We start from the raw sequence: 72,089 nt of genomic DNA, 5'->3' as shown, positions 1-72,089 counted from the left end.
GGGTTTAGATTGTTTACCACTCCTGTCTTATTAGTGTTTTGACCTTTATGACTATTGAGAGTGTTGACAGCCCTCAGCTGGTTTCTGGTATCTCGAAAGTGCACCATGCGGTTTTGTTGGGCCATTTGTCTTTTTGGTGTAGAGTTGGCTGCTCCCCTACAAAAGTAGTATTGATGACCAATGCCATTGCAGTTTGTGCATATGGGTCTGCCATCCATTGTGAACTCTTGACCCACATGCTGGCGATGATGTTCTCTTGCTGTTTGCATCTGGTTCTGTCTCCATGATTGTCCTTGAGGCGCTCTTGAAAAGTCGTTATTTCTTTGATTTCTCCAACGATTATCAATTCTTCTGCCTGAGTAATATTGTGCTTGGCCGTTTCTATGATTGCCGTGAAATTGTCTACCCATTGGTTTATTCCATCTTCTATCTCATCAGTTTGAGTTAGTTGTTGCATTACCACCGTAATTTCTATCTTGCCTGAACCAGTTGTTATTATTATCATGCCCACGTCTGCTCTCTGCTACTCTCTCAGCTTCTCTTAGCTCCAGGTTTTTCAGGCTGTGCTTCATTGCCTCCATCTGTTCTTCCAGTCGTATGTCATGATTTACTGCACTAATATTTGCCTGTGCTGACTCATAAAGTAGAATAGCATTTGTCTTTTGCATCCTTTGTGCTGCTTTGAAGGCACTGTCTGCTGTAGTAATGCTGGGATTGTTTAGCAACCCTCTCTTGAAGGTCACTGGCAGGCCTCAGACAAATGACCATAATATTATTTGTTCTAGCGCATCAGCAGTCATTGTGGGAAACAGTCTTTTAGCCATAGTCGTGATGCTTGCGTAGTAGGCCTACTTGCCAACACTTTCAGACTCCTGTTTTACTCTGTTGTTTAGGTCTACTGTATTAGCTATTCCATCTGTCACTGCAAATTTTTCAGCGAGTTCAGATGTGAGTATGTTATAATCTTCTTTAATGGTTGGATTTCTGGCTATTATATTGCGATAAGTAATGAGAGCGCCTTCGGTGAGATATAGTGGGAGTATTTTTCCCCAATTTTCTCGCGGAATACTTAAGGCTTGGCAGTTCAGCTCATAATTGTCTTTCCATTCACTGAAAGTGATTTCTGCTGAGGGTTCATTTGAGAACTTTTCTACTTCAGGTAGTCTTGTAGCTACATTTATTATATTTGTAGTTTGCCCATCTGCTCGTGTCATAATTTGTTTTGCCGGTGGTCCATGCATTCGCTTGGTAGGTCGTCCTTGTGTTTGTTTGTCTAAGTCGAAACTGTCAGGTTCATAGTAAGGCATCCACTGTTCCTGCAACGGCTGGCTGCTTTGTTGGTAATGCTTCTGGTTTGCTGTATTTGGCTGAAGTGTTGATTTATACGTCTCTTTATCCTTATTACCTTTTTTCCCAGTAGCATCTGTGGATGATCATGTTCAACTCCACCTTCTGGATAGTTTAATCCCTGTCTCAGCTTTAATTTATGTTGTGATTTGCTGCATAATCTTCCTTCATCTAGCTCTCGCTGTCTTTGTTCTTCTAGCCATGCTAACTGCTCTTGTTCATGTCCTTCATATTTTGTTGAATATGGCTCTTGTGGGAATTGTCTCCTCTCTTGACATGATGCTCTGCCATGTTCTCTGTCCACTTCAGCTGTGCAATACTGTTTTGGTTTAAGTATGCTTTTCTTTGGTGATAAATTTTCGTTGCCCTTCATTTTTTCTTCAGCTACTTCTTCTGCTTCTGATTTACGCATGTTTTGCGTCTCTTCTGCTCGCGCACCGTTCCTGCTCCTTCCATTTCTTGGAGACTGTACTCCGATTAGATATTTGGCTGTCTCTCGTAACCAGCTCATAATGGCATAAGCTTAATATAACATGCAAAAGTATATATCAAGTATTCAAAGCAGTACTAACTAGTTGTTACAGCTATTTTTGTTTGGTAATAATACCAAAAATAATGTTTTTGGAAGAATGAAAGATAAGTAGCGCAAATATATCCAAAGCTAGATAATTAAGTTCAAAAATCCTTTCAAATAAAAATATTCGAGTCAGTCTCGGTAGAACCTCCACTTTGTCAGGGGAGAAATTTAAAGAAAATAAGAATTAAATATTAAATATTTAATACTATTTTTAATTGTTAGCAGTAGTAATAATAATTGTTGATAATATTTGAATTTTTTAAATTTATAATTTCAGAAATAATAATGAAAACTGTATCGTTTTTGTGTTTTCTCTGAGTGTAATAATATTATGGTTCTATGGTTCTATGTGTAATGGTTAGCCTCTGGACCTTGAGTTCAATTTCTCCCAAGACAAATTTTGACCGCAGACAAAGTGGCATTTCTGCCCACAAAAATCCGACTGCTGCTATAAGGCCAAATTGAAATAACAACTCAATCAATGGAGATGGACACTCCTATAATTCTCCTTGCAACTTGTTTTGACAGCAGCTCGTTATTGCAATGATGAGCCTAAGTATCAAAGTTCACAGCAAGTAGTACTGATAGGCCTACTAGTACTTGTAGGCAATTATTGCAATAGACAACAAGAATGCACCAGTGGTTTGTTTTTCAAGTGTCTGTAAATCTATTTCCTTTAGAAGAACAAAAAATAACAGTAATTCTGTCAATGCTGCTAGCCAAAGCAAGCAAAAATAACAATACGCTTGTATATATGTAATTGGCCTTATTGGTTATGACCTTTCTAGGTTTAATAGTTGCGTGTGTCTGCGAGGCGTGTAGTGACGAGGCGTGTAGTGACGAGGCGTGTAGTGACGAGGCGTGTAGTGGCGAGGCGTGTAGTGACGAGGCGTGTAGTGACGAGGCGTGTAGTGACGAGGCGTGTAGTGACGAGGCGTGTAGTGACGAGGCGTGTAGTGACGAGGCGTGTAGTGACGAGGCGTGTAGTGACGAGGCGTGTAGTGACGAGGCGTGTAGTGACGAGGCGTGTAGTGACGAGGCGTGTAGTGACGAGGCGTGTAGTGACGAGGCGTGTAGTGACGAGGCGTGTAGTGACGAGGCGTGTAGTGACGAGGCGTGTAATGACGAGGCGTGTAGTGACGAGGCGTGTAGTGACGAGGCGTGTAGTGACGAGGCGTGTAGTGACGAGGCGTGTAGTGACGAGGCGTGTAGTGACGAGGCGTGTAGTGACGAGGCGTGTAGTGACGAGGCGTGTAGTGACGAGGCGTGTAGTGACGAGGCGTGTAGTGACGAGGCGTGTAGTGACGAGGCGTGTAGTGACGAGGCGTGTAATGACGGCTCCTTCTGCTGGCAGGGGGCTGAACAAATTCTATTTTCTCAGGGCTTTGTGGCTTCCTGGCTCTTTGGGTAGATTGTATCTGCTGTATGTTTCCTCCTCAATGGGATGCTCCTCTGCAGGCTATCTGCTGCAGGTTATGGCTTATATTAGCCTCTCTCTGCGCCCTCTTTTGCTGCTTGGCTCGCTGCCAAGTTACTGTCTCTGGCTCGCTGCATTCTTGAAATAAACTAAGTCTATAACTACAAAATTGGCCATAACCTGAAAAACCATCAATAGCTGATTCATATAAAATGCATTTTGCTATAATCTTCATTCTGAGACAGTTATAATAATTTATCTTACATAAAGTAAAAGAGATATTCATATTTCATGCTTTTCTATATTCATTACATCAATTCTTTTTTTTTAAAACATTAAAATTCATGCATTGTTATATTATGATTTTACAAAGTCATATTATCTATAATTAATGATATTATAAGCTATATCTATAAAAGTGTTGTAAATATTCAATTTCGTTTACGACTGGTCGATGGTTCGATGTATGTATGTCCTTGCTTGTGCTTGTTCCTGTAATTGACTAGCGTATGGCTATACATCTTCTTCATGTGTAGTGGTGACATCATATACAGTCGGGCTTGTTAATATCTCTTCATCAATTGTAATGGCTTGACTGCTACTATGTTTGGTACATAGGAGCATAGGGGTAATACATAAATTATTACGCTGTTTGTAGCAGTGGGAGAGGTTGCCATTAGTCTTAGTTTTTTTCAAGTTTCCTATACCGGCATTATCTGTCAAACAAGTTACTTATTAATTTTTTGACAAGCAATGCTGTGTTGTAGCAAGGCTTCTAATACGGATGCTTTTTTCATACTGCCCTGTCATCACTTCTATCATTGATGCAATCCTATCTCTGCAGTCTGACACGCTGATCTGTCATAGCTTCCAATACTGATGTATTCGTAACTTGGAAAATTATCACGCTTTTGTTTTAGCATTACAATATCCGTGATGCCAATTTCAGCGTGAATGCTGCTTTCTGCAAGCTTTCAAACTTTCCAATCCTGACACATACTGGCCCTCAGGTGAAGCCAAACCCCGGCTTAATCATTTGCACGAATCCATTTTGATCATCTCCTATCTATATGTTGTTTGGTTTTTGGTCTTTATTCGCCCGTTACAGCAATGATCATCATCTCAGTTCATTAACATTCATTACGTACTTCTGTATTTTGTCTTTCTTTTGGTTAAGTAGGCTCTACGGGCGTGTCGTATTGCAGTTTCTCAATCCTCATTAGATGACTCTCCATCGCATAGCCAATTTGCTTCAGGTTAAAGAATGTCGATCACTCTTCTGTCAATTTTAGGTGGGTCATCCGGGAAATATTTTGCACTCGCAATATCATCGTGACAGTCAACCGCATTGGATATACGTATATGTATACTTGCTTATTTTTTTTACGTAAGTTGCTTATAATTTTTGCCGTCTGCATGTCCTCAATTGTCGATAAGTATCTAGTTGTGTATTTGCTCTAGGATCAAGCTGTAAAGTATTTTCTTCTTTTTATAACCTTTTTTTATGTAGTTTTTCTTTAAAATGTATTGATATATGTGTAGAGCTGGATGCTGTAAGCTACTCCAAATCATCCTGTAGCTCATCGTCATAAATATAATCCGTCATCCGTTTTTTTTTTGTACGGCTTTGTAGCTCATACCTTCTGTTTGTAGTTGTCATATTTTTAGGCGTGCTTTCTCCTCCAAGTCTTCCGTAATGTGATTTCATGTCGTTTGACAGTTCAGATACATGTATATCGCCATGTATCGCCTTTGTTGCATTGTTGTCTAACACACTTGGGTGCTGTTGGCTCGTCCATGAGAAAAATAGGTGCGTTAAGTCCAGGTATCGAGTTGAAAAAGTTTGGCCGCTATTTTTCCTGTTCATCTTTGGCCGCGATAGATAGTGTCTACTTCTTTGTTTGGAGAGCATATTCATTGCTCGCCAACTGCAACACTTCTCGTATATTTGTAGATTCAGCACTTTTACCTCCAGTGTAGAGTCTTTAGATTTGGAGCACGTTATCTCGTCAGGTAAGTCCAGTATTAAGTGTGGGTGCGATCTGGGGTCATCTGTTGTGTGACATAGTTTGGGATTGTCTGGGTACGCTTTTGCTTTTCCAATTAGGCTGCAAACCAAAATAATAACAGTTGCCAGAGCAATCGGTCCTCCTGCCTCTTTCAAGATGATTGTCAGTCTTCCTGTCATTAGGCTTGGGCTGAGTTGAGCTTTCTGGCTTGGCTTAGTCTTAGTCATATCAATTGCTGCCTTTTTCTTTCTCCTTTCTGGCTTTTCTTCTTTCATATCACAAATAGCATTTGTCTCCCTAAGGCAACTAGTGCTTTGAGAATTTTCTTCGTTTTCTGTAATTGTAGGATCACTAGAGGCTGTACATGTTAGTTTCTCGTCCTCTGCGGTGGCCTGTTGGGCATTAGAGCTTTCTCTGATCCATAGTTGTGCCATACGAGTATCCAAGATGCTAAGAACGTGTGGTTGTACTAGTAGTTCCCTTATGTATCCTTTGGGTATCCAAGTTGCTGTTCTGGCCTTTGCTTGCATCGTTTGCGTTTCCTTGCTCGTTTTTCAGATCGCTTTGATTGGTTTTCGTGGGTGTTGATTTGTGCTATTGTGTCATCTGTTGTCCAACGTACTTCTCTCTCGCCTTTCCTTATGTCCTTGAAGTTTTCTTCTCTTGTAATATTTAGATGTTGCAGTTTCTGGTTACACTGTACGTCGGTTTGCCTCTGAGCTGGGATATTTTCTTGATTCACTATATCTTCCCCGTCTATCTCTAGTTGTGCCAGCTCTGCTTCATATACTCGATTCCAATTCTCTTCATTAGTATTGTAATTGCTCGTCCATGTTAATAAGTTGTACCATTCTTCATTGGTTGTTGTTTGTATTGCATTGGGCTCCGTATCTAGGATAATGGCTTTATTATCTACAAACCATTTGATATATTCTCACAGTTGTTCATCTAGTTCACGCTCCTCTGTATGTTCACTGTTGTCATCAATGCGGTTTTCTTCTATGTCTAGCTGCTGCTCTATCTGTGGCCGAGGGGTTGTCTGTTCTTTCTGTGGCTGAAGAGTTGTCTGCTCTCTGTGGCTGAAGAGTGGTCTGTTCTACCTGTGGCTGAAGAGTTGTCTGCTCTCTATGTGGCTGAAAAGTGGTCTGTTCTATCTGTGGCTGAAGAGTTTTCTGCTCTTGTTCAGTTGCAGCACAATCAAGCTTCTCCTCTACATGAACTGTTGGTGTAGGTAGGTTTGGGTTTAGATTTTTTACCACTCCTGTCTTATTAGTGTTTTGACCTTTATGACTATTGAGAGTGTTGACAGCCCTCGGCTGGTTTCTGGTATCTCGAAAGCGCACCATGCGATTTTGTTGGGCCATTTGTCTTTCTGGTGTAGAGTTGGCTGCTCCCCTACAAAAGTAGTATTGATGACCAATGCCATTGCAGTTTCTGCATATGGGTCTGCCATCCATTGTGAACTCTTGACCCACATGCTGGCGATGATGTTCTCTTGCTGTTTGCATCTGGTTCTGTCTCCATGATTGTCCTTGAGGCGCTCTTGAAAAGTCGTTATTTCTTTGATTTCTCCAACGATTATCAAACCTTCTGCCTGAGTAATATTGTGCTTGGCCGTTTCTATGATTGCCGTGAAATTGTCTACCCATTGGTATATTCCATTTTCTTCTATCTCACCAGTTTGAGTTAGTTGTTGCATTACCACCGTAATTTCTATGTTATAATGTATGTTATAATCTTCTTTAATGGTTGGATTTCTGGCTATTATATTGCGATAAGTAATGAGAGCGCCTTCGGTGAGATATAGTGGGAGTATTTTTCCCCAATTTTCTCGCGGAATACTTAAGGCTTGGCAGTTCAGCTCATAATTGTCTTTCCATTCACTGAAAGTGGTTTCTGCTGAGGGTCCATTTGAGAACTTTTCTACTTCAGGTAGTCTTGTAGCTACATTTATTATATTTGTAGTTTGCCCATCTGCTCGTGTCGTAATTTGTTTTGCCGGCGGTCCATGCAGTCGCTTGGTAGGTATATAGTCCTTGTGTTTGTTTGTCTAAGTCGAAGCTGTCAGGTTCATAGTAAGGCATCCACTGTTCCTGCAATGGCTGGCTGCTTTGTTGGTGATGCTTCAGGTTTGCTGTATTTGGCTGAAGTGTTGATTTATACGTCTCTTTTTCCTTATTACCTTTTTTCCCAGTAGCATCTGTGGATGATCATGTTCAACTCCACCTTCTGGATAGTTTAATCCCTGTCTCAGCTTTAATTTATGTTGTGATTTGCTGCATAATCTTCCTTCATCTAGCTCTCGCTGTCTTTGTTCTTCTAGCCATGCTAACTGCTCTTGTTCATGTCCTTCATATTTTGTTGAATATGGCTCTTGTGGGAATTGTCTCCTCTCTTGACATGATGCTCTGCCATGTTCTTTGTCCACTTAAGCTGTGCAATACTGTTTTGATTTAAGTATGCTTTTCTTTGGTGTTAAATCGGGTGAGTAATTATAATGCATTGCTTCTCGAGGCTGATAGCATTCTTCATCTACTCTTTCCTGTTCTCGGCGTCTTCGCTTGTAGCGGGTTGGCTGTTCATTATCGTGCATGTTCATTCTCTCCTGTCTGTAATTTTGCATTGGTTTGTAGTTGTCTGCTGCCTGGCTCATGAAGTCTTCGTCATGCTTGTCTGCTCTGCTACACTCTATTTTAAAATAGCTTAGCTTAGTACTGCGCTCTCGCATGCTTGGTTGCATAATTCTACATGTACAGTTCTCTTCATCTGAGCTTTCTTCTTCATTGCTAATTAACAAGGCATCTTTCATTGGTCTGTACTGATTGGCGCGGGTATTGACTTTATACCCTTGTAACTGAGAGCTGTGGAAGATTTATACCTTCGAGGCGGTACTTCTTCATTAATTGTGCAAATATTTAAAGGTGACGACAGTAAGTTAGCATGGTGTCCATGCTCCATTGTTTTCATATGACCTTTGTAGCTGGGATGTTTGGTTTGAGGATCCTCATCACTGAGCGTGTCATGGGTCAATCTATGAAGCCAGTCGTTATATCTACACTGTAGCTTGTGCTGCCGCCTTCTGGCTGTAGTATCACTTCTATGATTGAGTGGTTGTGCTAACATTGCTCGCTCTGTGTATTCCTCATCATCTCCACTAACTTATGTTGCAGGTGCTCTGGCTATTGGTGACCGACGTACCGCGGGTGTGGAAGCAAGAGGAACTGTGCAGTTGCACTCATTTCCGTATTCGTCTCGATAGAAAATGTCTCGCCATCTGAATCGACATTCATCTGTAGCCTTGGTCTCATAGGCGTCTGGCTCCGAATAATATATTCATCATCAGAACCAATCTCATCATCTACAGCTTCTTTATCACGTGCCTCCTCGTCTCGGCTATCATCTTGCTGAAGGAGCTCTTCCTGTTGCTGTAAGTTTTCAGTAGTCATTTCCGTTGCCCTTCATTTTCTCTTCAGCTACTTCTTCTGATTCACACATGTTTTGCGTCTCTTCTGCTCGCGCATCGTTCCTGCTCTTTCCATTTCTTGGAGACTGTACTCCGATTAGATATTTGGCTGTCTCGTGTAGCCAGCTCATAATGGCATAAGCTTAATATAATATGCAAAAGTATATAACAAGTTTTCAAAGCAGTACTAACTAGTTGTTACAGCTATTTTTGTTTGGTAATAATACCAAAAAGAATGTTTTTGGAAGAATGAAAAATAAGTAGCGCAAATATATCCAAAGCTAGATAATTAAATTCAAAAATCCTTTCAAATAAAAATATTCGAGTCAGTCTCGGTAGAACCTCCACTTTGTCAGGGGAGAAATTTAAAGAAAATAAGAATTAAATATTAAATATTTAATACTATTTTTAATTGTTAGCAGTAGTAATAATAATTGTTGATAATATTTGAATTTTTTAAATTTATAATTTCAGAAATAATAATGAAAACTGTATCGTTTTTGTGTTTTCTCCGAGTGTAATAATATTATGGTTCTATGGTTCTATGTGTAATGGTTAGCCTCTGGACATTGAGTTCAATTTCTCCCAAGACAAATTTTGACTGCAGACAAAGTGGCACTTCTGCCCACAAAAATCTGACTGCTGCTATAAAGCCAAATTGAAATAACAACTCTATCAATGGAGATGGGCACACCTATAATTCTCCTTGCAACTTGTTTTGACAGCAGCTCGTTATTGCAATGATGAGCCTAAGTATCAAAGTTCACAGCAAGTAGTACTGATAGGCCTACTAGTACTTGTAGGCAATTATTGCAATAGACAACAAGAATGCACCAGTGGTTTGTTTTTTAAGTGTCTGTAAATCTATTTCCTTTAGAAGAACAAAAAATAACAGTAATTCTGTCAATGCTACTAGCCAAAGCAAGCAAAAATAACAATATGCTTGTATATATGTAATTGGCACTATTGGTTATGACCTTTCTAGGTTTAATAGTTACGTGTGTCTGCGAGGTGTGTAGTGACGAGGCGTGTAGTGACGAGGCGTGTAGTGACGAGGCGTGTAGTGGCGAGGCGTGTAGTGACTAGGCGTGTAGTGACGAGGCGTGTAGTGACGAGGCGTGTAGTGACGAGGCGTGTAGTGACGAGGCGTGTAGTGACGAGGCGTGTAGTGACGAGGCGTGTAGTGACGAGGCGTGTAGTGACGAGGCGTGTAGTGACGAAGCGTGTAGTGACGAGGCGTGTAGTGACGAGGCGTGTAGTGACGAGGCGTGTAGTGACGAGGCGTGTAGTGACGAGGCGTGTAGTGACGAGGCGTGTAGCGACGAGGCGTGTAGCGACGAGGCGTGTAGCGACGAAGCGTGTAGTGACCAGGCGTGTAGTGACGAGGCGTGTAGTGACGAGGCGTGTAGTGACGAGGCGTGTAGTGACGAGGCGTGTAGTGACGAGGCGTGTAGTGACGAGGCGTGTAGTGACGAGGCGTGTAGTGACGAGGCGTGTAGTGACGAGGCGTGTGGTGACGAGGCGTGTGGTGACGAGGCGTGTAGTGACGAGGCGTGTAGTGACGAGGCGTGTAGTGACGCGGCGTGTAGTGATGCGGCGTGTAGTGATGCGGCGTGTAGTGACGAGGCGTGTAGTGACGAGGCGTGTAGTGACGGCTCCTTCTGCTGGCAGGGGACTGAACGAATTCTATTTTCTCAGGGCTTTGTGGCTTCCTGGCTCTTTGGGTAGATTGTATCTGCTGTATGTTTCCTCCTCAATGGGATGCTCCTCTGCAGGCTATCTGCTGCAGGTTATGGCTTATATTAGCCTCTCTCTGCGCCCTCTTTTGCTGCTTGGCTCGCTGCCAAGTTACTGTCTCTGGCTCGCTGCCAGATGCGCTCTGCCTTTCTCTGGCTCGCTGCCAGTTGTGCTCTGGCTCGCTGCCAGATCCTTTCTGTTTGGCTTGCTGCCAGCCTCTCCTTATATACTTACTCTCACATAAGTGTCAAATGTCACTGGATTCTTACAACATTTTCGTAATGTCTGTTTCTAGTGTCTCCGATGTCAGCCAGCGGTCCTTTCTGACATTTGGTATCTGACGCCTTGACCGTTGACATCTTATGGGATTCCATGACGATGTGATATGGCCGTGAATTAAACTAATAATTTGTACAAGGCTTGTCTTCCAGGTCAGCCAAGATTCTATTTTTTGACATTTGATATCTGATGCCTTGACAGTTTTCTAACATTTTATATCTGATGCCTTGACAGTTGGCATCTTATGGGATTCCATGACGCTGCGATACATTCGTGAAATAAACTAAGTCTATAACTACAAAATTGGCCATAACCTGAAAAACCATCAATAGCTGATTCATATAAAATGGATTTTGCTATAATCTTCATTTTGAGACAGTTATAATAATTTATCTTACATAAAGTAAAAGAGATATTCATATTTCATGCTTTTCTATATTCATTACATCAATTCTATTTTTTTTTAAACATTGAAATTCATGCATAGTTATATTATGATTTTACAAAGTCATGCTATCTATAATAAATGATATTATAAGCTATATCTATAAAAGTGTTGTAAATGTTCAATTTCGTTTACGACTGGTCGATGGTTCGATGTATGTATGTCCTTGCTTGTGCTTGTTCCTGTAATTGATTAGCGTATGGCTACTACATCTTCTTCATGTGTAGTGGTGACATCATATACAGTCGGGCTTGTTAATATCTCTTCATCAATTGTAATGGCTTGACTGCTACTATGTTTGGTACATGGGAGCATAGGGGTAATACATCAATTATTACACTGTTTGTAGCAGTGGGAGAGGTTGCCATTAGTCTTAGTTTTTTTGAAGTTTCCTATGCCCGCATTATCTGTCAAACAATTTACTTACAAATTGTTTGACAAGCAATGCTGTGTTGTAGCAAGGCTTCTAATACGGATGCTTTTTTTCATACTGCCCTGTCATCACTTCTATCACTGATGCAATCATATCTCTGCAGTCTGACACGCTGATCTGTCAGAGCTTCCAATACTGATGTATTTGTAACTTGGAAAATTATCACGCTTTTGTTTTAGCATTACAATATCCGTGATGCCAATTTCAGCGTGAATGCTGCTTTCTGCAAGCTTTCAAACTTTCCAATCTTGACACATACTGGCAAACATTTAAAAAAGTGCCCAATTTTGAAGTTATTATATACAGAATCCACCTATTGGTAATGGTTCTTTCATTGAGAAATAATTACTTAGTTTTTTTTTATCCAAAAATTGCCCCAAAATCTTACACAAAAAATAAACTTTTTTCTCATCTCACACATTTCCCCCATGCTTGGTTGGCAGGTCTGCTGTGATAAGTTTTAAAATAGTCCCTAGACCTGGCTTCCGGTGGGAACCACCAACACTGAAGCAATCTTTATACTCTTACTCCGCCGCCACGGATGGCATGTCACATATGCTGGAAATTGTTGTACTTGTTGTAGTAGACCTACTTGTTACTGTGGTGTTGGGTCAGGAGTTGTAGTAAGTAGCAGTAGTAGTAGACACAGTCAACCTTGGTTAGACTGGATTGTGGCTTTGGTTTGTGGATGTTTTTATTGTCATCCATTTAGGGCCTAATATAGTAAATTGGTCCAACCTAAGCTACAATCCATTCCAATCCAAAGTCATGTAATTGTTTTTGTTTATGCAAGTGTGGTGTTATTGTGATGTTGCTCAATAAATACTATTAATACGTAGTGTACATAGTGGGCAGTGTACATAGTGGATTAACTGATTATATGTAGTCTAAAGTGAACGGTATGTAGTGGAGTACACGGGCACATTATGGATGATGAGGCCTAAACTTGAAGTTTACAATCAACCCTGTTCTGCTATAGTGTAGAGTACAGAGTGTAGCCACATAACCATATGTAAGTATTCGAGGCCGTGTGTACTATATGACCTTATCCTGAACAGCATAACCATATGCAGCAAGTTATAGAGGCTTGTACCATATAACCATAAAACCCTAACCTTGTGCAAGGAGGGAAGGACTAGGGTCTCTTTGGGCCCCATATCACATGCACCACTGTAGTAACAGTAAACTAATAGGGTTTACTGGGAGCTACGTGTTATGTTTTAACCCTCCAGAATGTAAGTAAACCGGGTCCAGTTTGGATTGTATATCTTATCTAGTGCATGTGATATGGGGCCCAAGGAGACCCTAGTCCTTCCCTCCCAAAACTCCCGGGTATGGTTATATTGTGCATGATTAGGGTTATATATGATACCGGTACTAACCTCTAATCCTTACATGCAGTATGGCTATACTGTGCAGTATTAAGGTTATATATGGTACCTGTAAAAACCTCTACTTCTTGCATACAGCATAGCTATACTGCGCTAGATTAGGATCATATATCTTACCTGTACATGCTTCTAATCTTTGCATAGGGTATGGCTATGCTATACTGTGCAGGATTGGGTCATATCTGGTACCTGTACAAACCTCTAAGCCTTGCATATGATATGGCTGTATTGTGCAGGATCAGTGTCTTTTATGGTACCTGTACAATCCACTAATATCTGCATAAGTTATACTTTATACTGTGCAGGATTTGAGTCTTATATAATGGTACCTGTACAAGTCTCCAATATTTGTATATGGTAGGCCTATGGCTATATTGTGCAGGATTTATTAATGCCTTGCCATTGCAAAATGATGGCTCACCCATGGTTGTGGGCTTGTCCTTTTGTCATTGGCTCTTTACCATAATTGGTCTAGCCAACAATTGCTTTTTAAATTCATTTGCTTACAGACCAGAAAAGTCGACCCTGAAAAGTAGACCTATCACTAAATTGGAATAGACCGAGGCTAGATTAGATATATCCATGGTTTGAAAATCTTCAAAGTATATGGAAATAATCGTATTAAAATGTCTAAACTAAGGCCATAACAGTTTACACTTGAGGTGAGTGTAATATTTTATATATAGTTTTTGCATTGAAAATCTTTGGGTAAGGGAGGCTAATATGTTTTTTTAATTTTGCCATTACTTAGGTAATGGAGGCATTTAGGTTTTGTTTATTATATTTTGTTATGTTAAAATATATCTTTCAGGCTTGGGGAGTCGATTTAAGTATTTCTTACATACTTTGGGCATACAATGTTTATGGTACACAATCATGATTTTGGCCTGTCTGTCACAAATCTCCCTCAGTATAAAATGACGCAAAAAATATCAAACAGCATAAAGTCAGTCTTATTAATGTGTAAAATCTGCCCGTAATATGTATATTTTTAGGTTTGTGAAAGTTGACGGAAAAGAAATGGAAGATAATCGTGACTATATCAAAAAGGTGCGTATGTCTACAGATACACTGCTCATTGAGTCTGAACAAATACTTTCTTGGTTTAAGTTAAAAACGTCTCTACTGTTTAGTCGAGAAGCTGTAATTAATGTTTTATATCTTTATCTATTTTTCAGATAAGAAGGCTGCTCAGGACACCTAGAAGTAATGTGTTACATCAACTAGTGCAGTGGGAGAAACAATATTCCATTTTGAGAAGAGAGATTCCCATTACAAATTCTCATGCGCTGGTATTTATTTTAGCTAGAAACTGCTGTTTGTGTGTGATTAATATTTAAGTATTTATGATGCCTAGTCAAAGGAAACCTTTATGTAGTAAAACTAAGAATGTAAACTAAAGGCTTTAAAACTTGAATTTGTATGATTTTAGACAATGAGAAACGAAATATTGGTAGGCCTACATCACAAGCAGTCGGTAGTCAGAAACCCAATGTGTAAGTCACTATTTTCATCGTGAATGTTTGTGCCTAGCTAATTGTCATTTTTCTCTGGCCTCAGAGCTGCATAGATGACTCCGATTATCCATAGTTTGAGTAACCTTTAGCTTGTTTTGGTTGAGTATTATCCATGTAGTGTTGTACCATCCTGTAGCATATACCAAGCACACGGTTTGCTGTTCGAGCACTCTTGACAGAGTCCACGGATAAATACTGTGGAGCAAATTTATTTGACACCCATGGATAGGGTTTGTCCTAGTGTGGGGCAAGGTTTTCATGATCACAAGGATAACGGTTTGTCTTTTCAAGCTCGAGTTTTGGGTACTCCGAGTACGGTAGTGAAAGTTACTATACCTGAGTAAGTTAGGTAGTCGGATTCTTGCCCAGCGCAGCACTAGTTTGTCGTTGTCCCCATGGTATCTGAGCTGCGCTGATGAGGAGTCAAACTTTGAAAAATGTACTGCCTACTAATTGAGTGATTGGGATCATTATATAGTTTTAGGAATATTTTCTATGAGGAGTGCCTAATCTTTTTTCCTCCAACCTAGTTGCTATTACTCACGCAATGCGCTGTAAAGGGGTGGTGAAATGACCAGTAATATATAAACCACTTTTTGTTTTGGTTTTAGCAGTCAAGTTGTGAGAAATGAGGTTGCAGATAATAGTGAATCGCTGAATAATGGGGATTATGTGGAACAAACAAGATATATTACAGCTAAGGATTCTATTGAAACTCGTGTATGGTACACGAGTTTATATTTTAACATGTTATGTTAAAATATATCTTTCAGGCTTGTGGAGTCGATTTAAGTATTTCTTATATACTTTGGGCATACAATGTTTATGGTACACAATCTTGATTTTGGCCTGTCTGTCACAAATCTCCCTCAGTATAAAATGACGCAAAAAATATCAAACAGCATAAAGTCAGTCTTATTAATGTGTAAAATCTGCCCGTAATATGTATATTTTTAGGTTTGTGAAAGTTGACGGAAAAGAAATGGAAGATAATCGTGACTATATCAAAAAGGTGAGTATGTCTACAGATACACTGCTCATTGAGTGTGAACAAATACTTTCTTGGTTTAAGTTAAAAACGTCTCTACTGTTTAGTCGAGAAGCTGTAATTAATGTTTTATATCGCTATGTATTTTTCAGATAAGAAGGCTGCTCAGGACAGCTAGAAGTAATGTGTTACATCAACTAGTGCAGTGGGAGAAACAATATTCCATTTTGAGAAGAGACATTCCCATTACAAATTCTCATGACAAGATATGATTGATAAATTGTTAAGTAAATAATCAATGTAGGTACACGTTTGATAAGAATTAGGTAGGTATTATGGCAGTTGATAACTGTGGTCAGAATTGTCCTACCTATAAACCTATTTTACATACTTTTAGTTTACAGTAGGAAACCGGGTTACCTGCATATGACAAAAAGGTGTATATACATGTAGTTAAATACTTCCCCATTCAAAGTACAATTTGTGTGGCATGTATGGAATGCTCTTTTCAGGATTTTAAAAAAATTAATACTCGAGAAAAATTAACTGCACAAAAGTGTGTTTCGGATTCACCGAAAGTTAGCCTGCATTTTAGTGTAAAACTATTAGAGTACCCAAAAGTTGTATTACATCTTTCTCTTTAATAGTGTTGTTTGCATTTGATACCAAAATGGTACCCTTCTTGCAGCTTATCAAGACAAAACACACAAGTTATATTTATGAATTGTATGCAATGTATATATAATAGTAGTGAAATATTTGTTTCATTATCTTTCATTTTTGAAGCTTTTTATTAAAGTGGGATTGCAAGGTATGCATATGGATTAGGTCGTGTGCCATCTATGAAGAAATAATAAAATGTCCTTGTAAAACGTTTGTTTGCAAAGTAGTTATTTTCTTCTGTCCCTTTGGCCTAACATTGTGAAGACAAGTAAAGCATTTTTTGTTGTTTTATTTGATAATATAGTGCCTATAGTGAGACTAGTGAGATGGCTGATAAGACTATATCCAGTGTATATTGCATGAAATACTAATCTTTTGGTAGTAAAAATATTATGGAATCGGTAGTATGACCTCACGATATACTACCTATGCAGTGATTATCCGGTTGCGAATACTACAGATAACGTAGTAAGCCTCAATCCATCAGAACGCATATAAAACCATGATCTCTCAGGTATTAGTGCAATTAGTCACCACGCAAACATTGCGCACAGTGTCATAGACTTGTGTATGGGCTGTATTAAAATAGGAAGGAAATTAAAAAGGTCATGGATTTGAGTCTAAAACGAAGGTAGTTTTGGGGTCGCGTTTCATGCTCATACTTATTATCTTAGAGTCGCAAGTTCTAACTAATTACAAAACTGAAAACTAAAAGACTTACTGCGAACGAAACTACAACAGAACGTAAGTATTCCGCGACAAGATATGATTGATAAATTGTTAAGTAAATAATCAATGTAGGTACACGTTTCATAAGAACAGTAAGCAATTGCTAGATTTTAACGAATAAAACGTAGGAATTTAAATCAATCGCTTTTTAGTAAAAGTCGCGTGACGTGCCTAAGATGATCCTGAACTCTTTATTGATTAAAAATAATACTAAAACAGAAAAAATGTCCCTTTTTTCGGGCCAAGATGAAAGGTTAATACTTGAGAGTGTATAAATACAATCTACAGTGTAATTGTTCCTGTACAGATTTTTACAGTGTTATATTGGTACAAAATTGTAACGATAATATAATAATATATACAGAATGATACTTGAAAATAAAAATTGTATGAGTATTAGATTGACAATTTTTGAGGTTTATATTCTATCATCTGGATTGAGTATTGTTAGAACATCAGTCTTTTCGAGAGATTAAGGAACAAAAAGGCTGATGTTCTAACACGTCACTAGGTGCCGTGCCTAGTGAAATTAGTATTTGATTTTAATGGATTCAAATAAAATCATGAATAAAATTATTTATTTATTAACAAATTTTAATAAATCAAATAAAAGATACTCGGAGTACGATGTACCGTTTGGTGCTTTGTGTATATATATATTATTATTATTCTCAGTAGTACTAATCTCGCATTTTATCTTGTATTTTATTCCTTCTAAAAATCTTGTTGCCAAAATTTAATACTCGTGTTAATCATAATTAATTATATTTTATTGGTAGTGGCTCTCTATTTACTTTCTATTAACGCTCTTGGTGGGTGGGCTAAACAGGCCCGTTTTAGAATACCGTTATCCATAACAACGATATCTAATCTAAAATTTTCTCACTACACCCTTCTAGAAAGAAGAAAAGGTGTGGGAACTCTTTTATTACAAAAATTCTTTACTAAAAACCTCTCAGGTCTCGAGTTGTTCTCGGCCAAAAAGAATTAAAAAAACGCATTTGTCCAGATAGTTGGCACAAACCGACCTGCTTTCTGTCGAGAGTTGTGGTGCTTGATAGTATTTTTAAAATCAGGGACCGTAAATTTCCTTTCCACTACTTTTAAATAAGATGCACACCTAATATCTTTTCGCCATTTAGCTAAACTCTCGATCCCTGTATTTGCTCTGATTTCCATAAAACTGACTTGCCCCTTTAGTTTAAAAATGAACCTTAAAGCGGTGTTCTGTATTTTCTCAAGTCTTTTGATATCTTTTGATATCAAAATATGATATAAATATTTATATAAATATAAAATAGATAGAAGAAAGTTCAGTTTGAGTTATATCTATTTTCGTTTTCTTGTAAATAAAAATAAGGATTGGGAATAAAATTCAATTAATATAATTTTCTGAACAGTGAACAGAACAGGGAACACGACTGTTGGGTTAGTGAGAACTGTCTGTCTGCACTGAACCTGTGATTCCGTTTTGGTAAAACAATCAATTATTTCATTGTCTTCATCGTGGGAGTTTGTCATAAAATATTATTCTTTGCCCTGATTCTGATTTTTTTGTATATTTTTTACATTTTGTAACTTACAGCACATAGGGCCTATAATTTGCAGAACTAAAAAGAGCAGCAGGGGAACCAGCAGAACAACAATCAACAGGAGAGTCAGCGATAGAAGGACCGGCCATGCTATATGAGACTGGGCAATGGATGCCATTGCAGGAACTGCAGCTTGAAGATATTCTCAGTAAGATCTCAACACCATGTGCAATATCGGGTTGCCATTGTCATCAGTCAATATGTGTTATGCTTATGATACATTTGTTGTCACCTTTGAATACTGTAGAAAGTACTGAAACCTCAAACAAGTTATGTCGCTGGGTCCAGTTGGATAGTGGGTGTCAGCGACATCATTCTTTTGAAGTCTGAGTATTTGAAAAAACCTGTTATCTGTGTCCAAAAAGTGTATGCGTGTCATATTAAAAAGCTTAATATTTTGGTACTATGTGCACACATACGTTAGACTGCAGGCCATGTTTAGTCTGTAGGTCAACTTTGATGTTTCATGGCATGTATTAGTCCATTTACCTCCAATTATATTAGTTTACTACCATGTTGCTGTTAGAGGAAATTATGAGACCTAGTGTTTTCAAAGCAGTTCCATTTGTAGTATGATTATACTTTCAAAATACATTCAGCCCAAGAGTCAACTGATAAGATCTGCGTGTCACTACGCAACTTTCTTATGATCAGTATTACATTTTTGTATGTATTAGATCAATTTGTTCTAATTTGTCTATACTTTTTATTTTGTAAGTTGCAGATCACAGGCAGATGGCAGAAGAAGACACAGGTATGACAGAAGAGCCAACAGGAGAAGCTTTTGACAGGGATGAGAATAATTCCTAATTTTACCAAAGCTATCCTAGGAACAATGGTTTGCAAAAACTTGTCTACCAAAGCAGGTCTCCTGGGAAAAAAGTCATGTGATCTGCTGTTAACTGTGGTTTAAATTATATTCTTATGTGAAGAACGAATGCTTGACCAAGGAGATGAAGGCACGAGAGAGAAGCGTAAGCGACCAAACACAGAAAACCATGAAAAACAAGGTGATTGTGGAACAGTCAAAATTTAGAAGGGGGAGAAAGTCCCAAACATGAGGAATTGTTTTTCACCATGAAGTGACAAGCATGTTATACGGCAGGGGACAGCTTGAAATTTTGTTAATATTATTTTATCTACCCACCCCTTGGTAAAATTGTTGCTTGGTTTTCTCTTATCACCAGATCGTTTAAAAACAGAAGGCCTGTACCTCAAATTTAAAGTTCTTGTTATAGTTGATAAACCAAAGCAAAGCAGTGGAAAGGAGCAGAGAAAAAAATGGAGCAGCAGAGAAAGCAAGAGGACCAAAATGTCTGCTGACAATGAACAAGGAAGTGAGTTTAGAACTTTAAATCCCTAGTAGGGAATGGGGAAGGTGTACTTTATGTAAAATATGAATCATTCTAAGGATTTGCTGAATGCCATTGTATGTATTGATGCATTTCACTTAGCATTCCACTAGTGGAAGTTAAAATGCAGTGCGAAATCCACTTGCATTACAAGTGGCCCCAGCTCTGTATTGTAATAAGTACCTCTAAAATAAGCTAAGATGACTATTTCGTTTTGGATCATGTTGGATAATGTGACAGATTTTGGTGGGATAACAAAATTCTATCTATTTTTATCTTATGCTTGTTTGGATAAAGTTGCTTGGAAGGATGTTCATCTCTGTTTCATACTCCACATAACAATTTTGTAGTAGAGCAACTTACGCGCTACTCAGTCAGAGTCCGCCACTTCCCTGACGACAACCTCACAGAGTATGTTATGAAGTTTTGATCTATTACATCATCTATGCTACTATTTGTCTGCTGATTTTGTTATATCTGTAAGTAGACTGAGTTGAACAAAAAAATTTGAAGACAATGCTACACCTACCTACCTGTGTAATACATTGGCCTGACATCCACATATTATACATCATACATTATGTTTGCAGGTTTAACAACTAGTTGTGTTCGCTATCAACGGAGCGATCGGAATTAGCCAACTGACTGAGTACAATTGGCACGGCTATAGCCAGCTCGGCTAACATGATCAAATTTGGCAAAGTTGACACTGTTTTGGCTATTAACGACAAAGTATGCTCGATTATTAAGGCTATACTCGGCTCCACTAAAACCAGACGAGTTATTGCTTATATACAGAATCTGAGTTACATATGCATGACCAGCCGAGGTTAAAGGAGGCCGAGCTTAAAGCATATATAAAGGAAGAAATGAGCAAAACCAACCAGAGCACCTGGAAGTTTAACCCCATGCAGTTATACGTTTGTCGCATATTTAACTGTATCATTATACATTTACTGATAAATATATACTTTTATTGCCTCTGATTATTGATGATATTTAAACAAAATCATATTTGTTTGGGCACCGGGGTGCTTCTGCAAAGTCAGAGAATTCAACAAACCCAATCATAGAGCCGTGAACTCGAAACTATCAGTCATACACATATCAGACCAGCTGATTTCAAATATGCTCTCATAGTTTGTGTGCGTGTAATAGTTTAGCCTGAGTAACTGTCGAATATCGTAATCGTCTCCCCACTGATCGTCTCCCCACTGCTTAATTTGATCCCAGAAAATTGACACGTAACTAGCCAACCGCAACTATGAGGATAGTTTGATCATTGGTCTTGGTATTCTGTCAAGATGATTGATGGAAGCACAACAGAAGACATTGGTGATCTTTTTCTGGCTCTGATTAATGGTGATATTTAAACAAAATCATATTTGGTTGGGCACCGGGCTGCTTCTGCAAAGTCAGAGAATTCACAAGTTAAAAATGACTAAAACTATAGCCTTGGACCAAAATCGTATACTTTTGAGCACTGAAATAATTTGTGAGATAAAAGTATTTTATCGTACTATCAACTATATCGAGATCAATGGTCAACTCGAGATGGTCAATGGTCGAGATCAACTTTTCTATTATACAATATTGATACATGTATTTTACAATAACAATATTTTTATGATAACAGTCTGCCGATTTAGACTACAATTATACCAAATGTTGAAATTAAAAAGTTGAAGGTTCATTGCAAAGCAGACAAGAGGTGACTGCGACTATCTATACATGTACATTACAAAAGCTGACAATGGTATGTGAAAGCTTGCTGTATCAATGTTGGCAATTGTGCACTAGCAACATATTGTTTTTTTTTCTATCCTATCATGCTTTCATTATTTGTGATCAATCGTCATCGACATCACTCTCTAATTCTGGCTCCTCAAACTCTACATTATCATCTACATCTGGCTGGCCAATCTGAATTAACAAGCAATCTCTGATTTTGGAAACAAGCTCCTTAGTCAACCAAGACTTATCCTGCCTTGTTTCTAACTTATCATTGATGTATTCAATGAGGTTGTCTCTCTCTGTATGTAGTACTTCTACTTCTTCATAACGTCTATTGATCCTACAATATATACAAACTAATAGAGAAGAATAAGCAGGTTGCCAAAGCAATATGGAGAAAAAACAATGGAGGAAACTACAATAGAACACCTCATCTCTCCTGTTATAAAAAGTACAATTTTTTAGGGAAGGAAATGACTTTCAAGTTGTATGAAGTTTATTTTCTATGTGAACTGCTGGCCACCCTCTGTTCCTTCCAAAATTATGCACTTTTCAAACTCACCGATGGTGAAGATCCACTGCTGCTAGCAAGCCTGGACTGATTTCGGGTGCTGAAACCCTCCAAGGAAAATATAGGGTGTCCTTGATTTGGATATGTTCCTTCTTGCTTACTTTCTTCCCTTTTTTCTACCTGTTCAAAATGATGACGTTTCAACAACTACGATCATAATCATTCTGGCCCATCATATATAAATATAAGTCCGTTGTACTAACTAGCTAATTTTTCTTAAAACTCAAACATTTTGATATAAAATTTACCACAATGATTACCTGACAGATACTTGTCCACCTCACTTTCAAACTGCCCTTTGACTTTGGTCAACATGTCACGGTGTTTCTTTCTGGTCTTGGACGAATCTGAAACAATAACAATATCCATAGCTTAAGTTGAGAGTAAAAACAGTTTTTCAACGCAGCCATTAGAGTTGTCTGTAGATCCAGCAGAAGCTCTGACCGGGGAAGCCAAGATTATATTTCAGCTCCTCATGATAATAATCTTTAGTAAAACATTGTGAAGTTGCTTGGGTCAGTTGTTCTTTGGCCAAATAATTTGTTTCTGCCGTTATTCCAGGCTTTAAAGTAAATGTTTAGGCCGGAAATTTCTTTTGTAGATTCATTGCTGCACATGACTGAGGTCTAGTCTTTTGAGAAAGTGGAATTATTGGCTAACTTTTTGAACAAAACATGGCTTGGGACCTACCCTCACAGTCAAGGGTAGGCATCTCAACATACTCAAAACCTCTAATAACCCCAAAACCTTTTTAAGGTGGCGGTCAATTGGAGGCGGCGTTCAAATAGAGGCTGGCGGTGTATTTTTCAAATGGCTCGTCAAAATTTTCGGAAGGCAAATTTAGCACTATTACGGGCGAAACAAATGTCGCCTATATTTTGCTCTTTTTTTTCAGTGTAGCGATATTAAACCTTTTGGATGCAATAAATCTGCTAACTTGCCTCTAACTTGTCCAAGATCGCTTAATAAATGTACTTCCAGAACATACAAAACCAACTTTTTATGTGCAATAGAAGTGGAGTTACGAGCATCGCTCTATCGTAAGCGGTGTTAAAATAGCTGCATGGACGCAATTAATTAAATAACATGCTATAGATCTGCATATTTATAGATTATTCAATAACAATCTATCAAATGATAAAAATATTTATGAACAAGTGACATAAACGAATTATACTTATATTACATGCAGAAACAAAAATTAACATTTTTAACACAAAAATATTTCCATCGTTTGCTCGGATAGCTGCGTTCTGATTGTTGCTTTTGATGGAACGAACGTCTTTTAGTTGTCCAATACCTTCCACAATATCTTCTGACCTCAACTCTTCTTTTGCACTGCTGATCTAGTCAATACTAACATCCAAACAAATTTCTTATCATATTTTTAACACGCTGCATTTAGCACGAACACAACGCGTAAAATTTGCTTAGTAAACGTAATCTTAGATCGAAGTAGCTCGACCGCATCAAATAAGGAACCACTATTAGCTTGTGACAGTAATTATTTCTATAACGTTGCTTTGAAAGTTCATCTACTATCGTAAATTTAAGCCGTTTTTACATGTAGGCTTCTTCGAAGTAGAAAGAACGCGTTAAACAGATAACTACTTCTAGCCTGAGATCGTTATTGATTATTTCTATGATGTCGCTTTCAAAGTTTTAACGAAAAAAATAACGAAAAGCTTTGAAATTGAATAACAAGAGAATTATTTGTTATTGATATAAATGATTCGTTATTAATACATTTCTGTGGACAATTTTATACTGATCAGTTGATATTATGGGCTCGTTATGATCAAAAAGGTCAAAGTGGTGGTCAATTGGAGAGTGGCGGTCTATTTTTTAATCTTTCTCTCAGGGTGACGGTCAATTGGAGGTGGCATTCAAATAGAGGCAGCAATCAATTAGAGGTTTTACGGTAACTTATGAAAAATGTTGGATATCAGTTTGCATGTGTACCGTACCACTGATTTCGATGGATTAAAACTTCTGTCAAAAAGTACATTATTACCTGGGTCACTCAATATACTTGATGCTAATCTTTTGTAGCGACAGGCAAGCTCTTCCATCTTCCGCTCCTGTGGTGTTATATCGCCTAGAAAAGAATACTAAGAATAAACTAATTTACATTTTCACCGGTGGGAAAACTACAAAAAAGCAAAATAACTTTTTTTTGCTGTACTGGGACTGGACACTGGATTTTTTGGTTTTCTGTACTGTAAACCCTGAATGAATGCAACCAATTGAATCGTATTGCAAATGCCAACATAGTTATTACCTGCTCCAATCTTTGAATATTCCTCTCCTAGCTGTTCAATATGAGCCTCACTCTTCTTCAAGTCTCCACACATCACCACAAACTGCTCCTCCATTTCCTTAATTTCTCTCTTCATCTACAAAATACAAGAATTGGTTGAACCTTCCCATTGGTTAGCCTGATTGAGGTATGAGTCCTGATGCAAGCTTCTGCCCATCATGCCTGGCATCAAGTCAATTAGTTCTGTTTACCCCGGATGAAGATATGGTTCACAGCAATTATTTCAATCAGTAACAAAACCAGATACGGAACTTCTTCAATTTATAATTTTCTAGACATGAAATAGAAGTGTTAGTAACCAATACTCTTCCTTGGAAGCAAAGCTCATACCACAAATTCTGTTTACCAAATTACTAAGTCTCAAATGAAATACACCTTGTTACCTTGCTCAACTGTGTTGCAGTCCACACTGGAAGTTCCAAAAGCTTGCGGCTATTCCAGATCTTAGCACTCTGTGTTATCCTCTCCCTACGCACTATTGCAGACAATGAAAAGATAGGTATCCAAACATACACCACAACATCATAACAACAGCAATGGGTCTCAGTTTGCATGTATTGAGAGGTCAAGCAGTTCATTGTCTAATTACTCGGTCTATTGAGAGAAGTTGCTGGCCTCTTTCCCCCTATTCAAGTCACACCTGCAGTCAATGTTATACATCAGTGTAGATCGAAATTGGTAATCACAAAAGTCCCAGACACCTGACCAGACACAATTCATAGACACATGAGAATCTGCTATCGAAATGACATGATGCTTACTCTCACATTGGTAGGCTTCAGGTCAACCATCATCCACAATTAACCATAATCTTATGCCAAAACAACACCCTCCTCACTTTGAGTCAACCAAAATGGCATTTCTCAAATGTGTGACAGAGAAAAGGTGAACACATCTGGTGCTTAGGGCAGTAATTGTTAGTTTGACATTTGAGTTGCCTGAATTTGTCACTTATATTATGGGTCGGGTTAGACAATATGAAGTCCCTTGCCTGATAATATAGATTGTCTGGGATTGTTGAGTGAGTGAATGGTTGGTGAAACTCATGTCGGACAATGGTCAGTGCTAGCAATGCCAACTGTTTAAATAACTTATGCGGAATTCATGAAATGGTCAGTCATGGAATGCTACAAAACGCACCTGCAGAATGAGAGTTTCGAGTGACAGAACCTAAACGTGAAAGGTAACTGTTAGCTTGTTCACAGGTTTCTCCAGTTGAGCGACCAGCTCCTTTAAAGGTATAAACACACTAGGCAATATTTAGAGTGATATCGCGCTGCGTGGCGCTAATCTGCGCTGGAATTCACTCAGCGTGCTCATGCAGAGCGATAACGCTAGACTTTCTCTACACAACTTTATCGCCCGTGAGGTGCATTTTGATTGGTTGTTTTCATTCCCCCATGATGCTTCGATTTTCGCGTACCATATTTCTTCCTTTGTTAACGACTGTCCGAGGTACGACTTTCTGAACACGCGCAAAATGAACATTGAACTTTTCATCGAGTTAATAAGAGAAAATCCTGTATTATATGATACAAAACACAAAAGCTACAAAGATTCACACATGAAAAATAATATTTGGGAAGCAATTGTGCTGAAAGTTGGTCATATTGAGAATGGTAAGTAATTATTGTTTATTATGTAAACGGCTTCGTTGTACTTAACTATACTAAGTACATCGGCTACATGACATATGTGGGATGAATTTAATCAAATAGTTTAAAGTAGCTTTCTTAACGGAATGTAACTAATATTTATTTGTTTTAGCAACAAAAGCAAAGCAACAATGGAAGTCGCTGCGTGATCAGTTTAAAAAATGCGTACTTGAAAATAATAGAGCACAGCGGTCTGGCGCTGCTGCTTGCCCAGATCCAAAATGGAAATGGTTTCCATTTCTGAAATGGCTGAAAGACCATGTTGATTGACCAAGGTTAGTTAATGGACACACGTTTGCAGTTAGTATAGACTTGAATCATAGACTTATAATCTGATTGCCAATATAAATGAACTAGTTGGATATCTGAACCATTACCTAAAATGAGTGAAGGAAATTTTGATCTACAGCAGCTGTTGTCAGCCTCACGTGCATGCTCAGTAATTGCAATCAATTATTATGTGCTTGCAAATAGATGCACATGCATAAATTAACACACAAAACAATTAATAAAATAAGCTTTGTCGTTTTAGCTCTACGAGCACCATCAGTACATTAGAGGAAGTGACAGCTGTGAGCATAGATGAGGAAGAATGCCCATCTACAAACATCTCCTCACTTGCATCAGCCTCCCAAACATCCCAAGCTCCCTCATCGTCCAAGAGTATGAAGAGGAAGTGTGCCGAAGTTGACTTTGGCCAGGAATTGCTTAAACGCTTTGATTCAATGGATCAAAAGGATAGACTTGACAGTTTTGGAGCAGAGGTGGCCAGAGACATTCGCTCCATTAAAGGAGAACTAGAACAGGAGCTAGTTATAAGAGAGATAAGGGACATAATATTCAGAGCTAAGTTTACCAGAAGTGCACATGCTGCCCACACTGAGGAGTTGAACGAATAGCTTTATATTATGATTTCATTTTTAATACAAACTTAGTAAATATATATCGTTTGGTAATATAATAATAAATATATATTGCTTGATATTATAATAACAAATATAGTTTGCTTAATAATATAATAATAGTTTGCTTAATAATATAATAATATTTTGCTTAATAATATAATAGTGTATTTGCTTTTAAAATTGTTGTGACAATAAAATTGTATACGATAGACAACAACAGAGCTCATTCCGTTCTGCGTACATGGACATCTTGCCATTCCACAGCCCCAAGTCCAGTGAAGTATGATTTAAAGTGGTTTCTGATGTCGGCGGCATCTTGACTGTAGCTGCGGTTTGTTTGTCTGTGGTTATGAGCAGGTGTCTCGCGTCGCCAGATACCTTCCACGATTTCTCCTCCAGGTGCTATGGAGTCGGCAAACCCTGATGGGCTGTATGGGTTTATGTTCTGTTCTCTCATAACATTGTGGAGAACACAAGTTGCTAGGATAACTCTCTTCGCATTATATGGTGACATGACTAGAATATTGTCCCTCAAACATCTCTATCTAAAAAATTTCAAGTGAAGCAAATTGTAAACAGCGCATAATGAAAATGTCACATAGTGCCTAATATAATAATATTTTTGCACATGGTGTTTCAAGCAGTAAAGTAGATTGCAGATTTGTGTATTGAGAACACTAACCTAGAAGTCATTATGCCAAAAGCATTTTCAATGGTCCTCTGTGCCCTGCTTAGCCGATAGTTGTAAATCTTCTTGCCATGGCTGTCTACCACTCTCCCTGGGAATGGCCGCATTAACCATGGCTTAAGAGGGAACGCCTCATCTCCTACCATCACAAATGGTAATGGCTGAGAAGTTCCTGAAATAAATACAAAATCATCAAATGACTCCTATTGTACATGTGACTCTGGAAAATTCAGGATGCCGATGAATATTAAGTGATATTTCAGCACTTTGTGAAAATATTTAAAGGCAAGAAATTTGTGATTTGACAAAATTTTTAATTACCTGGCAAGTTTGTTGGGGACGGTATATTGAGCTGGCCAGACTCCATTGCAGCGTTTAATGAAGACTGGCCAAAGGTTCCCCCATCAGAAAATCGTCCGGGAGTGCCATCATCAACATACGTAAATCTGTACTTGGCATCGCACATTGCCATAAGTACAACACTAAAATAATTAAAAAAATATTTGCCACGTGACAAGTAATGTGCTAGTTTACAAGCAGATTGCCAAGAACCAACACTTGGTTTCAAATGGCAACATGGTTATATTTTGTAACATATTTCACAGGTTGGCTCATCACTAATAAAAAAATTGCTACTCTAAACAAGAAATGTGTGGAGAGAAGGTGAGGGGGAGGCGAAATAAGAAAAAAACATGCTAGAAATGCTTTACAAACATTTTGTTACCTAAAAGTCCTCTTGTAGTTAAAATACATTAAGCCGCTGTTACGTGGTGCCTGGATTTGACAATGCTTTCTGTCTACACTTCCCAGGCAATTGGGAAAATTCCATGTTTGCTCATATCTGTAATACAAATAGAATCAATTGTTGAGACATTATGTTACATGATGCATAAATTGATGTGAACAGCTAAAGTATTTGAGATAAAAATCAGTGTTTTCTCATACATGATAATTTAGCAGGTACAAAATAGCACTTTACTAAACAACGTTTTTTATTTAACTGAGAAAAAATGAACAATTATTTATAAGATCTATATTAATTACCCTTTGGCGATATCGAGCCAGGCATCCTCGGTAGATGGAGTTACCAGATAAGTATGACGCAAACGATCCCAAATAGAATCACAAGTCGTATAAATTATTTCTCTCGCCGTGGACAGCCCTACTCTAAAAACATGGCTATCAATTTGATGCTGTCCCCGGTGGCTAAGTAGAGTAGAGTGAGTGTGAGTCGCAGTTCTGCTGATATAGCTTTTCTCAACTGGGTGTCCGATTTAACAATGTCTTCTTTAATAAATTCTAATATGTGGTTGAAGCATTGGGGTGTGACACGGACAGCTTCTCGGTAAAGGTGCTCGTGGGAGTTGTTGCGTTGGTAAACTTCGAAAACACTGTTATAACCACCTTGCAACGCTCTATTAAGGTTAGGCATTTGAATCTAAAAACGTTTGTTCTTGTTTCTTTTGGTAATTCGCAATTTATGAATGTGAGATAGTCCTAGTAGAATCAAACGTCGTTGACGACGTTGGTTTGTAAGCGCCATATTTACTTGTAATTATTAAGAACTCCGGAGTAACTAGTTATACAGAATTCTATTGGCTATTTGCGAGCAGGCTCTATATACATGTACTTATCGCTGGTGAATCGCTCAAGTGTGTTTATGCACACGCTAGCGATATTTCCGCCCTCTTCATGACGCTCGCGATAAAATCGCCTAGTGTGTTTATACCTTTACCACCTTACCACTCCATTTCATCTGAAAAAACAATTGTTATAAAAATGTAATTCACTAACTGACATCGCTAAGGCCTGAGCCAACCACTGTGGGGGGGTGGAAGAGAGTCTGGTGGCATTGTAACATTTGTTGAAGTGAAAGTGGTTTTCCGCTTTGCCTGTGCCAAAATCCTACATCAGTAGTTTATTTATGACTAAGCAAAAAAGAACTTTTTTCATGCAGGTTTTTGGAAGCACTGTACAACTGTCTGAATATTTTTTCTAAATTATCTACTAAATTTAGAAATCAGGATTTTCTACTTGAGGGTAAACTTAAAATTATGCCAACAAGGGCTTTGGCAAAACTTGATGAATTATTGCTATATTATACCGTATAACAACAATAATCACCTGACAAGACGACTTGTGTGATTTAGCATGCATTACGGATAACATTGGAGTTTGCTTTTTGGCTGTTTCCCCATCAAAGTTCTGGAGCCAAGGGTAATACATACACGCAACATCATAAACAAAGAACTGTGCTGTTGGAAACTGTTTCTAGAGAACAAAGTAAAAACAATGAATTGCCCCATATTGGACCATATGATATTGCATGTTTAAAGCAAAAGGTTAGGAAAATGACAGTTCCTTCAAGTACGCCTGGCTTAGATTTCACAACAAAAATGTTTTTTTTTATGATCATGGTATGTCAAATTTATGATTTGCAGCGTTAGGAGAGAGTTCTGTTTACATCTAGATGAAATAAAAACTGCTACCTGAAGTATATATGGATACTGGAATATCTCTCCTCTCTTCATGTCCAGTCCTTTCAGGATAAACACGTGTTGACATGTTGCTAGCATGAGACCGGTCTCATCTTTAGAATAATGGGCCTTTCCATCGACTTTAGCATTTTTCAACTTTGTGTCCCACATGAATCGTCAACAACCTTTGAAGAAAAACGTGATTGATGTGCTTATATACAGTAGGAGGCCTGGAAGGAACACACCGATTATTAAAGATTTTGGTATCTGAAAATGATTGTATCAAAATTAGGAATAACTGTGTGCTCTTTCACAATCTATTACCAATTTTAGAACAAATCCTAATGTCTTGTGTTGTACCTTCATATGAAAGATACAATCAACTCAAATTTCAATATGCAATTTTCATCTTCAGTGGTGCTAAGAAATTGTAGGTGAGCTCATTCATCTATAGCCTTGCTGAAACATCCGGCAATGGTGACCAGTAATATAATACATTGTTAAAGTTCAATTGAAACACACCATACCAGTAAAGCTTTAACTGGGAGAGAGATTCAAAACTCAACAAATTATTGCTGTAAATATTGGGTATGCTGCTAGCAGTTTATGCATAACATCTATACCAATGCTACACCACAGGTCTTCTGCTATTTAATCCAACTAACAGCTAAATATTTGTGCAACCAAATAGTCTAACACATCTAAGATGTGATTTGACTGTTGCAATTGGGATGAACTATATTTTATGGTACTCATGAGACAGAAAGTTAGTGCTAAGTGTGAACCAAATGGAGCCATCAAATTTTAATTCACCTCTTGAATAGCTGTGCTTGATTTACTGCCTCTGAGTTTATCAACCTCTTTGTCAACATCAGTAGAGTCTAATATGAGCTCAGACTTATAATCAACCTCAGTCACCCTAAAAATTATAGATACCACTGTTTATAGGTGCTATTTGAAAGACAATCACAAGCGCCATACAACAATATTCTTTGGAAATTCGGGCAGTATAGGAGTACTTACCCTCCTGCTTTCTTATAGCGGTATAGCTTAGAGTTACCATCAATGTTAATTGTGTGTGGCTTTGTGCTACAGGCTGGACACTGCAGAAGATTATGTTCCTCATTCATTTCTAGTTCCTCCAACCTCTTCCACTCCCTTATGACACAATTGATAACTTCAGGCCTTACGTTGTACATCTGTAAATAAATATGAAGTGCAAAATACATTGTGATCATTCCCGATGTTAATATTAGTTTGAGGCTTGAAGACGACCCCAATTAGCTCAGAAATTGCCAGAAGTGTAATAATAGCATAGTTTAGGTAGTATTTAGATGATTTATACATATTTTGCTTTGCATCATTTATTAAGAATCAGAAGCTGTGAGATAAACTCCTCATCTGATATTTTGGAAAAAAGCTGTACAAGTTATTGAGGGTTCATATTAGCTTGTGTGCCAAATGTGAAAATGCTCCCCTTCCCAATTGAAAGCGTTTTGAGGTACAACCCTTGCAAATACTGGCATCATGCACTTGGTTAGAGATTTTTAACTGATAAGTAAACAGACATTCATTTTCAAAACTATACACACTTGGAAAATGAGGGGGAAGGTTGTTTGTTATCATGTCATGAGTTTAATTAGCATGCAAAGTTTACTACACACCTACACGCAAAAGAGATCCATGAACCAGCACATTACTCACATACCTAAAAACTCTTCTTCATGTTGAAGTTAACTGCGCTGGCTATAGTTGCATAACTCACTAAAGCATTGAAGTTAGTCATAGCAGACAACAAATTCAAAACTTCAAATGAGAAGAAAACAAATTTATTAGGAGATAAAGGAAACAATCCGAGGCGCATTAACTGTATTGGGTCTTCCTTGATTCCGCATGTCAGACAAACAACAGGATAGATGCCTGAAACCTAAAATCAGAATGTATTGCCTATTTTTAGAAGGAAGACTTTGATATTATTTGAATGGTCACAATTATACACATGAACCGTCATTCAATTGATAAAAAAGCGATGAAAGGAACAAAAACTGTGTGGTAAAACATGACACGCCTAAACAAATATCATACTTTGAGCCTTGTGACTCTCGGAGCATCAAAAACTCCGGTATGAGGATTGACTGGGCCGTTAACCACAATCATGAGACACCTGGCTATATACTATGTATCCACAAGAGGCTGTGGCATGGAGGGGAGTCCAACCCTCACTATCATTATTGTTTATGCCTGTCGGCCAGCAACATCATAAAGTCCTGATGGTCAATACTTCCAACCACACACTTTACAAGGATGTTTGTTAACACATTCGATTATGCAGTTTGGGTTTTGTCACGCCGCAGCCAACTGCAACAAGCCATTGTCCTGCATCACCAGTATACACTCAACTAACCCTGATTAATTATGTATATCTCTTGTTCATATGATTCACTCTCTGTCCCTAGACAATCGCGGCACTCGGTGCTTGAATAATGTGCTGATCTTTGACCTAGGAAAAGCAATTATTAAGTAAATTAAAGCACAATAAATACAACTGTCAATTGTTGGCGAACTATCCTAATGGCTTGAGCTCTTGATCTTAAGCCGCCAAGTGTTGTGTTAAGAAGTCATAGGAGAGACAATTTTAAGCATCCAAATCAATGTTCTGGCAAGTTCTGCCAAATAACAAAAATGCTACCTAAATCATATACTGCAGTTATTATAGCCATTCCGTCTTGAAACAAACTGAACAATCTATCTCTGACCAAGCCCCATTCCTCCTCACTAGTTTCTATAAATGTCCTTCTTGTTCTTCTTGGCTCAGATTCTATATTATATTCTCTGAAAAGGAAAACAATTTCACATTGAACTCAAAGGAGTCAAAATACCATTGAGGCACACATCATATTATCACGCAAACTCATTTGGCTACGGTGGTAGCTAAGGTGCTATAGTAGCCAGGCAAGGCTCAGGCAATAATCATGCTGCTGATGAATTCAGGAAAATACAACATTGGCTGCTTGATACTAGAAACAGGATTTTAATCATAAAGAGATTCACTTGCTGATTGCCGTGTAGCTTCAATGTGAGTAAGGGTATATTATTGCCATCAGTCAACTACAGTTCTTTACTATCCTGGTAAGCAAACATATCTCATACCTTGTTGTTAACTGGTCTTGCAGTTTAATAACTCTGTTTATATAGAGCTCAGCTAGTTAATCGACACCTATATTATAATAATGCACATCTAGGCCTTTGAGAAAGTTGCCATATAATGAATTTTACTAGTAGGTTTTGGATTCTTAGCCAGAGGGTGGCTAGGAAAATAAGCCTACCCCCCTTAAGTCATTCAGTAAACTTAATGATCGTATTGAAATTAACAAAAGGCCTTTGCTTTGGGCAATGGTGACGATTTATGCCATGCTGATGGGTTCCAATGGGTTGAGTGAAGACATTGCTGTTCAAGTCATGATCCATGGAAGTAGTTTAATTGTAATGAACATGAAAGTTGTAAGTACCCTACTCAGTATGTGCATGGCACAATAGTTACTGTTGTGTGCAGTTATATTTTTTTGTGGGGTTGGGGTGTTATAAAGTGAATGTCAGGATATACCTATGCCTACCAATCACACTATTTACATCTAATAGAGTTAACAACATGCATGCCTTTAACCATGCTACTAATACTAACCAGACACTAAACTGACGTATTGTGAGTAGTCTACACATACTTCCGTGGATACTTGTCTGCCTGCTGGTCTGTGAAGGTATTCTAAAATATGGTCAAAGAATGGTATGATTGCACCAGTGCATGGTTAGTTACATAGAATTGCCTCATATACTGCACCATTGATAAGGAAAGCGGAGCAAGTCATTCAATACCCTGAGTCAACAGTCACATTTTGTTATGAATATCAGAGCATAGCAATGAGACATTATAAATTGTGAATGCGACCATGCTGCATTTTTTTATTGTTACTGAGTTGCACTAAAAAGGTTTCCAATCCCCAACTTTTCCGATGTGTGATTTGCTTGAATAAAAACAATGATAACTGAGTATGACTTAATTATTGAGTTTACCACAAGGATCTTGCTTGTTTTTCAATGAGTGCGAAGAGCTAGGAGCTTTCTGGGTGGCCTCAATATCGATACACTTGTTCTTTTGGCTTGTGGCACTCTCTATATTGACACCATCCATATGTGCTGAAACATGAAACAAGTGGGTAAAAAGAGAAAACATTGCGGTAAGTGAAAAGCCGAATATCGCCATTGAAAATCTTGCACTTTTCCTAATGCATCTTAGAACTCTATCCGGCTGATTTACACTTTTATGAACTAAAACAGCACTTACCATTCTCAGTTGCCTTGCCTAGTTCTTGCTGTACTGTCGCCAGATAATCGGAATATCCTGTATTATCTTTGCTGCGCTTTGACTCTTGCTCAGCAATGCATGTTTTCAAATAGCCCTGATAGTCTGCAGCCGGACGTTTAGTCGCCTGCTCTTTAAGACAGGCATCAAGATACCGGTCATAGTTAGCCATGCTAAAACAATCAAAATACACACGATAAATACACAAATCGTGCCTTTACCCCCATTGACTACCCAACACAGGACAGCTGTATGATGACCCTTTAGCTCATTTTGGAGTTGGATAGTGGGCACCATCAACTCCACGCGTTTTAAGTCTGAGGCTTAGACTACACAAATATACATGTATGAGCTTCAAATAAATACATTTTCTGGTTGAAGGATATCAACTAGATATAGTGTAGAACATGTAAGCACTCCTTTAGAAACTAACACATTAAAAGTAGGGGATTGCGTAGGTGAATGCATAGAGTAACATGTAGTGAAATATTTATCATTATTATTTCAGAATATTGATTATCTACAATTATTGGATTATTTTTCTAACTATTTTTTATATTTTTAATTTACAGTATTCATTTAATATTTCATTTGAGGATTATCTATATATAATCACTGGCCTGGGCTTGGGAAAGTTATATAATTCATTTATTCATACTTACTGATACTCTACTGTATATTACTAACTTTATTCATAAATAACCTTTGTTTGTTTAACCATTTTGTTTTCTTTATCAGACACCGAACAAGTAAAAGGAGTTAGTTATGTTAATACCCATAACTAACTACTACTAAACTTTACATTAAATTTATTGTTTTTTATCAATTAATAAAAACGAATTATGTTAACAACATACAGTACAAGTTCGTATGAAAAATTAATTACTGATTAATTACTAAAAGGAAAAAAACCGTTACGATACATCACTCCATTCAACAAAAGCCTGCCTGCCCAAGGCTGTCCCTTGATTGATTTGTTACATTTACATTTATGAATATTTTTAATTAATTAGAACAGAAATTTAAATCTTTCAGTAGAATTTATTTTATGAACAACTTCACGGTTGAATCTCTACCTTTGAATGTTGTAGTTCCGATGTCCAGCTCAAATGCGATGTGCAAAAGTTAAAAATAATTATTACTTTATTACAATTCACTACCTCATGTGTCCGGAAAAATCTAGTTCCTATCCAAATAGTCCTAGGGGAGAGCCACGGTATACGGCATATACGGTAGAAAAATTTCCGTTCCTATCCTAAAAGTCTCATTTCCCATTAACTCGCTACAACCTGCGAAATTCTCGTTCCCATTCCGCTAGAACCTTGATGAGCAAATAGGTAATAACTAATGATCATTTATTGAGAGTACTCGGAATACACAGTGCATCATCTTCATTGTTAATTAAGAGTGGTATATTGTTAACGTTGAGCGGTGTATTGTTGACATAGAGTGGTGTATTGTTGACATAGAGTGGTGTATTGCTAACTTTCAGTGGTGTATTGTCGGCTTTGAGTGGTGTATCGTTAACTTTGAGTGGTATATTGTTAAATTTGAGTAGTGTATTGTTCACTTTGAGTGGTGTATTGTTCACTTTCAGTGGAAACTCAGGGCACATGTTGTGACCTGCCTCCAGCAGGGTGAATGGACACAGTTCCCTCGATTACAACTGTCATCAGAGGTCAGACGGACCCGGGCCCACACCATCCGTGACAAGGTAAGAAATCATTGATACAACCACGCGAATAATCACACAATTCTTTTGCTTGTCAACAAACCTCTTGGTGTCGATAACAAAATTCATGACACACCTTGGGGTTCACAAAACACACCTGGGGGTGTTTCAATTATCCTGCAAAACGTCCAGTAAACGGTTTTCTCCTCGTTAAAACTTAGTGGAAAGGGTGTTTCAAACAGACTTTCTGCAAACTTTCCGCTCTTCAAAAATTTTATATACACAATGCATTGGTTTAAAGAAAAGTTAACATCTGGTCTGAGTTGCCGCTATCAGTTTTAGTTTGCGGGAAATGAGAAAATAACGGAACTTCTTCATTTGTTGGAACACATTGGATGGTGGCATTTTATTATTCATAGTAAATGGTCAATTCACCAAAAAATATTTCGATGATGATGAAAAAAATATTTATAATAGGATTTCCATACTTTCTGTTAACAAGCCAGCCTATGTTCATTTTAGCTATTCTGCACATTTTGAAGACCTCATGACAACACTGATTTCGATGCGCCTGGCAGAGGGATGGTACTGTGTGACAGTTGCAACGAATGGTTTAATCGTCGGTGCATCATTATCAAACCTACAGATTTGGAGCCTTTCACTGGAGCTGTGGATAATGAATAGCAATGTAGAAGGTGTGATCCTCTAGGTTAGGCTTTTACTTCTTTACATACATGATGCAAGATTAACGTTATGGCATATGTATAGATATGTATAAACTTGTTCTACAGTCTAAGTAACAGTTTTAAGTTTTACCAACATGTATACGCTCATGATGAAGCGTGCTTGTGTCAACAGCCACGGTTTCCGTTTATATTTTGTAATGTCTCATTTATATGTCGAGAGAGATGCTTTTTTCTGTTTTCCTTATGGCCAATTAGCACTAAAAGCTATCAGGGTGGAATGTTTTTATGTGTTTCTAGTATGTACATGTTGAGAGATATTTGAATACTTGTTTATAGATTTATTGATATTTAAATTTATAATGTATTTTGAACTTTTTATGATTGAGGTAGTGAATAAAGCATTTCTTTTGATATCAAAGATAATGTGGATATAACACAGATCTTGTGTCAGTTACGCTGGCCTAACATGCATATTCTATTTCAAAGCGACTGGATTTGCATATTGTGCGTGTGCACAAACAAAAAAGAGAATGTTAAGTTGTAGACACTACAGTAAAAACATTTAGCTGTTGATAATGATATCGTGGGTCCCAGGTGCTCACTAAACCTATCGTTTGGCTTTGGGCCACACTGACTCCTCTGTAACTTTTGAGGAGCACAATTCTTGACTTATTGTCAATCTGTCTGAGCAATCATCTTTACCACATCCTGAACCAGATTTCGCCGTTTCCTCACTGATGGATGATCAGAATAAATCTCTTTCTACAACACAGATAGATATTTTATATGACCCAACATGAAATCACTGAGTGAAGCAGATAAAAGATTACAATAAAACCACAAATTATAATTTGGGAAAGAAAAAAGCAGACGAGCCTGATACATGTAGGAAAGTAGCATTGCTATTAACATCTACCATGAGTGCAGTACGTCAGCCCTATACACAAAGATATCGCTGTCACTCACCTGCACTTTGTCTTTGTATTGCTGCTTCTTTCTTCTGTTCATATCTCAGCCATGTTTGCATAGTATTATCTTCGAACCAACAATCGCACTCGGAAGAAGACCATCTAAAGTACTGAGCGCATGTAGCCTACTGTGTACATGGTAATGGAGTAACCACCGTCTTCAAGCTGTAAACAAACAGAACATGTACTGTAACAGTAGTTTAGGAAATAATACCAGTATTTGGCTCAGACTACTACTAACAAACATCAAAGCCTATTGCAAATCTACTGACCAATGCAATCTTGTTCTAAAGAGTGATGCTGACAAGTGAAAAAGGTACAGCTGCAGTCGTTTAAAGTAAGTGGGTAATGTTGTGCAAGGTATAATTACTGTTACATTGCACTTACTTTTGCCTGGGCCTGTACTGATTATTGATTGACTGAGATTTATGTTAACCTTTAGTCCTAATAAGTCTACACAGTCACGATCAAAAGTTTGCCACTACAATCAGTCTGCCACACAAAAAGCGATAATATTAACAAGGAAAAAGAGGGTGGTTGTTTGGGATGTTGACGTAAATGTTTCGTCATATAATAATTTTTAAAATAAACAAACCTAGTAAACAATAATACTACTCAAGAGGAACTAGTTATCACAGAAGGAAAGCACCAAGCTCAATAACAAATGTTGCTGAACTTTCTGCTCTCCCTCTGTGGATGGTCTAGCTCCGGTCTAGCCTGTATGCAAGCCAGACTTGGTGCTGGTTTATTATTTTACAACAAAGCTCCACTCACTAACTACTTATCTCACCTCGAGCTAGTAGCAAAATGAGGATGGTGCACTATTCTGAATAAATTAGTTATTTATTACTTCCTATATCAATTACATGCAGGATTGGAGTGAGAGAGATTAAGCGGGTTGCTGCGAGACTTTTAAGATAGGAAATTCCTCTACCGTATATACCGTATATCGCGCACCGCGATCGCAGGACTTTTTGGATAGGAACTAGATTTTTCCCACGTGTCCAGCATCAATTCAATTACTATAAAAAGATTGAATGCAACTCGCTAGAATAGAAACAATACCGCATGAACAGCAAAATACCATAGAAACAAAATTGGCATAAATGTGAAAAAGAGAAGATAACTCTCATTGAATTATGGACGGTTGGGCGACAGTCAATAGGGCGACAGACACTTAGGCGACACTTTCGGTTCGAAAGGCAACAACTTCAGATGAAAGGGTGACACAGCGGACAAACAGGCGACAATTCTGGTCATTGAGGCGACAATTCTGAGGTCAGGATTAATTCAAAATATTAAGTCCTGCTACGGACTGTTATGTTGTTGTAAATTAGTAGTGAACACTAACAAGACACCAACTTTATTGATGCCCAGATCGGAAATCTTGCATTAGTATATTTTTTACGCATTGCTACATCTTATTTCCTTGACATCTGTTACCTGCTTATATCCTCATTAATCTGATTACATTATTCTTTTACACACAGTAGAATTTCATTATGTACTAATGAATGTACCAAATATTTATTTAATTGAGATGGCTATTATTTAAAAAAACTGCTGAGATTAATCTGTCTTTAATCGTCCAACTATTCTTCTGTTCATCCTTTTCCACAAATTTAACTCGAGTCTGTCAACACGCTCAGAAGTCATTTAGCCAGTCACTATTTTCTTTTTCACTTCTTTTCTTGAATGCTTGGAAAAACTGGCAAGTTGCTTATCAGCGTGGCAAGTCTGAGAATCCTTACCTCCTAATTTATGACATCATAGAGGTACCAACCTTTTTAACGCTTTTGATGCGATGCATTCTTGAGTCATTAGCATACCGCTGTTGATGAGTCATTATACTATCTTTGGCTCATGTATCATGTATTAGGACCTTCAGTAGCAGCTCTCAAATTAATGTATATTCTTGTTCTGATTGCAGGATGAAAATAAATACATACATATGAGTTTAGCTTGATACATTTAATAAATTTGCTTTTTAGTATATTTATACAAATAGTAAAACTGATTTTTATCATATATAACTTTCAAAAATACGTATATCAATAGTTTGCAGCATTAATCTTTTTTTACAATGACTTTATTCTGATTGATACTATGTAGATAAACCCATCTAGCGATAGAACTTCTCTTTCCTATCTAGAATGACGAGATCAGGCTCACGGTTATAAATTGGTAACTGAATATTACTTTCTACTAATTCTAAAACTTACATGAAAAGATAATTTGAATTACAGGAGTATAATTGTACACAGTGACTCGCAGGTACTCGAATGCACTTGCACTTCCAATCATACACAAAAATAATTGCAGAAAATTCCCCACACCACTATTTAATAAAGTTGTCATTAAAGTTTAATCCGATGGCTGTCTATGTAATATCTTCCCATCTTTTCTGAAGTTTGTCTTTTGTTAAAATAGTCGTGTATAAAAAAGATTCATAGTGCGTGTTAAAATGCAAAATATAGTATATGACGTGGCACATGGCAGCATTAACCTGCAACTGAGTATATATCACAAAGGTCTTTGAGGTGTTGATCACTCCTCATTGTCTCAAACTACAGGTTGGGTGCCATCAGGATCTGTGACAAGGGTAATTCGGTCAAATATCTCAAGTGACTCTAAGGGTAACATGGCATCAGGACTGGTTGATTTCTATGCTTTGGAATGGATCATTTCTCCGTAAGCTTTCTGTGATGCTGTTTAGTCTTCTTGCAACAAGCTGCAGAAGTTAGTAAAATATGGATATATCTTAGACACCTATGTCAGAAAAAGCCTTCATTCTTCATACTCAAATAAAATCTCAACAAACATAGATCAGTGTGAACCGCAATTTAGCCTATTGATTCTGCATTATAATGACATTGAATTATTATCATAATTGTAAAGAAACAAGGAAATCATTATTTCCACAAGTAAATGAGAAATCACAATAATAAGGATTTGTCTTTTCATCTCACACAAAGAGCAAACTCTTCTCCCAGCTACTGTGAATTTCGACTATCGAAACCATAAAACTATTTCTTCTTGAGGTAAGATAACTCTGAAGTTTCAACAATCAGAGACAAGATAACTCTAAAGTTTTAATAATCAGAGACAAGATTGTCGACAATTCAGCCGCGAACGTGACTTTTCGAACAGTTTTGAACAAACAAGCCGATACAAAAACAAGTTTTGGTGTTTTAATTGAATAAGCTAGACGCATTTTTAGAAAAAAATCTTAATATTCTGTTAATTGTCTGGGCTAGCATAATCAGAGAAATCTCACTAATGGCGTTTAAAAATACATGTTGCATTTTCGATTTTTAAAAATGTTTGTAAAAAAAACCATAACACTGTCAAGGCTACGTTTTAAAAATATACGTAAGCATTGCACACGACGACAGCATCTCATAGTTTGTCAGTACATTACCTTGTCTTCAACCAAACAGCAAACCAGTTTGTCGCCTTTCAGTCTGGGATTGTCGCCGGTTTGTCTGCCGTGACGCCTTTCCGTCTGAAGTTGTCGCCTTTCGAACCGAAAGTGTCGCCTAAGTGTCTGTCCCCCTAATGACTGTCGCCAAAAAGTCCAGTTACCCTCTCATTAACAACTAACTGGTTTCAGCGATGATTCGATATTACGTATGAAGTAGTATTCAGTTCTCATTACTACGGCCACGGTAGTATCAGCGATTGAATATTACCGCATTGGTAGTATTCAAAACTACGACATAGGTAGTAAACGCTGCCGTATGGGCTGCTATATCATATAGATCAGCCTTTTCTGTTAATGACTGCATCACAGTTTTTGAGAGGATGCTACTGTTACCTGAATTTGATAGTGACAATTACAAATTAAAAGTATGTTTGCATGTAAACCCATTTAACTCTTTTGTTGGATTAAAGCTTTTACCTTTATGTTTACAGGCATTAGGTCATTTTCAGTTCATAAGAGGGTGTAAATACTAAATTTTTGGTATACTTTTCCAACACTACGACCCGTAAAACAACCTGTATTAAGTTGTAATAAAAACATTCAACCCTGTAGAAACGCATGTCTTTCCTTTATTCTGTGTAACATAGGTGTAATGTGTTTAGGAACATGAGTTCAGAGTCGTCATAAATATCCGTGGTTCATACTATTCCTCTTACAATGAACAAGTGCAGCAGTTGATGTTGTCCAGAGATGTTATCTGCACATGGAGCACTGTTCATGGGTGCAAACATATAGATGTGCTCAATACTAACTTATTAGAAGGATTAAGTAAGTATCTTTGTTATTTAACATAACATGTACTCAACTAACATATTCGACTAATTTGGATCGCTTTATGGGAACCGTGATGCTGGCATTAATATAAATGAGATACAATGATTATGCTAACTGAGGATTTCAAAAAGTATTAAAATTCCTTGTTATAAATTCCATGTGCGTAGATAATTAATTTAGCAGAAATTATAATGACTAGAGAGCATTTGCTATTATGAAATTTGCGAAAATCTTCTTTCAATTTTTTTACCATTTGCATTCACTTGTGCTTATTTATTTGAGGCTATAGAGGTAGAATTCACATTCACACTTCATTCTGTATTCTATGATATTTGTATGCAATGTACTTGTAGATGATTGGAATGGAGGAATATATTCAGATGCTGCGGTGGATATAATATAAATGTATACGAACATCTAAAAGCTATCAACACTCCAGTTGCAGAGCAACGGAACGCAACACTTGTGAAGCTAAAATCTTCAATAAGCTATCAGTATCAAGACAATTTCTTTCTTAGCTTACAAGCATTCTTATCCTTCTGCAACATAATCCATTCACCTCAACTACGAGAGGCACTTATTAACTCTGGGCTTATTATTAAGCAGCTGGTATCTTTCCTAAAATAAACTTTGAATAAGGTGATTAGTAGTTGGATCTTATTAGTATTTTAAAGGGCAATCTGAAAAGCTATTTTTCTACTAGTTTTTATTTTTCATTTTGCACTTCATCTCGGGGCGTGGTGTTAACCAAATGTATGAACAATTTTACTTAAACTATTAGTAGATGTTTATATTTATATTTCTTTATTTCGCTAGAACTACAAAGCTTAATTACTTTAAATCAGAATTTTTAGTTGAAAAATTTAATTTTTCTGATTCTCCTTGGAATTTTTATATCGATTCTCAGTTATATACATGAACCAGTGTCTACATATATGATTAACTAATTCTACTAACGAGTAAATATAATATTGTTGTAATTTGTAAATAAATAATAATTCATGATATCGGCATGTGTGAAGCGTATGAATTATATATATCTAAAAAGTATATATGTATAGTGGAAACAATTGTCTTGGAAATAGCTAGGGTACAGGTTTTCATGAGTTCATGCGCCCATCTGTGAAAGCCAGTACCTGCTTGGCATTAAATTCCCTGCTTAAAATCTGTTTTTTATGGAGTTGTCCACATGCCACTATAGGACAACTCCATAAAACCGATTGGCAATCGAAGGTATAATACATGTTAGACTAGTTCAAATCATGCAAGGAATCATGTGAACCTTGTTGTTAGAGTTGCTTGTCCGCGGGCAGGCAACTCCTACAACAAGGATGAGTTGAACTAATGTTAGACATCCATGCAGTAATTTTCTAGTGGGAAAAAACAGTTTTTTGACCCATCAATTGATGATATATTTGCACATATGGAACAAGTTGTAGATGAGATGCCTGTGACAAGGTAGTGAACAATGACATACAAATATGTCTGACCGCATGTTTATATTTGGAGTTGTCTTTTCAATAGAATTGTAATTTCTAATATTGCATAAATATATGCTAAACTAACCATTACAAAAATCAACCAGATTATTGATAAGATTACATTATCAAAATATTTTTATAAGGTTAAAGCAAAAAATTGCATGTATATGTTGTTGATTAAAATAAAGGGAGGACAACTTCTGAAAAGAAACTATCCAATTGCTTAGACTTAGCCCAATTGCAAAGTTTGTCATCAATTTTTTGTCTGACAATAGCATAACTGCTTGTTAATAAATAATATCGTTTGCGCGATAGATTATTATAATATAATTTCTTAAAACATTGAACTTTGTGATAAAACACTGTGAAAGTAGCAAAATGCATGTATAATGCATAATTATATGGTCGAAAGTTAGAATTGTCCTAGTTATGTGATTATTATAGCAGTGAAATGATTTTGGTTAAATAACGATTAATTAAAATGCAGGATTAAAATCTTTAAAAATATAGGACATGTATAGCTATAACAAGCTCTGTGTTCTCTCAATAATTGCATTAAATAATGTGTTGAGGATATCACCAGTCAAAAATTGTATACAGTGAGTATAACAAATACTTATGTGCATAACAATTCTTTGATTTTCTGCAAAGTGCATCTAGTTGTTAAGTAATCTTTATACAACTATGACCAATAATGTATAAAAATACAAGCATATATTTACCTCCACTTGTTATGTAAAAATTTATTAAATACTCTCAGAGTATTACATATATAGACATGGTGCTGCAAATAATCTACTGCTACAATGAACAAAGACTCTTGTAAGGTGGTGGTACAACTCCTTGGGTGGTTATGTAATTTATTCAGCTAGCTCATCACTCTAGGAGTGTGAAGACAAAAACTATTTCTGGCCTGTGGACACCCGCTTTTAAAGCTGTATAGCGTAAGTACAACAGTTGTTAATTAAACAAAATGTCACAAAAGTATAGCTCACTTTTAGTGCTAAGGAAATTTGGGAGAGATGGGAATATGTAGTATATATATAGTAGTCAAAATAACGTTTAGCAACTAAAATTTATAACGTGTTTTAGTGGTAGGTGTTTTAAATGATCTCTAGGGACTCCAGCACAAAAATTCTTGGCACAAGTCCATATAGTAGCATTTAAAATAGATATTTAGTTAGTGCTCACGTTTCGAAAGACAAACACATAAGCAGATAAACCAGGCAAAATTGCAGCCGAATAATAAGCATCTATTTAGTGAGCACAAAATATTTAATAAATATTGTAGAAATAATACTTTTCTTTCAGCATAATACAACACAAGTAATTAACACTTAATCTGCAATTAAATTAGCTTTTCTGCAAAATAGCTACTCTGCCTTCATTAGCTTTGAAGAGAAGCAAGAAAGCAAAAGACAAGGTTCCAGTGTAACTTTTTAACACATATTTAATAACTCCTATGACTTTTCTGTTTATATGTAAGAATATAATTGTTTATTTAATTCATTGAATGTAATGTACTCTTGTCTGTTGTATAATTGCACATACCTGATTGATATTATTTGTTGTTTGCTATAATTGTATGATTGTGTTCAATAACCATTGTTTATTTTATATGTTATAAATTTACTCTTATTATCAACTTATTTGATTGGTCAACAAGCCTATTATGGAAATAATTGCAATTTTTTTATTAACCGTTGTATATGTAGTTTTAAACTCCACAATATGTTTACTATTATGTATATTATTGTGAATGCTTAATGTTAATTTTATTGTATGCTTTCTAATGCTTTATCGTTAATATGTACGCCTTGTTTATCTTGGTTTTGTTTTTACAGAGAAGTTTATCTTAATACAATTTGGTCAGTACTAATACTAATACTAATATCAATAATCCTGACCAATAAGATGTGCAGGAAGCCTGACCAATACAAATATGCTCTGCTTTGCTGCGATTTATTTAGTGCTAAGTGTTCTGAATACTATCTCGGGACTCTAGCACTTAAATTGTTTGCAACAGTCCATATAATAGTTATATATAATCAGGGATTACTGGTTTTGAAGTGGTTGGGCAAAATTAGTTGGTCGAGAGCACATCTTGTCCTTCCTTTAAAATTTTTGGATTTCGTACCGATTTTATAGCATACATAAAATTCAATTATTCCTTTATTGATATGAATATGGGATAAAATTATTAAAGGCCTTGCCGAATAACTCATTTGCAAGAACTAAAACAAGTTATAGTTATGAAAAGTGGTCTGTCATTGGATGGTTCTGCTGTATCACTATTTCTTCTTCCTCTAAACAGTCCTACAATGAAAAATGTTTTTAAAATAACATAAATTTGTCATAATATCTGCATGGAATCTAACCAAAGCAAATATTTTAGAAGTTGATCCGTTTACAACGTAAAGATATAGAGGAGGGAAGGAATACGTGTTAGCAACACACACACGCACACACGCACGCACGCACACACACACAAACACACACATACCAGAGGAGAAATAAAGGCTATGTATGTCTAATTACCATAGTTACAGCAAAATAGAAAAGCAAAACAACACCATGACAGAGTTTTTTTCTATTGCAAATGCTTGTTTTGGCTAGGAAGCAGAAGAAATAGGTTAGAGATGTAGAAACTATATATTATGATAATACTTACAGTATCCCTTTATTAACCTAATACCAAATCATACTTATATGCGTGTAGTTGATCAAACATATGCATAAACAATGTTCAGAATCCAACAGTTTGGTACAATGTTTGTGATACTATAGTACATAAACTTACTATATGTCTGTAATAGGCTTTTATCACTCTAGCCAGAGTCCCACTGTTGTGGACAGCCACAGTCTTCCCATTTACCACTGAAATGAGTAAAGATCTCACATTTATAAGTAAGGCAAGTAAATAATAGAGTCCAGAAAAAACAATTCTGTCTGCAAAGAAAAATGTACATGATCCAATTTTGGTGTACACTATGTCATAACCTTTTGTTTTTACCCACAATTTATAAACCTAACACCAACAAATCAATTTATAAACTTAACATCAGCAAATTTGTACTCACCGTGCCTCCTGTTGGGTGCAAAAAAAGGTACTTCTTCAGGCCTCCATGGTGGCTGACTGTCTAAAAAACCCAATGTGCTTCTTAAGCCTGTAGATCCTACAAACGGGTAAGTGGCCGTAATATGCGAGCTCAAAAACAAATGCTAATTTTGGCGTATAGATTCCCAGGACTTCTGCCCTGACCAGAAAGCAATGAGGTGAAATTTGTTCAAGATATATGCAGCCTTGAGTTGTCTCTGAAAGTGCATAATCTCCATAACCATGGTACCAGTTCTCACACTGGACCTGCAGAAAGACTGTAGCTCAACCAAGACTCAGGAACCAAGCTTCAGAACAATATTACAAAATCCTTGAATGGTTATTCTATGATATACAAAAACGATTAGTAATCCCGATTAGTTAATTAAGGATTAATTAATAAAACGCTTCATAGTTTATGTTGTTTATATTATTGATTGTTGAAAATATAACCTAGCTGAGTATAAGAATAAATCAAAGTTTTGTGTGCTGCATTATATGCAGACTCTAATGCTTCGCCTCCTATGGTTATGACCTTTACGCAGAAAAATAGGAAGACAACATATAATAAATGGAATAACTCTCTATAATAGAAGAGCTCAATAATCTCCAGTAAAATTTCACCCCTTATAAAATGCTTTCTACCTAGCAAATTTCAAAATGAATAATATATTATTCTTGAAACTTGTTCATTAAAAAACCTAGCAGTATTCTAAAAGACAGACGTAACACTATGACTTACTATTTTTATTCACAAACGAGCTCACTAGAGAGCTCGTTTATTGTCAAGTGTCATGACATCAATGTCACAGGTGCTCAACTTCTCAATATTTTGAGACTGAATGCTACTCAGCTGGTCGCCGCCACTAGTTTGGCACTTTGCCACAAGATATGGAGTACCTGTTAATAAAGATGATTGAAGGACATGACATCTAGTTTATCTTTTATTATTCGATTATAGGGCAACTGCATTAACAACCAGCAAAAGTGTTTTTTTGAGTTTACCGGAGAATGCATGCCCAAAAAGTGTTAACTAATATGCACCATCTTATCAAGAATATCAAACAGTGTAGAGTTTGACTAGTTTGTTGTTTTGTTTTCTAGAAATAAAAACGTGCTAATTATTTAAAAATAAACATACCGACTTTCACCTACTGGTTTCTGAGATGGACCACCACAAAACACTCTAGTCCTTTTTCTGCCAACTTCTCAGTGAGAAGTTCTCATCCTATATAAGAGAAAATCACGTAATCAATTGAGGATAGAACATGCTATTAGATTAATTATCTTAAATCTTGTTATTTATATGCAACCTATTATTTTTACAAACTCAAGTACACAAGTTCTTCTGTTCTCTTTTTAGAATATTTGTTAACATAATCTTAGTGGCATATTGTGCATTGAGTTAGACCCTGTACCTAAGTGAAGTGACTTATATTGCAAATTACCCAGCTAAGAAGTTGCTGCATGCTATGTTGGTGAGACCGGTCGCCAGTTAAGAATGACAGCAGATAATCATATACAATTAAATGAATAATCAAACATTAGTAAATATTAAATTAAATAATTAAAAACCATCATACATACGCGCTTAAAAAGATTGTTCAAACTTCTTCTATGAGACCTTGTGATTGCGTTGGCCTTTCGTTGGGATTGTTTCTGTAACAATCATTAAGTACACATGTATATGGGTTACGATTTTGTGCAATAAACATAAATACATGTAAATAAAAATAAAGTGATTAACTCATGCACTTATGTACAGGTACATGAAGATTACATTATTAACCAAAACAAGTAAAGGGAAATTATATGCGTTCATTCGCGCTGTTACCTAACGAAAATGAAGTAGTGACCAATTTTACATAGACATTTTGTAATGCGCTCATCATATTGAATACTTCAACTAAAACATACAGACATCGTATTATTAGGTTTAGAAGCCTGTACTGGTACCCAAATCCTGCACAGTACAGGTAACAGATATGACCCTAATCCTGCACAGTATAGCCATACCATATGCAAGGATTATAGGTTTGTACAGGCACCAGACATGACCCTAATCTTGCACAGTATAGCCATACCTTATGCACGGATTAGAGGTTTCTACAGGTACCAGATATGACCCTATTACTGCACAGTATAGCCATATCATATGCAAGGATTAGAGGTTTGTCCAGGTAACAGATATGACCCTATTCTTGCACAGTATAGCCATACCATAGGCAAGGATTAGAGGTTTGTCTAGGTAACATACCTGACCCTAATCTTGCACAGTATAGCCATACAATAGGCAAATATTAGAGGTTTGCACAGGTACCAGACATGACCCTAATCTTGCACAGTATAGCCATACCTCATGCACGGATTAGAGGTTTCTACAGGTACCAGATATGACCCTATTACTGCACAGTATAGCCATATGATAGGCAGGGATTAGAGGTTTTTACAGGTACCAGATATGACCCTGATCCTGCACAGTATAGCCGTGCAGTATGCAAGGATTACAGGTTTATACAGGTACCATATAAAAAGCAATATTATTATCCTTTTTAAAAAAAGAACTAGTGCTACTAGTAGTAGACTACCACTACTACTAGTTCTATTAATAGTAGTAGTAGAATCCATGGGCAGGGTGAAAAAGTGCCCTAATCCTTAATGACGTTACAATCAGATAGGCACGAATAAGCATGCAAACTAGATCTAATTTCCTATTTTATTGTCTGTAAAAATGTGTAGAAATCATTTTATATTGGACAGAAAACCAAAAAATGTCATTCCAGCATAAATTACCGAAACTTGTTTGGAGACTGCTTTATAGAAAATTTGAGACCATGCATATATTCAATTTTTTTTCCAATTACACTAAAGAACATTAATTAATTTAAAGAATTAATCTTTTAATTAATTTTTAATTAATTAAAAGAAGGAGCTAATTTGAATGGGGCATTGCGCAAGAGCCCGTTGATAATAAACATGCAGTAGGATCTACGCAAGTATCTTAACAAGGATTAGGTTTCTTTTCTGTTTACTTTTATAGCTCCGTATAGAGGCTACACGACACTGATTTTACTTGTTTTCTTATTTCAAACTGTCGATCTGCCGTTAGGGGAGTCGGTCTAATTGCCCTGTATTTTGTTAGATACTCAAGCTGAAGGATTTTTTATGAAGCTGTCATTATACCTACATGTATATACATACAGACACAGTTACAAGTGTTTAAGATAAACTTCAATGATATTTTTTATACAAGAGAAACATTCTGTAGTAAAGTTACGTGATCAGACTAAGCATTAGTGAGCCTTTAGTATAACACTGTTTGTCAAACGCAGGTTGTTGTCTTTCCTAAGGATTTAGCTTCTCAAGGAATGTTTCAAAGCTATTGATAGCCTGTGTTCCACGCACTTGTTTTTCATCTATGAACGATGAAGTGACCATCGTTCCTTATGAATACCGGCTTATAAAAAAGCTAGGGTTAGGATAATGAGAAAACTGCTTGCTTTGGTTTTTCTTTGGGAAAAACCGAGGCCTTACGAGAGAGTGAAATCATCCGAGACAAGTGACTCGACATTCGTTCGATATACAAAAAGGCTGTAGCTACAAGTTTGCATAACTTTATTATACGTAAATGCCATACCTGTAGTTTACTTAGTATCTGAGATTGTTTTACAGCAAGGTTAGAGTACGTGAAAACTGTTACACTGATGTTCCTAATCTTTTCTGTCAATTTTCTGTCAATGTTCATTGTTTGTGGCAATTGATGAGTCGGATCAATTTATGGGGCATAAATTTATCTTTTTGTAATAAATATCAGTTTGGTAGAATATACATTGTTGTAGTATTGATCTGCACATGGTCTCTTGTTTTTGCACTGCTCGTTCTACTCTTGTACTTACAACAGCTAATCACCAGTACTACTGAGTCATTGACTAAAATATGTAGCACACAAATACACCTATATTTATATAACCAAACTTGGTAAGATCAGCCAACTTGTAGTAGATTCCACATAGTAGTGTTTACAAGTGCAGTAATCCGCTATACTAGTGAGAAGCACACCCGTAAACTCACTAGAATACATGCAGAAGACCCAACCTACCAGTAGTCTTCTTTCACATTTAGAAAAAAAGAACATTGAAGGGATTTTTTCGAGTTATCTCCCCATGTATACGCACTCTTACACCTGGCACGGTACATGTATTTATACTTGCTACAGTGCATTTCGCGGTGTTATACTGTGTTATTATAATGTATGGTGATTAAAATGCATTTAATTATAAAATTACTATCAGTCTATAGTATTTTATGGGTACATAGTTTGAACACTTTTGATAGGACTATTTTTTGGCACTTAGTCCAGACATTGACTTTAGTTTTATAGTATTATCACTTGTTACATGTTGGATGTTGTTGGATATTTGTAGAGACTAATTCAGTAACAACCGGGAGCATTGAGTAGTGCGCAGGAAAAGAGGGTGAAGTGTATTTGTTCCGAATACAATCAGCAACATACGAGTAAAAAGATAGCATGTGAACCAACGTAATATGATAATGCTACATATTCCTTATTATATAAAGTAGAGCTGCACAACAGTTATAAAAATTGATCGCGATTAATAACTGGTCTGAACCAGTTAATCTTTGATTAATCTTAGAATTAATCTAGCAAAAACCTGCGTGTTTAAAAACAAATAATACAGCTACATATAGATTAATTATATTTTAAACCATTGTTAGCAGTAGTACACGTTATGTACAATGTAGATAAGTTACAACGTAATAATTATTATGAGTATAAAAACTGTCTATGAAAGTCTATAATTAAGTCAGCCAAGAGTTGAAGCAGCACAGTTTATTCACATTATCTGAGTAAAGAGATGCCCTCTTCCTACATACAATATTGCCAGCTTTAGAGAATAGCCGCTCACAGGGGACAGTAGTGCCGGTAGTCTGTAGTATTAGTTATTGTGTGCGACAGCTGGTGATGATTTCTGCGCGGTAGGATGAGAATTACATATAGTTAAAATATATCTTAATGATGATGTGCTGTAGTGGTAAGCAAATTCTTTCTGGCATATACTGCACTTCGCTTTCTTGTTTACGCTTCCAACAACTTACAGAAATGCGCTACCTAGGGTGGAAGAAATTTTTCTGCTTTCATGTTCCAATGAAGTGTCAATCTTATACTACTAATATTCTGAAGCTGAAATATGATTGTGATTTTTTTGAAAAATAAAAATACATGTATAATTCACTTATGAAAATTTTTATAAATAAACAAAAATAAACTGTAAGATATTAAATAATACTGAAATCACGTTTTTGCTATTAGCTAGAAACATGGTCAGACAACTAAGAACATGGCAGCTTACAGCTAGATTGGCACGGCGCTTGTATACATTGTATTGCATAAACAAGTTTAATGTTAGCGACTCACTGTGTTTAATTGTGGTTGTGGTTTAATTTATTGGTAAGAAAATGTTGCTTGTCATAATATTTATTTGTTAGTAAATTTAATGGTATCAACCTGCTACGTTAGTATTACTAACGTATAGTACTGAACAGTACAAAAGAAAGGAACAACATCAAGATCATCACCTCGGTTGCATTTTAATTGAAGAATTATTGGCCCAACTCAGTTAATCGTTTATTTGTAGTAGTGGCGTTAATCGTTTAATTAACGCGATCATTGTGCAGCTCTAATATAAAGGCATCAGCAAAGCGAGAGCATGAAACAAAATAATAATATAAAGTGTATTTACTGAACTACTGAGTATAATAAAATGACTAATACAATAGTAAACCTGCATCTACAAGTCTAGACGGTTTACCAGTTTACGGGTTCGAGTGCTCTGACGAGGAGCGGTCGTAACCTGTGGTCTGGGCTAGCTATATAAGCGCTGTCTACTCTCTGTAGTTTCAGGAGTATTAGATATGTGATTGTCAGTATTCTGATTGTCAGGTAGAGGTTTAACTGCATGTCGGTTACGGGGAACTTCACTAGAGTCAGTGAGCACTTGAACGGAATTGTCAGGAAGTGTCTGGGTTACGATACCGGTTCAATCTAGATCACGTATGTATACATTGTCAGAGGGTACGACCTCTGGTAACTTACGGGCATTATGACATTGGTCGTAGTTAGTCTTCATATTCTGTATGTACGTGTGCTCTCGATCCGAGATGATATTGTAGTCGGGTACAGTCGGCATTAGAGAAGAGGAATCAACAGGCAAGTCTGTCTTAAGTCTTCTATTTATCAGCAGTTTGGTGGGTGAGTATTCATTTTGGATGGGTGTGCTACGATACGCTAGTAGAGCTCAGTACGGGTCAGCAGACTTGTTAAGCAAGTTCTTGACAGTGCGTACAGAACGCTCAGCAGCTCAATTGCCTAGTGGGTAATGTGGAGAGCTAGTCACACTTTGGTAGGAGTAATCTTTGGCGAATTCCTTAAATTCTTGACTAGAATATTGTGTCCCGTTGTCAGATACAACTGTTTCGGGTATGCCATGTCAGGCAAATATAGATTTGAGAGATGTCATGACAGATCTGCTGTTTAGGTCGGCTAATTTACTAATCTCTACGTATTTCGAGAAGTAGTCTGTGACAAGGATGTAATTAGTTCGCTGCCAGTAGAATAAGTCTGTCGCTACACAATGCCAAGGTCTGTTGAGCAGTGTACTGGGCTTCAACGGTTCACGTTACTCTGACTGGTTTTTCTGGCAAGTTGCGCATGTCTTTACTATCTCTGCTATTTCAGCCGAGATTCCAGGCCACCAAACTGAGTGGGGGGTGCGTTCTCTGCATTTCTGAATACCTAAATGTCTGTTATGTAACCGTGATGGTATATCGTGACGTTCTAAGAATGATATGACCATACATGTACCATTTAATAGTTAACCATCAGTTAATGTTAGATCGGACTGGGCGCGCCAGTATGGTTTCAAGTTGGTTTCCACGTCGGAGAGATACAACGGCCAACCGTGTTGTGTATATTGGATAACTAATTGAAGTGTGGTATCTTCAGACTGTTTGCGTTTGAGGTCAACTAATCTCGGCTCAGTTAATGATAAATAGTTAATGTCTGAAACAGCACTGATTTCCACTTTATTGGCCAAATCGATATCGTCCTGGCTCGGCTTTCCAGACGGTTGCCGTGAAAGTAGGTCGGCGATGTGATTGGTTTTACCCGGTATGTATGACACAGTAAACGAGTTTTTCATTGTTCATAGACTCTGGCGTTGGATACGTATTGTCAGACCATTCACAGCCTTAGAGTTGAAGATTGGAACTAAAGGTTTGTAGTCAGTCTCTATTCTGACATCAGGGTGTACCAGAATATACATTTCGAACTTGGTGCACGCCCAAGCTCTTCCTAAAGCCTCTTTCTCGATCGGAGACCAATTCTTCTCAGTGCCAGTTAACGATCTAGACTCGCATGCTACTAAGCGACAAGTGTTGTCTTTCTGAATCTGAAACATCACCGCTCCTAGTCCTTCATTAGATGCGTCACACATAATAATAGTGGGACGTTCTGGACAATACCAGGCTAAACATGGAGTAGATTTAAGTTCGGCTTTGATATCGATGACAGCCTGACGCTGTGCAAAATCCCACACCCATGGAGTGTAATTGTGGAGTAAAGCTCGGAGTGGTATGGTTAATTCAGTTATTCTCGGCGAAAATTTACCTAACTGATTGACGGATCCTAATAGTGATTGGAATTTTGTTATATTCTCGAACTACCAGGGTCGGGTAGTTCGAGAATGTCTCTTATGCGGTCCGGGTCGGCACCGACGCCGTTTGCGCTTATAACATGCCCCAAGAACTTAACTGTTGATTGTCCAAATTTACACTTTTTATAATTCAGTGTCATGCCTGCCGCTTTGAGTCGGTCTAGAACTCGGCGTAGGCGAGCATCATGCTCGAATCGACTTACAGAACTATAAACCATGGAATCGTCCGTATGGCATACTACATCATCCAATCCATCGAGTATGTCCTTCACACATCTCTGGAAAATGTCACCAGCACTAACCAATCCGAAAGGTACTCTGTTGTAGCAATACCTACCGAAGGGCGTTATGAATGTCGTTAATAAATGTGAGTTGTTAGCTAATGGTATCTGGTAATAGCCCAAGTTGGCGTCGAGTTTAGTCAAATAACGAGCGCCTGAAATTTTGGCTAATGAACTGTCTAATGAGCTACTACGATGTGTGTCACGTTTAACTGCTCGGTTTAAGTTTGACAAGTCAGCACATATGCAAATCTGGTTTTGGATCCTTTTTTGGTACTTGGACCATACCCGCACACCAGTCGGTCGGCCTTGTCACCTTATATCACACCACTTGACTCCATTTTGTCTAACTGTCTCTTGACTATCGGCAGTCTAGGAAGTGACACATCATACGATTCGTGTAACGCCACAGGTTCAACATCGTTCTTAACTTTTATGTTGTATGACCCGAAAAGTTTACCTAAGCCTACAAAAACTTCAGGATATGTCGTTTGAAATCTATAAAAGTCGGTAACATGTGAAGCATCAGTAACGTTCATAAAATGCTCAGTATCACAATGAACTAAACCTAAAGAAACACAAATGGTTTTGCTCAACAAATTATTTTGCTGGTTTCGTACAATGTAAAAAACTTCATTTACATGCCTATCAGCTATTCTCAATCTAGCATTTACTTTGCCAAAACAGGTAATACAGTGTTGCCAGGGCCTATGAGACGTCTATCTGACTGGCATATTTGGCTGCTATGCCAACCAAAGTCACTACACACTGACACATCCGCACCAGTGTCAAGCTTAAAATCATGTTTTACTTCGTGACTGTCATCTAAGGATACAAATAATGATGCAGACCAAGGTTTGTTTGTAATATTAGCATGTCTAACTTCACCTAAGAATGGGTCGGGTAAGTTTCCTTCAGTTAGTTTAGCATTTTCCTTCCGACACATAATCTTGCAGTCGCGAGATGGTGTGAGGTTACAAAAGTCACATTTGGATTTGATGGTTTGACAAGACTGCTTGTTGTGCGGTGGAGTTTTGCCGCATCGAGTGCATCTAGTGTTGTTGTTAGAGTTATGCTGTTTATACGTAGTCTATGTTTGGACTCTGCGTTCTGCGGTTTTGAGTCTCTGTGTGTGACTATTCTGGCGTTTATCTCGGTTATTGTTGTAACCTTTGGATCTCACCATGTCCACCGTACCGATACGACCAGCAACGTTACCACCAAGCTCTTACCAAAGGTTGAGCTTCCTTAGCAGCTTCAAATCGCCTACATATTTCTACAGCAGCAGCTAGATTTAAGTTTGCTTCCGACTGCAACTTTTCACTCAGTCCGTCATCACTAACTCCTACGACTAACCTGTCTCTTATTAGTTTTTCTCTCAACGCTCCATACGCACAATTCTCTGCCTGTCTATGAAGCTTATGTATGTAACTGTGCATTCCATCTTGACCTTGAGTTGGTTTATTAAATCTAGCACGTTCTACGATGGTATTATTTCTGATGCCAAAGTAGTCGTTGAAGGCCGTGATCACGTTATCATGTGTGTCTTCGTCTATATTTCTGGCTAGTATAATATCTTCTGCTTGCTCTCCTAAAGTATACACAAATGTATTTGTCTGTTCGATTTCTGGCTGTTAGGATAGCCTGCTGGCATTCCTATATTGTAACCACCTTGCCCTCCATCTAGTCCATTGAGTCAGATCTGCAAAATTGAATTTATCTGGAGGTGTCAATCTTGGTGCATGAAATCTAGGAATAACAGCTGCTTGAGGGTTCTCATCCTCTCCAAATATGAACAATTGGTCAGGAAGAGGAGTTTCGCCGCCACCATATATTATTATCACTTGTTACATGTTGGATGTCGTTAGATATTCGTAGAGACTAATTAAGTAACAATCGGGAGCATTGAGTAGCGTGTCGGAAGAGACAGTGAAGTGTATTTGTTCCGAATACAATCAGCAACATACGAGTAAAAAGATAGCATGTGAACCAACGTAATATAATAATGCTACAAGTTTGTGCTGATTTTTCTATTACCGATTGTGACTTGCAACTTCTTTTAACTTTTTAATATTATTTTTCTCTATCGCCTTCACTTCTGTATCGCACCCTAATCTAACAATTATCCACCCAAGTCACATTGACATTGTCTCGCGAAGGCAGATTTGACCTATGCAACAGTGTATCCTTTCATAAAGATATCATTAATTACGATTGACCTAATTTTACCTTTAAAACTAGACTTGGAGGCAAAATTACATTGCTTAAGTATCTAGTCCATAGAGTTATCTCCCCCTAGAGTGATAACTATACGAGCGTTTCCGGTGCCTACAAGGAGCGTTTAAGCCACGCCTCTTTTTTGTGCTAGTCAGTCGTAGTGATTGACTAGATCAATAACATCAGCCATGAGAAGGGTTAAACAAGGAGCATGAATTTCCCAGTTAAGGTAGTAATCAAGGCTCATATTAAAAAATGATGATTATAGTTTATTACTCTAATATATGCTTATTATTTAAAGCAATTCAATTCCTACCAGGATCACTAAACATATTATGGAAATGTTTACATTTTCATATCCATTTCCATCAATGATATACAGCCCCCACAGCCCCATACAGCAATGATATACAGCCAATGATATACAGCCCCCTGTATATCACTGTTTCCATAAACATAAATATTTCCATAATTTTAGGGAAATGAATATGGAACTTTTATTTTAGAAATATGGAAATGTTATTGAAATGGAAATAATATGGAAATGTTATTGAAATGGAATTAATATGGAAATGTTATGAAAATGGAAATAATATAGAATTGAAGTAGGGAGATGTTATAAAAATGGAAATGAATTATGGAAATGATATAGAAACACTATGGAAAAGAAGAAGGGAAATGTTATGGAAATAGAAATAATATGGAAATGAATTATGGAAATGGAATTAATATGGAAATGAATTATGGAAATTTTATGAAATAAAAATAATATGGAAATATATTATGGAAATGTTATGGAAATGAAAATTGTGACATACACGTAATCCCTGATACCTGCATGACTTGCAAAGGTACTGAATAGATAGTGTTAAGTAAATGAGTTAATGCAATCAGTTACTCATAGATAAGATAGATAGTCATACTGGGGTTGTATTACATTAGCGTGATGGGAAGCTAGTCGACTGCCATCAACTATGAGCTGTGCTACCCGAGTTGCTCGAGTAATAAAAAAGTCTTTGGACAGAAAATTTATTTTTATATAACATTTACCATTCTAACATTTAAACTTCATATAATGAGAAAATATTTTTAAGCAGTTCAAATGAATTAATAGGAAAAAGAAAACAACTGTAAAGGTTTTCAAGCTTTTTCAAAAAACTACAACTTTTAAATTTCATATCATGAAAGAAGTGTTTTGTTGAAATAAATTAGAAAAAAAAACTGTAATTGTGTTTAAATGTAAAATAATTAGCCAGTAATGGCTAAATATAATCTGTTTAACTATGATTACAATAAAAAATTATTTAATAAATAAAGTAATAAAAAAGTCTATTTTATTTTTAAATAATTAAAATTTAGTATAATTAAGTATAATTTATTTTTATCTAACATATAACAACATTTGCCACTCTTTCAAGATCTTTGCTTGCTTACATCAAGCAACGATGTCCACTAACTAGTGGACATCTTTGCTTCAAGCTAGTCTATGTATTTGATTGATATGTATTGAAATCTAATATTACATGCAAGGGCTGTTTGTGGACTGTGGGTCAATGAATCACTCTATCACCATACAATGTCAATACTTTCAGTTGATGGCAGTCGATTAGCTTTCCATCACACTAATGTTATACAACCCCAGTATGACTATCTATCTTATCTATGAGTAACCAATGATATACAGCCCCCCATGTGTGGGGGCTGTATATCGTTGGAGTAACTGATTGCATTAACTCACTTACTTAATACTATCTATTCAGTGCCTTTGCAAGGCATGTAGGTATTGAATTGCTTTAAATAATAAGCATATATTAGAGTAATAAACTATAATCATCATTTCTTTAATATGAGCAATAATTACTATCTTAACTGTGGAAATTCATGATCATTCTCATGGCTGATGTTATCGTTCTGTCAATTACTACGATTGACTAGCACAAAAAAGGGGCGTGGCCTAAACGCTCCTTGTTGGCACCGGAAACGCTCGTGTTGTTGAATGCGCAGTTATCACTCTAGGGGGAGATTACTCTATGATCTAGTCGTCTATGTTAAGAGCTAATTTAATTGTTGGTTTCATTTGGTTGGTAGGAAGCCTTAATTTAGGCATAATATACAAACCCTTTCATTTAAATGCAGAAACAGACAATTAGGGAGTTATAGTATCGATACCCATAGTTAATTCATAAAATACAAAAAAATGATGGAGCAATAAAAAGATGAGTAATGAAGGAGAGAGCAACATCCCAAAATAAGCAATGTTGTCCATTCTAGTCAGCACTATCACCTTGGGGAGAAGGGAAGAGTTAGGGATGGGAGAAGAAGCGGCAGGAAGAGTGGATGGGAAAGTATGAGCAAGAGGAGAGAAAAGGAGAAGCACATAGTAGAACATACAAGTTAAAAAACCTAAGTACAAGTGGACCCTTGTCATATGACATTAATCATGGGAGTGCACTGTATAGGGTATTTTTCTCATCTCTGAATAGGTAATACTTTTAAGGTCTCATCAAGATACACAAAGTATAATAGTGCAGCCTCAATATAATTTCCTTTATTCCTTCCACGCCTCCACAAAACTCGGGAATAACATCTGTACAAATTATAAATATGTATACACTACATGGCTGAAACCTTGAACAATTAAATTTTGGAGCTGTCATATATTACAACGTAATGAATAGAAAAAAAACAACTATGGACAGAAGCAAGAACAGATAAATAGCAAATAAAAAGTACAAACGGTGTTTTTTGGTTTTTTACAGTTGGCTGTGGAGATGAGGCTAAGGGTAGAGGGATGTGAGAGTAGGTGGGTGTTTTATAGTTGTCTTGTTTTGCTGTACTGAGAATAAATGTTTTAGGAGTGTAATTAGAAAGATTTGTTTAAATACACATGAACTAAAAAGTTGTCTTCATACAGGAAACATAGAAAATAATTACCTAAAACTTGAAGTCTTCCTACTTTTTAAGTGATAAATGATAACTCCAACTTATACAACAATGGAAGAAGGCGGCTACAGTTAACAGATGAGAAGATGAAATGTACTTCGCTAGATTCAACACAATACCAATAGATTCATAAAAACACAAACAGTAAAATTAAAGTCTACTTTGTCGTCTTATATTTTTAGTTTGCTTTTCAAACTAAATGGTCAAAATATGCAACTACTTTTAGTTTTTGGGTCTAGTTTCATCTTTATTTAGTCGAAGCAATTTTTTTACGAAAATATGTTTTACAATATAAAAATTTTGTATGTAGACCTTTTTGTAAGTAGAGGTTCTTTAGCTTTTGAGAATGCGCAAGGTAAATAATGGTAATAAACCAAATCCTGAGGCGGAAGTAGAGTTTTGCTGGAAATTTTAGTACAATTAAAAACAAGGCAATTTCCATCATTGCAAACCAATTGCTAAGTAAATTTGTGGTAAATTACAGAATGCCAAGTTTTGCATAATAAAAGTATAATACATGAAGTACAATGCATTTTTATAAAAACCACATATGGCAGAAAACTACGTTTTTAAAAAGTTTCAATCGTTTTTTCGCATTTACTATGAAAAATGGGTAAACCATGTCTGCTAGTTAAGTTAATGTCTTTAAGAAAGAAAATGTGGAGAATATATTATCATAGCTTGAATTAGCTCAAATTTATACACCGATAGAGGTATTAATTTATACACAAATATTTTCTCGTAAACCATATGTATCTTCCTGCTTTTGCTAGAGAACGACCAGAAAGTGACACTTTTCCACTTTTTATTATTTTACTTTGAGACTGAGGCTAGGTTTGCAGGCAGCTACAAGTATCACTGTTGATGACATTAAATTTTTGACTGCGCCTATATGAGTCTTGAGGTTCTCTGCTAAAGATACAGTCTGCAATGTTTAGTAGTTCAGATGAATTATACTATAAAGGAGATTGTAAAGGAGTTGATGTAGATGATGACTGTACAATGACAATCAAGCTAGTAATAAATAGTAAAGAGTTGATACAATAATAACCAAAGTTTCTAAAAAGCATTTGTCTCAAACAAAACAGCTGAAGATACTCTTAAAGTCGGCATTATTTTAAGTTTTTCCTCTCATATTGCCAAGTGATTCCAGTTAATGATCAATTATTGATCATTAACTGATCATTAATTCAATATTGATTAATTATTGATCAATTTGTGAAAATTCAACTGCATTTAGCTGTTTGTACATATAATAATATATTGTCTAATCAATTTTATAGTATACTTTTGTTTCTAAGGATGAACCAAGTTATGAAAGAAACGTTTGTTACAGAGGCAGTTTCTCGTAACTAAAACCTACACCTTGGAAGTTTTCGTTGTCCAAGAGCCATCATTTTACTTTGTAACAGGTTGATTACAAGCTCATCACAATCCTATTAAATATTTATGGGGTGAAGTTTTTAACGTCTCATGCCATAGCATGTTAAAAACAACACTATGATATCATTGATTATTCATCAATTGTAGTCTTGGTTTAGGATACCAAGTAACTGCTGTATTGGTGTAATGATTGTCTTGTGGAGTTGGTTAAAGGTTGGCTTGCAACAAAATTCACCTTGCAGTTATTTGGTATCAAAAGATTCACCATGTCTTACTCTGTTGTGATGTAAATACTAAATATGTGGAAATGGGATTAAAAGCTCTTGAAAGCTCAAAAACGAAAATTGGATTGGAATATCTTTATTTCGAGTACGTAGGCACGAAATTTGGTTATCGTCTTGTCACGTTTGTTCTAACGTGAATTGAAAGGCCAATACAAAGCTCAATATAAAACTTATTGTAGTACTAGTTTATGACAAACACTTCGGGTTTTACCGAAGGCCCAGTATCAAATATAGATGCTCGCTACTTTCCAGTTTTGTTTTGCCCTAGTCTAATCGGCAAGTTGTACTCTGATCATGTGACCCAATACTTCGCAAATAATTTCTGCGGCACTTTTCGATTATCACAAGTGACCAACAGACTCGTCATGATTATCAGACAATGATATGTACTCCTTCAAGCTAAAGCTAAATAATTAAACAAATTTTTATGGTAAGTTATAAGATATCAGTGCTAATAGTGGCAGCATTACAATGACGATAAAACAGATGCGTATGAAAAATAGACATAGCTTTATTGAATGCATGAAGTATATTTGTGAAAATATTTTGATGAACAAGGTTGCAAGGAAGTGTAAACAGAAACCATCTCTCACAACTACATCACATTTGAGCCGTTTTGGAAAGGGAATCCAAACTACAGCGGTCTCGTGTGGCTGCGATTTTTTGTTCAGTTTTGAGCTTTTAAGAGCTTGTTATCACCTTTCCACATATTTTGCCCCTACAATACAACAGAGTAAGACATGGTGAATCTTTTCATATCAAATAGCGGTAATGGGAATTTTGTTGCAAGTCAACCTTGAAAAGACACAAGCTCAGCCAAGATTAGGCCTTTCAGGGACCATGCTGCAAATGAATTAAGATAACTTGTAGTTGCTTACACATGCATTTGCTAGGTAAGCTAACTCCTGTAAAAGCTGTTACAACATAATCACTTACCTTGCAGCAGGTTGATTACTGGTCTGTAATAATTTTATTAAATATTTTTAAAGGGAAATGTTTAGCTTCTCACCCTGTAGCATGGTAAAAACCACATTATCATATCATGGGTTGCTCATCATTATAGCCTTGGTTTAGTGACAATGATGTAAAAGTTGTACAAGACCATAAGCTATGTGGATATTAAAACCTTTAGCAGCAGGTCAGACTAAAATGGCTTATGTTTCTTACCTTCGCATCTGTTAGAGCAGCAATGAGAAGGTAGTAATTCCCTTCACAGTTTGATGTCTGATTCTACTTAGAGATAGTCATGAACTGAATGTTAGAGTTTCTAATTCATATGATTAGTTGTTGAGGTGCTGAGTTATAAGAATTGATAGGAGCAGACTACTAGGAAAATACTCAAGAATAGCAATTCTTTGAAAACAGGTCTATAGTATTGTACCAAATAGTCAATGTTAAAATTAATGTGAAAGGCTAGGAATTTGACTGACGAGAGAAAGCAACTTCTGAAAACATTATGCCAAAAACATTTTTATGCGTTTCCATGCCTTATTGCTTTTAAAAGTTATTGTCCAGTGGGATCACCACTTTTGTATTTAAGATGGAGTTTTATTGATAGTGAGAATACATGTGGGAGAGAAAGATATTGATAATGTAAGTTCGTTAGTTGAGATACTTGTAAAGTTTAGCGCTCAAAGCAAGAACTGTAAAAGAAGAATGCATCTCATGATATCGGCTAAGGATTTGTGTCATGATGTGGCTTGGTTGCACTCAATGCCCTGCTGTTTTTACCTGCTGGTTGCTATTCCTGCAACTTGCATCATACTAGTTGATCACGCTTGCTGGATACAACAAGGGCAGTTTATCTTTAGTAATCATAGTGTTCAGTTGAATAAAGAAATTCAAAATACCAAATACACTAACCTATGACTTTATAACAATTGGTTAGACATGATGCTTGATTCTAATCAAAGAAAAAAGGCTGATTCAACTGATTTAACTCATGTAGCCACTGGTCTATATTAAATCTGCAAAAGCTCAAGTTTTATAATAATAAAAACTTGGTTATTATAGTGGAAGTTGGAGTTGCATCCCCACTCTGTAGTAATATTAAACCTGCCTACTAGGATAATCCTTTAGACCAGTTTTAGACTTCACCTTAATTAACAACTATGAACAATCAAGATACCTCACCAAGAGCTGTCGATATTACTATATAGTACCACAAATATATATATATATATATATATGTATAGTGTTATTATATATTATAATAAAAAAGGAATGCAATAAATTTAAACAAAAGAAAACGCTCTAAAGACTTGTTCGAGTAAACATGGAGTAACTACAGAGGATATAATAAAGCAAGTTTCGGTCACAATTAATGCAGAAGGCTAAACTGAATGTTCAATGATAAACATTATACCCAAACATACAGTAGAATCATAAAGGAAAGATGCAAGCACTGGTAGTGGTATTAAAGTTACCAATTTTGACACAGAAGATTACTCATAAAATAGCTACTAGGAAGAAACTTCATTTATGCAGGTAAAGATTATAGTTTGTAAATGCTGTATGTAAGGGTGATTTGGTTTTTCACAGTGTATTATGTGAAGTATATCCAAAGATTTGGTGTAACAGTCAAGCGCTTGCTCATGGTCACGTAGTGAGTGGTATACTGAACCTATGTGGCTGTATGCTTTAGCAATACTAGTATGATTAGCCTCAGCTCCATATACGGCTTTAAATATATCCAATGACTTGGTGTAATAGTCAAGCGCTTGCTCATAGTCACCTTGTGAGTTGTATACTGAACCTATGTTGGTGTATGCTGTAGCAATATCAGTATGGTTAGTCTCAGTACGATATATAGCTTCCCACATATCCTATGACTTGGTGTGATATTCTAGTGCTTGTACATAGTCACCTAATGAGTCGTATACTGAACCTATGTTGCTGTAGCTAGTAGCAATATCAGTATGATTAGCCTCAGCACCATATATAGCTTTATGCATATCCAATGACTTGGTGTGATATTCTAGTGCTTTTCCATAGTCACCTTGTGAGTAGTATACTGAACCTATGTTGCTGTAGCTAGTAGCAATATCAGTATGATTAGCCTCAGCACCATATATAGCTTTACACATATCTAATGACTTGGTGTAATATTCTAGTGTTTGTCTATAGTCACCTAGTGAGTTGTATACTGAACCTATGTTGCTGTAGCTAGTAGCAAAATCAGTATGATTAGCCTCAGCACCATATATAGCTTTACGCATATCTAATGACTTGGTGTAATATTCTAGTGTTTGTCTATAGTCACCTAGTGAGTTGTATACTGAACCTATGTTGCTGTAGCTAGTAGCATTAGTAGTATGATTAGCCTCAGCACCATATATAGCTTTATGCATATCCAATGATTTGGTGTGATATTCTAGTGCTTTTCCATAGTCACCTTGTGAGTAGTATACTGAACCTATGTTGTTGTAGCTAGTAGCAATATCAGTATGGTTAGTCTCTGCACCATATATAGCTTTACGCATATCAAATGACTTGGTGCGATTTTCTACTGCTTGTCCATAGTCACCTAGTAAGTTGTATACCGAACCTATGTTGCTGTAGCTGGTAGCAATACTAGTATGATTAGCCTCAGTACCATATATCGCTTTATCCATATCCAATGACTTGGAGTGATATTTTGGTACCTGTCCATAGTCACCTAGTGGTTCGTATACTGAACCTATGTTGTTGTAGCTAGTAGCAATATCAGGATGGTTAGCCTCAGCACCATATATAGCTTTATGCATATCCAATGACTTGGTGTGAGATTCTAGTGTTTGTTCCTTGTCACCTAGTGAGTCGTATACTGAACCTATGTTGTTGTAGCTAGTAGCAATACTAGTATGATTAGCCTCAGCACCAGATATAGCTTTATACATATCCAATGACTTGGTGTAATATTCTTGTGCCTGTCTATAGTCCCCTAGTGAGTCGTATACTGAACCTATGTTGCTGTAGCTAGTAGCAATAGCAGAATGGTTAGTCTCAGTACGATATATAGCTTCCCACATATCCTATGACTTGGTGTGATATTCTAGTGCTTGTACATAGTCACCTAATGAGTCGTATACTGAACCTATGTTGCTGTAGCTAGTAGCAATATCAGTATGGTTAGCCTCTGCACCATATATAGCTTTACACATATCCAATGACTTGGTGTAATATTCTAGTGCCTGTCCATAGTCACCTAGTGAGTGGTATGCTAAACCTATGTTGTTGTAGCTAGTAGCAATATCAGTATGAATAGCCTCAGCACCATATATAGCTTTACGCATATCTAATGACTTGGTGTGATATTCTAGCGCCTGTCCATAGTCACCTAGTGAGTCGTATATTGAACCTATGTTGTTGTAGCTAGTAGCAATATCAGTATGAATAGCCTCAGCACCATATATGACATTACGCATATCCAATGATTTGGTGTGATATTCTAGTGCTTGTCCATAGTCACCTAGTGAGTTGTATACTGAACCTATGTTGTCGTAGCTAGTCGCAATAGCAGTATGATTAGCCTCAGTACCATATATAGCTTTATCCATATCCAATGACTTGGTGCAATATTCTAGTGCCTGTCCATAGTCACCTAGTGAGTTGTATAGTGAACCTATGTTGTTGTAGCTAGTAGCAATATCAGTATGAATAGCCTCAGCACCATATATAGCTTTATGCATATCCAATGATTTGGTGTAATAATCTAATTCTTGTCCATAGTCACCTAGTGAGCGGTATACTAAACCTATGTTGTTGTAGCTAGTAGCAATATTAGTATGATTAGCCTCAGCACCATATATGGCTTTACGCATATCTAACGACTTGGTGTAATATTCTAGTGCTTGTCCATTGTCACCTAGTGAGTTGTATGCTAAACCAATGTTGTTGTAGACTGTAGCAATAGCAGTATGATTAGCCTCAGTACCATATATAGCTTTACGCATATCCAATGACTTGGTGCAATATTCTAGTGCCTGTCCATAGTCACCTAGTGAGCTGTATAGTGAACCTATGTTGTTGTAGCTACTAGCAATATCAGTATGAATAGCCTCAGCACCATATATACCTTTACGCATATTCAATGACTTGGTGTAATATTCTAGTGCTTGTCCATAGTCATCTAGTGAGTGGTATTCTAAACCTATGTTGTTGTAGCTAGTAGCAATATCAGTATGAATAGCCTCAGTACCATATATTGCTTTATGCATATCCAATGATTTGGTGTGATATTCTAGTGCTTGTCCATAGTCACCTAGTGAGCTGTATGCTGAACCTATGTTGCTGTAGCTAGTAGCAATATCAGTATGGTTAGTCTCAGCACCATATATTGCTTTATGCATATCCAATGATTTGGTGTGATATTCTAGTGCTTGTACATAGTCACCTAGTGAGTAGTATACTGAACCTATGTTGTTGTAGCTAGTAGCAATATCAGTGTGATTAGCCTCAGCACCATATATGGCTTTACACATTTCCATTGACTTGTTGTGATATTTTAGTGCTTGTCCATAGTCACCTAGTGGGTTGTATACTATACCAATGTTGTTGTAGCTAGTAGCAATAGCAGTATGGTTAGCCTCAGCACCATATATAGCTTTTTCCATATCCAATGACTTGGTGTGATATTCTAGTGCTTGTCCATAGTCACCTAGTGAGCTGTATGCTAAACCTATGTTGCTGTAGCTAGTAGCAATATCAGTATGGTTAGTCTCAGCACCATATATTGCTTTACGCATATCCAATGATTTGGTGTGATATTCTAGTGCTTGTACATAGTCACCTAGTGAGTAGTATACTAAACCGATGTTGCTGTAGTTAGTAGCAATACTAGTATGTTTAGCCTCAGCACCATATATAGCTTTACGCATATCTAATGACTTTGTGTGACATTCCAGTGCTTGTCCATAGTCACCTAGTGAGTCGTATATTGAACCTATGTTGTTGTAGTCTACAGCGAGGTCATAATGAACATTTTCACCATACATGGTTTGGTCCATCTTCAATGCTTTTGTATGGTATTCAAATGCCTTGTCATATTCACTCAGACCAAAGTACACTGAACCAATGCTTCTGTATGTCTGTGATGTATCTCTGTTGTTGTCATCAGTCTCCTTGAACAAGTCTCTGCTATCTAATGACTCTATGTCTTTCTCAGCCTGAGACAGATATCAGATATCTTCATAGGAATTAAAGTCAACAATAAATATTGTATACTTTAACATGTTCTTAGTTTTAGGGGAATGCATTATAACATAACTTGTCACCAATGTAAGCATTTATAATTCCTCGGCTTGGAGTGCCAAAATATAACCCAAAAAGTAACTCAACTTAAGCATTTTACCTATACTATATTATTATCTATATATTAGGATGATAGCGAAAAAGCTTGCTGTGTGCCACACTCTTCTTCAATATTTTTTATAAAAAAGTCGTGATTTTGTGCTTCCATTTGTCTGTCAAAATAATGGTCACAGGTTGAGATAAAAGATTGCAATGAGCTGGTTTTGAACCCACAACATTCAGATTATTAGACTGACACTCTAACAAATGTGCTGATCAACCATTTTCTGGTGTTCAAGATTAACTGTGCAAATAGTTATTCCATGTGATTGATTGGCTTGCCTGCTGTTCACCGACTCACTCGCAGAAATACGTTTAGGTCGCTATTTACAACAATTCTGTCATTTATCTTTAGCAAGAAATTAAAAGATTTATCCACAATTTTATGCTGTTTGTGAGTAAAGGAAAGTATATGCAACTGGTTCATTTTTGGCACAATGATAACCTAATTTCCTAAATTTATTGCCACCAAGTTTTGGGTAGATCTGATAACACTGCGATATGTGATCACTGTTTTTGTATAGGTACAAAGGCAAGTCGTCATGTTAGCTTTTTTATCGTTCACATAGAATTTGTGAACCATTTGTGTCACCTAAGACATCCTGTTGGTGATAGATTTTCATCAACTCAGTAAATATAAAGGGAAGGATTGTTTCAGTTTGACTCGAGTAATTTTGCTTATAAAAAATAGAGTTTAAGTAAATTCCTCTATGGTGACAGTGAAGACTCGATTCATCTCAATTATTATTGGCAGGATGCTGCGAGTCAATACAATTCTAAAGTAAGTAAAAGATACAAGAGAATCGATTATTTTCAATTCATTAGTGAAGTGAGAATTGCTAAAGCAAATGTGTTAACTCGACTACCCAGCTCTGGTAGATGTGACAATAGCATTTGCATATTTTAAAAATTCGGATTTTCAAAGATCAAATATTCCATGAAATATCTCTCTTTGCTCAGCTTTCCATAGAAACATTCATTACAATAACATCACAGTCACTATCTAAATCATCAGATTCATTGCTACTTTTACTACTAAATGATGAATCAAAGGTTCATTGAGATCAGATATTTACAACATCTTATGCACAAAGTCGAGATCAAAGTTTAAAAGTAAGGGAGTCAACCAATTCGTAGTTTTCACATTTCCAGTTTTGAATTGACTGTAATTTTGCTAATGACACATCGAGTGGTGTCCAACATTTCATTCTATACAAACTAAACAATGCTGCTTGTCACTAAAGTGTTGCGCTGTAAAGCTGAAATAAAAAAACACATAACTGCGACTATGTGTTTTTAATTGTTCACCCCAAACATGGACAAACAAAGAAGGCAGCAAGGAGAGATAGCCAGATCATGAAAAACGAACAAAAACTGCTCTGAGAGGAATATTTAATTTTTTTTTCACAGTGTTTATCACTCTTCAAGGGTACAAAAATTGGAGCAAAAGTCAACATAGGTTTCTCTCGGTGTTGTTTAAGGTCAACCAAAGACTAACATAAGTTGTCGATAGTCTGTGTTGAAGAGTGGTAGCTACACAACAGATACATAACCGTGAAATCTTTAAAGGTCTGTACTATTACTATATTTTTTTTATTTTACTCAACTCATTTCCTTAGTAATTTATCATTTAATCATGGACACGTGTTGTTACACATAAATAAATTTTTTAACAGCTCTGACTGCTTTGTGCTATCATCACTACTTTTTCTCAATCTTTCAATCAATCAATCTTTCTGAGGCAAATATCTCTCATGAGAAATAGAAAATAAAATAAAATAAAACATTAAAGAAATTGAATTTCAAAAAAGAAATTTAAATCCAAAAAAAAACAAACAGAGCCTGAGTTGCCAAATGTTATAAATGAAAAATCATTTTATCAAGAGAGAAAACATTTCAAAGATTCATCTTGAAACTCTAAAAACTCTAAACACTTTAAATGTTTAAAGTGATGTGGAATTTATACCAACACATAAACACTCACATCTCTAAGTAGTTCTCGAGCTCTTATGTAATCTCCTATTTCTTTACTGCAATGAGCTGCCAACAGCTTCCAAAGAGCATGCTGCCCTTTCTGTGTGAAGATGAAATAATTGAAGAAACGAACTGCTGATTTATAATTTTTTGTGTAGTATAGGAGGTAGGCACAAAGTTCAGCTCGTTTTTGTGGAATATCTTTGCGGTCAAGGAAGTCGCTTGTTCGAGGTGTGGTTTGACTGATGATCTCCCACAGCATGTCGTCGCTGTCACTGTCGAGTGGCTGATCTATAGATTTACTGACTGCCTTTTTAGCCGATTCGTACTGTCCAGTAAAATAAAGTACTTTAGCTAGCAACCAATGATTTTCAAGAGAAACTGTTAGTTGCTGTGGTAACAGAGATAAATCAGAGGAAGTAGTTACTTGAGACATTTCAGAGCAAACAAATTGTTTGATTTGTACAAGTAAGTAGCCCATAAGTACAAACAAGTGTGTGGGAACAGTGTAGACGGTATCTTGCCCTCCTTCATGGTACATGTCAATTTGCACATCATTCGTCTGAGAGTTTGACTTGAGATAAGCAGACGTTCGTAAATAAATGGCAGTTGCTAGAAGAATATTTAGGTACTTTTGATTCTCTGTTGACAAGATGCCAAGCTGCTGCATTTCTTTCCATATATTCCATGAGTGTTTAGACTGTAATCCTAGACACATCTTCATGTTGTTTGCTAGTAGAGTTGGGTAACGGAAAATCTTCTCTTTCACCCTCACATTTAGATTATCTGGAGGTTGAAACCTAATGAAGTCGGGCGCAAATGAAAACTTTTTAATATCCGTTCGAAATGACTTAAGGCGTTTTTGCTGAACAACTTTCTTTTCATTCAGCACAGAATTTTCATAATGTTCTCTTGCTGTAATAAACTGATCGAAGACCTGGCTACTATCAAGTGTTTCTCCATTAGAGAGAATGACTACAGTAGAAGATAACATGTTGGATTTGTCTGCAAGTTCACCTAATTCTGCCTCGGCTTCTGTTTGGTAGAGATCCATCAACCTGTCAACTGTGAGGATCATATTGTGACCTCCTTCTCTGCCATTACCTGTCGGAATATTTCCAGAATTTTTAGTTATTCCATCTATTCTGTAGCCAGTTGTGAATTGTTTCGTATGATTATCAAGATGCTCATTGCCTTCGAGTTCCTCGATATCAAATCCTTTGAGCGGACTCTCTCCCAGATTCCCTATTCTGAAGTAAGTGTCAACAGCTAATTTTTCAAAGTATTCTGACTCTTTCTCCACGATGAGAGCATATTCTAAATCGGAGTAAGGAGTTGCTTCTCCTTTGGCAATTGATCCAAGCCCTATCAGTGCAAATTGGCATGGCGGATATTTTCCTCCTTGTTTTAGTATAGCAACACTATCTTGGATAATTATTCTTGACACATTGATAAGCCTATCAGTACAAGTTCTACTTGCTTGAAATAGTTTTTGACAGAATTCTTCAGCATTTGTTAAACTTTTTTCACTGAATAGCTCATCAGTGTCTAAAGCCTCGACTAAGCTGTCTAAGCCAGCAAAGCTTTCTCTAGTTTCTTCTCTGTAGTTTGTCAGAAGTTGCTTGTGCTCATTGATTATCTGCTGATGCTGATCATAGCTGAGAGGATGGTTTCCTTTGTACCAGCTTTTTTCTATTTCATATACAAGTCTACGTCTTGCTGGAGTTAAGTCTTGAGCAAGGCAGAAGTTAGCTAGCCCGTGAGCCTAAAGATTGTAAATAATTAATAATAAGATAATCAATAATAAGATTTCTGTGTTTCGTAGCCTTAGGTAAATCTTAATCATATTTTTGTTTTCAGTTAAATTACTTCAACCAGTATCAACACTGTGACATCGCCTCACAATAGTTGCTATGATATTATATTGTTATGCGAGAAAACACAGTAAAAAAAGTTTATGGTAATTTTCAGGACCGACTATTAAAGACTTGATAATATCACATGTTATAGCAGCCATCTATAAGTTTAGTTGCAGAATTTAAAGAAGCTCAAAGGTGTCTTACAGAATGTTTGTTTTTAGCAATGAGCAGTTGTAAAGGAGTGTTCATAATTTTCCTGTTTTAAGCCATAGCT

General features: G+C 36.7%; 3 protein-coding genes and 2 long non-coding RNA genes across 6 annotated transcripts in view; 1 reads left to right on the top strand and 4 right to left on the bottom strand.

Moving 5' to 3' along the window:
• LOC137394340 (myb-like protein I) overlaps window positions 1–668 on the bottom strand; it is a 924-nt gene extending 256 nt beyond the window's left edge. The window contains exons 1-2 of the mRNA XM_068081055.1: window positions 481–668; window positions 1–156 (exon numbers count right to left, since the gene is read on the bottom strand). The exon at window positions 1–156 is cut by the window's left edge and continues 256 nt beyond it. Of these exons, the coding sequence (XP_067937156.1) occupies window positions 1–156; window positions 481–668 (344 nt within the window). The remainder of the gene's footprint in view (window positions 157–480) is intronic.
• A 7,484-nt stretch (window positions 669–8,152) lies between these two features.
• LOC137395056 (uncharacterized) lies at window positions 8,153–14,132 on the top strand. Of its 2 annotated transcripts, none has more exons than XR_010978436.1 (3): window positions 8,153–8,280; window positions 8,521–8,777; window positions 14,094–14,132. It is a non-coding gene; the product is annotated as an uncharacterized lncRNA (long non-coding RNA). The 2 variants fall into 2 exon arrangements; XR_010978437.1 differs by lacking the exon at window positions 14,094–14,132 and adding an exon at window positions 10,846–10,927.
• Window positions 14,133–21,787: 7,655 nt separating this feature from the next.
• Window positions 21,788–24,715, bottom strand: LOC137394339 (uncharacterized). Its single transcript, XM_068081054.1, has 5 exons — window positions 24,526–24,715; window positions 24,259–24,342; window positions 22,505–22,591; window positions 22,346–22,364; window positions 21,788–22,013 (listed from the first exon to the last, which is right to left on the bottom strand). Exons 1-5 carry the CDS (start codon window positions 24,638–24,640, stop codon window positions 21,788–21,790), a joined length of 531 nt encoding a protein of 176 aa, XP_067937155.1. The 5' UTR covers window positions 24,641–24,715.
• A 2,632-nt stretch (window positions 24,716–27,347) lies between these two features.
• Window positions 27,348–28,278, bottom strand: LOC137394338 (uncharacterized). Its single transcript, XM_068081053.1, has 3 exons — window positions 28,134–28,278; window positions 27,807–27,984; window positions 27,348–27,552 (listed from the first exon to the last, which is right to left on the bottom strand). The coding sequence occupies exons 1-3, from the start codon at window positions 28,276–28,278 to the stop codon at window positions 27,348–27,350; spliced, it is 528 nt and encodes a 175-aa protein (XP_067937154.1).
• A 17,695-nt stretch (window positions 28,279–45,973) lies between these two features.
• LOC137395060 (uncharacterized) lies at window positions 45,974–46,894 on the bottom strand. Its single transcript, XR_010978440.1, has 3 exons — window positions 46,795–46,894; window positions 46,515–46,591; window positions 45,974–46,030 (listed from the first exon to the last, which is right to left on the bottom strand). It is a non-coding gene; the product is annotated as an uncharacterized lncRNA (long non-coding RNA).
• Between the last annotated feature and the right edge of the window lie 25,195 nt (window positions 46,895–72,089).

Source organism: Watersipora subatra, chromosome 4, assembly GCF_963576615.1.
Source record: "Watersipora subatra chromosome 4, tzWatSuba1.1, whole genome shotgun sequence".
Lineage (NCBI taxonomy): Eukaryota > Metazoa > Bryozoa > Gymnolaemata > Cheilostomatida > Watersiporidae > Watersipora > Watersipora subatra.
The sequence above is the reverse complement of the archived record's forward strand: the minus strand, read 5'-3'. Positions and strand labels throughout refer to the sequence as shown.

What these genes read in the sequence shown, in the direction of transcription:
- LOC137394339 (XM_068081054.1), bottom strand. Translation starts at nt 24,640, where the DNA reads ATGAAGAGAGAAATTAAGGAAATGGAGGAGCAGTTTGTGGTGATGTGT. An exon ending in ATATTCAAAGATTGGAGCAG is followed by an intron (nt 24,343 to 24,525) that starts GTAATAACTATG and finishes ATTCTTTTCTAG; the next exon opens with GCGATATAACACCACAGGAG. An exon ending in AAGTATATTGAGTGACCCAG is followed by an intron (nt 22,592 to 24,258) that starts GTAATAATGTAC and finishes TTATTGTTTCAG; the next exon opens with ATTCGTCCAAGACCAGAAAG.
- LOC137394338 (XM_068081053.1), bottom strand. Translation starts at nt 28,278, where the DNA reads ATGTGCGATGCCAAGTACAGATTTACGTATGTTGATGATGGCACTCCC. An exon ending in GTCCCCAACAAACTTGCCAG is followed by an intron (nt 27,985 to 28,133) that starts GTAATTAAAAAT and finishes TATTTATTTCAG; the next exon opens with GAACTTCTCAGCCATTACCA. An exon ending in TTTGGCATAATGACTTCTAG is followed by an intron (nt 27,553 to 27,806) that starts GTTAGTGTTCTC and finishes AAACCCATACAG; the next exon opens with CCCATCAGGGTTTGCCGACT.